The sequence below is a fragment of the Sphaerodactylus townsendi genome, linkage group LG06 (genome assembly GCF_021028975.2).
Source record: "Sphaerodactylus townsendi isolate TG3544 linkage group LG06, MPM_Stown_v2.3, whole genome shotgun sequence".
Lineage (NCBI taxonomy): Eukaryota > Metazoa > Chordata > Lepidosauria > Squamata > Sphaerodactylidae > Sphaerodactylus > Sphaerodactylus townsendi.
Genome location: NC_059430.1, coordinates 38,870,365 through 38,929,932, shown reverse-complemented (window position 1 = coordinate 38,929,932; position 59,568 = coordinate 38,870,365). Strand labels below are relative to the sequence as shown.

General features: G+C 42.7%; 2 protein-coding genes across 2 annotated transcripts; both read left to right on the top strand.

Moving 5' to 3' along the window:
• The first annotated feature begins 15,407 nt into the window (after positions 1-15,407).
• On the top strand, positions 15,408-46,641 carry KCNJ4 (potassium inwardly rectifying channel subfamily J member 4). The gene is made up of 3 exons (XM_048502435.1): positions 15,408-15,944; positions 39,514-39,689; positions 44,684-46,641. The coding sequence occupies exons 2-3, from the start codon at positions 39,652-39,654 to the stop codon at positions 46,014-46,016; spliced, it is 1,371 nt and encodes a 456-aa protein (XP_048358392.1). The 5' UTR covers positions 15,408-15,944; positions 39,514-39,651; the 3' UTR covers positions 46,017-46,641.
• On the top strand, positions 32,012-33,145 carry LOC125435345 (endosome-associated-trafficking regulator 1-like). The gene has a single exon (XM_048501534.1). It carries the CDS (start codon positions 32,012-32,014, stop codon positions 33,143-33,145), a length of 1,134 nt encoding a protein of 377 aa, XP_048357491.1.
• Positions 46,642-59,568: the final 12,927 nt, after the last annotated feature.

Below are 59,568 nucleotides of genomic sequence, written 5' to 3'. Positions count from 1 at the left end.
CCAATACCTTGGGTTTCCATGGTGACTGCAAGCAATGTGCCATGGGGTGACAAGGAAGAGAAATATTTTAAAACTTAGACGACATATTTGATTGTTATTTGTTCTCATGATTTGCCAAGTTAAGAGAGTTGTTTATTCTCGTGCCCCCAACTTGAGTAATTTTCATATGTTATCCACTCAGGGTGAATTTTCATCAGCTGTGTCTCAATTAAACAAATGAGAAGGAGAACAGTCCTTCAGAAGGAGAACAGTCAAAGGCTTTCACGGCCGGATTCGGTGGGTTTCCCGGGCTGTGTGGCTGTGGTCTGGTAGATCTTGTTCCTAATGTTTTGTCTGCATCTGTGGCTGGAATCTTCAGAGGTGTATCACAGAGGGAAGTCTGTTTCAACGGTGTCTAGTGAGAAGGGAAAGTTTAGTGGGGTATGTTGTCCATGTACATACAAAGCGGAGCCTGAGACAGTATAAATGTCAACAGCAAAAAAACAATACCCCTGTCTGGCTCTAATACAAGATTAAAAACTCAATTTTAATGAAAATATTTTAAACATATGTATCCTTAAACATGTGAACTATACATGAGGTGGACAACAAATTAATCTGAAGCACAAGCACATATACACTAGGAGGGAAATCCCTAAACCAATTCACAGGCAACAAATCTCTATAATGAGATCATCATATTCTGTGATGTGATAATCATATTCTGTAGAGTGTGCACAGTTCTGAGATACCGTCATTGGCTGATGGTCAATCTGAGATGGAGGTGGAAGTATTGACCCGGGATGACCCCCCCCCCATACAACCAGGTTTCAAAAGAAACAGCACCTTTTCATCACGGTTTCATCCTCCCCACAGCAGCGTATGTGTGATGAGGACATCGATGTCTATCACGATTTCAAACAGTGCAGTACTCCCCACGATCGCACGATCAAACGTGCAATCTTGCTCAGTGGCTCTTTCTTCCTCGTCCTGATTGGCTGTTGCGCTGTATTGGGGCGGGATTTTTAAAAACTGTTTTTGCGCAGCTACGTCACCACACGCATGAGTAGATGGAAGCTACGTTTATGCACGGCTTCGACTTTTTTTGCACTCTTTACCCACGCAGCTGCACTGGCAGAAAAGTATTGTTTTAGTTTACAGTTGGCACAGAAATCACGCTCCACACAGCCATGTTTCAACATAGCTACCACCGGGGCGAAATTTTTTAAAAGTGCTGCGCGTGCATCGCGCACAGCCCACTGCACTCTGATTTGCTGGAAGGCTCCACATCACTCCCTACAGCGGAAAAATAAACCTAGATTCTGTCCCCTGATCCTCCTCACTGATCTGGTTTTGGTGCATGTTCTTTTAAAAGGTGCACTTCCATGCAGGTTCTTTAAAAACACGTGATAAGGGGGAGAGGGAGCGCCAGAACCGGGATGAATCTGTATTAGGTAGTTAAGCAGTGGGGAGTTCTTGCTGAAACCTTGATATTTTATGTGAGTATCACGCGATTAATTGACTGTGAGGATTCCACCTTTATGGCAAAAACAAAAAACAAAGTATCAGGGCTCCAGTGCAAAGCTAGAATGAAGACAAAAACAGGGATTAGCTGAATAATCAGAAAAAAATTGCTTGAGAGGTATATATGCAAAAAGAAAGTAGCCTAAGTAACAGTAAAGTATGTTACACAGTAAATCTTATATGTTCCCCAAATATCCCATTCTGGTCCCCACGCAATATTTATCTCAGCTGTGCAGTACAAAGCTCAGATGGAAAAAAAGGGAAAGGATAGTAAGAAGGGTGAAGAAAGTTATTTCTTTCTGTGTATGGCTATCACCAGTGGTGGCACGTCTGGGTATTATGATTTTTGACAATCCAAGCAGAACTAAGCCCCACACAAATCCAGATAACAGGAATTCCAGGCGGGATAGCCAGGCAAGGATGCTCAACAGAAATCCAGGCTATCCAAATGAGATCCAGAGGGGGATAGCGCAGGGAGCAGGACTGGGTTTGACAAAATGAGTCAGGACCCAAAAGCTGAAGCTAAGAACGAATGGGAGGGCTGAGCAGCAGTTCTTGCTACTGGGGCTAGAGAAGAATAGTAACAAAAGCTTGATTCACCTGGGAGGACAGAGAGGACAGAGAAATTCATAAGAAATCAGGCAAGGTCAGAGGCAAGATGAAGTCAGAAGACTCAAGGTAGGGATATAATGTGTCTGGAAGAGTATTTTGACAGTTGTCTTGTCCTGCTCAGGACAATAGAAAATACAGAACATCAGGGCATCCCTTGGAGTAACCTCCTTAAATTATCACCGGAGATCCTTTCGTTAGGTCACACTGAGGCAAGGCAATGAAGTTACAAACCGAATAATTTATCTCTAGGCTTTTCCTTTGTGCCAGGTAACACCTTTTCTACAGCCATGCTAGCTGGCAATTATATCTTGCAATTAAAATCCAGTCCTGTGAAGTGGTCTGTCCCTGCTTATTCTGCTGCCCTGTTTTGCTCCTTGTTTTATCCTACAAAATATCCTACAGAACAACCCTCCAACAAGGGTTTTTCAGGCTGCCTTCATTTCACCAATCTGATTTTAGGCCCAAAGTGTTGAGGCTGAGGACCAAAAAAGCATCATATTTTAAAGATGAAAAAATTGTTCACTGTATTTTTGCCTGTCTAAAAGTGAATGTCATTGCAGTAACCCTTCAGAAGGGGGGAAGTGGAGAAGACCCTCCCCTCACAAATTCGGGAACAGAATCCTAGCATAGCCATAGAAGATGCTGCTATGCTCCCCTTTGCCTTTCTGAGGACACTGCTCTTTTTCTAAAGGAAATGCATCAGTAATAAAGCCAAATAGGTATGACATGTTCTTCCATGTTTGCAGATGGAGGATCACCACTTTGCTGTGGAAGTTCACTCGATGACCTTAGATCAGTGGCGTAGTGCTCAGGGGGCGGGCATCTTGCACCAGGCACACTTCGGTGTGGGGATGGGGGCGTGGCATTTGTGTGGGCGTTCCAGGGCGTTTTGGGGTGTGGGCGTGGCAGGGGCAAATGGCACACACATGCCCTAGGTGCAGTTCCCCCTCGCTACAGCTCTGCCTTCGATCAGTTACACATTGTCATCCTGACCCACCTTACAGGTTGTTGTGAAGATAATATGGAGGAAAGGAGAAAGATGTAAGGTGCTATGGCCCCCCATTCTGGAGAAAGGTGGTGTATAAATGAAGTAAATAAATATACTGAAGATTGGGATAGACAAATGATAGGTTGGGGGTGGGGAGGATAGAATGAAGCTGTGCAAGCTTGCTTAGAGGAGGAAAAAAGAAATAGTGTGGGGAAGGGGACAGAGCAGGAAATGAGGTGCCTCCTTCAAGTTATTGCAAGTTCACTACTCTGCAACTGGGCCTGGCCTGGCAGCCAGCACTGGACCCAGCCCAGCAGCTGACCCTGTACAACTGAGCAGTAGTTTTCCCAGGTAGAGGCTGCCAGGGAGAGGGAAGAAGGGAAAGCTGAAGATAGGGCAGATAAAGCTAAACTGGCTGGCGGGTGGGGTGGAGAGAAGGAAACAGGTAAAAGGGAGACGCTACGGGAAAGGGAAAGAGGAAATAGCAGGGGATAAATGAGATGCCCCCTGCAAGTCCTTACATATCCTCATTTGCTGGAATACAAAAAGCATAATATTTATCTTGCAATGATCTTGCAGTGCTCATATTTCCCCTCTTGAACATTTTCAGAAGCTTTCCCCTTCTATATTCTACCCTATAAATATTCCTCTTTAGACATTACAAATTCAAATGTAGGCATTCTTGTCTTTGTCATGCCTTATAATGGTTAACAGAGTTCTAATTTTAATTAAACAGCTTCTGTTTGCAATGCATATTTATGGTCTGCTTCCAACCCTGTGCCATCCACAGTGACACAGTGTGTATTTTAATACATGTGTCTACATAAAGTATCTGTTTTATTTATAACTATTCAAGCAGAACATTTGCTGCTGCTGCTGTCAAATCATAGCTAACCTATGGCGACCTCGTAGTGCTTTCAAGGTAAGTGACATTCAGAGGTGGTTTGTCATTGCCTGCCTCTGATTAGCAACTCTGGTATTCCTGGGAGGTTTCCCATCCAAACACTGATTAGGGCTGACCCTGCCTTAGCTTCTAAGATCTGACAAAATCAGACTAGCCTTTGCTATCCAGGTCATAGATGGAGACAAAAAGGAACTCCTACAGGACTGCAGATTTGCTACATCTCCAGAAGGTGAGTCCCTGCAATCCAACATGCTTTACCACAGTGGTTCTCAACCTTCCTAATGGAAGGTTCATGTCTTCGAAGGTTCTCAACCTTCAAAAAGGCATGAGGGAAAAAGGAAGAAAGCAGCAGAGGTACTGGGAGAGTTGGAAGGGGAGAAAGAGATAGTGGTGGGAGGGTGGGGAAAGGAGGAGGAGGCAGCAGAAGTGGCAACAGGAAGGTTGGGAGCCTGAGCAAGAAGAGGATGGGATTTATTCTCTTCCCTGTGACTTCTTCACGGGTACTGAGAAAAGAAACTTCTCATACCTGATATATTCACAATCATCATTTGAAATAATTACCTCATACAAATCAAACAAATGATGCCCAACACTTTATTACAGATGGATATGGTATTGCTAATTCTTGATAAGCAGTTAGTTTAATTAAAAAAACATTAGACCTTTTAAAGCCATTTTTAAAAGTTCCATTCTTACATCCCAATGTTTAATAAAAGTCAGCTGAGTGTCAGCCGATATATATGACAAAGGTCCCTGAATTATTTCTGATGATACCACAGTCACATCATTAAGAAGGCCAAATAAAGGATTTAGCATTCTCTGTATTTCAAGTATCTTGTTAATTCCATCATTAACCATTACTCATAACTACTAGGCCGCAGTACACATCCACCATAGTAATATATTCACACATTATGGAGAATACAGGTTGGTTCTAGACTTCCTTCCCTGGGTAACAATCAGATGTCCTCATCAGTTCCTACATACATGGTGGGATCATGGCATGTGTGGAGAAGGGATTTTCAGCCATCCTCCTATGTTGCTTTCCCAACCTGAAACAGGTATGTGAGGAGCTATTTGGCCTGTTGAGAAAATTCCCATTTCCCCAAGCAGATGCATGGGTTTCCCTAATGGGTTAATTAGTTGCTCCCATGGGGCTACTTTAGTTCAGAAAAACAAGGGATCATGTATGTGGGAACTGAGGAGAGCCTGCTGATAATCACATAGGGAGAGGACTCCAGATCCAACTTGCCTGCTTCAAAATGTGTCAATCTGCTGTCTTGACTTTTAAAGGGCTGTTATTTGATTGGTTGTATTTGGGTGTCAGTGTTCATTCCAGCATAAGATATTTTCCCAAATCTCTTGTTTGCTTGTTGAATTTGTAGGCCACCTTGTCAGGCAGCTCAGGGTGGCTTACAACAATCACATCTACAAATACAGAAATCAACAATTTTAGTATAATATTGCACCTCAATTTCTATATAATACATTGATCAAGGAAGGAATCAATTAAACAGATAAACTCAATATAACACCAAAGAAAAAGAAGAAAAGAAAAGAAAAATGCAGGTAAGGGAAGCCTTGAAGATAAAAAAAATAAAAAGATAATATTAAGAAATCGCAGAAGACCTCTGTGACATGCTTGCACTGGTTTTTAGGTCTGTAAATTATATAACCCATATTTATTGCACAGTGCATACAATCTTTAGATTAAAAGAAACTGAATGAAAAGGTCCTATAGATCATATAAGTGGTTACACTTGGCAAACAATACAAGGACCTAATGCGTTTCAACCAGAATTGGTCTGCCTCAGAGATCAAACTACTACACACAAAAACAATCTTAACAACAAAAACAAAACAAAAAAATTATTCCAGCCTGGAATATGACTCCTATAAATGGTAAGAATGAAAGTACAAAGAGTTAAGGCTCAAGGACAAATCCAAAATAAAATTTGTATTTAGAATGTAAATAGGGATAAGTGATACATAACCAATGGCCTCCTAGCACTGATATTCATAGATTTACTACCTCTAAACATGGTTTTGCTTAGTCACCAAGGGTCACAAACATGGATGGACTTTTTCTCCATGAATCTGTCTAATCCACTCTCAAGGCTGTCAATGCCTCTGGCTGTCACTATATCAAATTTCACAATTTAATCACCGGTAATAGTTGAATAAAGAAGTACTTCCTTTTGTCTGTCCTGAATCTGTGGCCCATCCTGCTCCACAAGAAAACACGTTGTGGAGATAACATGAACATTCATATATGTTGCACTGAACTCCTTGAAAGAAGGGTGGGATAAAAATGAAAAATAATCAGTTTAGTCTGTGGCAAGTCGGCATGAGCCTTAAAACCCATAAACCGATATACTGAAAAGGTTACGTGACTGATTCATTGCCCGATATTATTATTTTGAAGAAAAGGCCTGACAGAAGAAGAGTTGGTTTTTATAGCCTACTTTTTCTCTACCTCAAAGTTGGCTTACTATTATCTTCCCTTCTCCTCCCCACAATAGACACCTTGTCAGGTAGGTGAGGCTGAGAGAGTTCTGAGAGAACTGTGACTGGCTCAAGGTCACCCAGCAGGCTTCACGTGTGGGAAACAAATCCTGTTGTCCAGGTTAGAGTCTGCTGCTCTCAGCCAGTTTAACTAGTAAGCAATGGAAAGGCTGTAGCCAGAATGAAGGAGAAATGTTAATCCCCAAGCTGCCTTTTAGTTTGGAAAGATACCAAGGATTCCTATTCCAAAGACATGACCAATTTAGGCTATCACTTTTTAGCTTGCACTTGGGATGCCTCTCAGCATTCATTGCTTGAGTTCTTTTCTAGATATGTGGAGCTCTTGAAACAATCATTCCCATCTGCTCCTTAACTCTAAGAATTGTCTTCAATCATATGCCAAGTTGGAGGGTAGCTGTTAATCCCAGTTTGGGACAGGTTGGTGGAGAGATTTTTTTTTTCCATGTTCCCAGAAGCTACAATCCCTTCTGTTTCTTAATCTCCCCCATCCCCACAACATTAGCAGCAGGAAAGGTTGGCGGAATGGGGCTATTTTTGGGAACGTCTCCTTAGCAACGGCTGCTGCCACCGTCTGTGGTGGTTTATCCATAGGTGCTAAAATATTCTATGCTTCTTAATAAAGAAAGCAGCTGGTAAAGCAAGGTTGGAGGTGGGAAAGGTTGTCCACCCATTTACTTTGTCCTGTGTCTCCAAACTCACCCATGACTGAAAAAAGAGCAGCAACTGAGAGAGTAAAAGTCTTTTAAATAGAATGTGTTTAGAGACTGTTCATCCCTTCAGGTCTTGATCAAAAAATGTGCACACTGCCCCCTACTGGGGGAAACTGCTGTCCCATGATCTCTACAGTACAGACTGTAGGATATCTGTTGTGAGACTGGTAAATGCAACCCAGCCGACAGAAAATCAAGCTCTTTTTAGGGGGCTCATTTCTTTTGTGACTAGAGATTGGATTTGCAGAAAAAGCCTCATGGGGGAGGCTTTTTGAATGGAAGAACTCTGTCACAGAACTCATATTACAGTCCCAAATCTAAAAGGCAGGGCTTCCATTCTAACTTTCAATGCAGGTCAGTGAATCATATATGAACTTGTAACTGTATACTGTTCATGTATAAACTTTGTAATCAGGGAGTAAACAATAATATATCTATTTACATTGTAGATACCACACACTCATGAAGATTTTCGAAGCCAGCATATATCCAGAAGGTGGTCGCTCGGGTTGGGTTTTCAGTATTCAGTGTTTCGTCAATGGCTATCTCTGTAAAGATTAAGGAAGCAACTGTAAAAGTCCTGATTAGTTCTTATGAATGCATCCTTGTCTGTATGTGAGACTTATGTGAAGATGTGCTGGGGCATTACTGAGACACAGTCCCATTTAATGTATATATTGTAGATTTAGTCAACTCATGTTGTATTCATATAGGAGTAAGCTTAACCAGTCAATGCCACCAGAAACTCTAAAAATTATCTGAGCAATGAAATGACGAAACAAGCAGCAAATATTTACTGCCGGCAGTGCTGGGTAAGTGTGGGTTACTTCCCAACTGAGTAAGATTCAGAAGACCACCATTGCTGGGTTAGTGTTTTAATTTGTTATGGATTTCCATGTGAGAATTGCTTCACAGGCCATGTAGGAGTTCTGTAGTTGTGGCAAATACTTCACTTAATGTAACTGTTGCATATCACCACAATTGCACATGGAGGGACACTGAACCTGATGCTTCTGTATATGGTGAATTCACTGGATGACTGGATGGATAGTGAACTACTCAGACAGTCAGTGTAGTGTAGTGACTGGCATGTTAGAATAGGACTGGAGAGATATGGATTTAAATCCCCCCTCAGTCATGATGCTAACTAAGTGAGCTGCTGGTGACTGTTGGAATAAGTGACTTCTGCATGCCTGGACAATTGGGGGGGGGGGGGGCGATATGTATCTCTAAGCTGTTCTATTATTTGCTCTCCATGTCTAGGCTCCGCCCACCAACTCCCCCGTCTTCACCCTACAGCCATTTTCTTTCTTCTTCTCCTTTGCACTGAGCACAATGGTAATGGCTACCTGCTCCTGCTGGGGATTTGCCACAGAAGCAGTTCACACTTGCACATACGTGATGGCGTGTTAGGATGCTCGCTCGTGATGGGGAAAGTTATCTCTTTAGACTACGGTTTCTATTTATCTACTTTTCACCTGGAACAATACCTCTGATCCGAAGTTACTTGAAATAAATGTAAGTTTTCCTTCCTTTGCATATGCTTGTTTGGAAGAGCTCCTTTTACTGCACTCACACACAGGACTGGGCTGATCCATATTCAACCAAATTCCAACAGTGACTTCCAACGGGAGCTGGGATTTTGTGGTTTCCTGATTGCCTTAGGGATGCCAGCTTCCTTGTGGGATTTGGGGATCCCCCAGAATTACAGCTCATCTCCAGTCAACAGAGATCAGTTTGGCTGGAGAAAATGGGTGCTTTGAAGATTGGGCTCTATGGCATTGTAGCCCACTGAAGTTTCTGTTCTCCTCAGACTCCATCCCTAAATCTCCCGGAGTTTCCCAACCTGGATCTGGCAACGTCTCCCCTCCCCATTTGTAATGACAGATTCAACCATGTTATGGTGTTTTAAGGATTTTTAAAAAACCCTCTATATTACTCACTGGAAGAGCTGCAACATGAAATGCTAGGCTGAACACCTGAATGGACCTAGTCATTATCACAGACTGAATACCAATCACCAGCTGCTGTTGGCAGGAGAGTTTGTTCTGGACAGGAACTACTGGTATGTCTTGGTGTGTGTCAGATTGAAGGAAATAAATGTTTCTGAGGAATTTCTCCCTTCAAAACGAATTGAGAAGCACCCAGCCTAGCTCAATTTTGATGGAGGTCATGGTGGAATAATTCTGTGTAAATCCCACTTCATGCAATACAAAGCTATAAATGCAATGATAGAGGAAAAGGATTCAGGTTTTTTTTAATAGTGTGCATACAGCAACTGCACAGAGGGTAAGGAACTGCACAAAAGTGTTGGTGTTTCTCACCTTGGAAGGCCCAATATGGGATACATTTGATATCTGCTGATTTTGGAATTTATGAAGGAGCCCTTATAAATTGGGGAGTAGTGAGGCTCTCAGTACCTAAGGCTTTCTTTTATCTTTGAATGATCATGTTCTCTGCTTTCTTACAGAAAAACAGAAATTTTGCTCTCTTACCTTTAAATCTTCTTTTTAAGAAGGAACAGAAGAAGATTCTGAAACAACCAGGAAATCTCATTTCTCTGGAACAGAACATAAGATTAGAATAAGAATTTTCTCCTGAAGTAAGAGGTTTCTCTTCATACCGGTCCATTTGAAACTGCAGGAGGAATTTTTTTAAAGTTAAAAAAAAGAATGTCAAAGCTCCAAAATGTATAAGGATATCTTGGAACCAACTGAAAAAGAAAGAGAAAATTGGTTAAATAACAAAATGGTAGAACAAATGTGCTGGTAGAACAAATGTACAGATAGTAGGGTGACGGAGACCCTAAAGGAGCTCATCCAATGCAAAATAATAGTATCTTCAAGGAGGAATCAAAGCTTATAAAAGGGTGGATCAGGGAAGAAGTCTACATTCACAGAACACTGGAAATGTTTACCTCTCACTCCTGCTCCCTTAGTCAATGTTTACCTCTCACTCCTGCTCCCTAGTCAAGCATCAGTGGTTGAAAAATGTAGCCACTGTGGTCTGCTTATTCACCAAACAGACAACAACAGCAAAGGAGAGCAAGGGCTGTCCCTACAGGCCCTCCTCCAAAGAGGAGGGTGGCCAGGTAGCTTACAAAGGACATTGGTCAGAATGCCAGGGGCTGACCTGGAGTAAGGATGAATTTTCCACTACAACAAGAATAAAAATTTACAGGTAAATGAGGAAAATTTCAATCAGGACTGGGGTGGGGGGCATCCTGGAACAACTTTTTTTTTTTTATAAATTTTTATTGTATAGAATAATTATGCATTTGTTACATTCAATCTCTCCATTTTATCTATACATTTTTTCATTTTTTCATTTTCATCCTGGAACAACTGGGACATAACAAAGGCAGGCATTTCTGGGTAGGATCCCAGAGAAATGCGCTACTGTCTAAAGCAGGGTTGTCCAACCAATTGGTTATGCCAGAACATAAAAACTAGTCTGCTGGATCAGACCAGAGTCCATCTAGTCCAGCACTCTGCTACTCACAGTGGCCCACCAGGTGCCTTTGGGAGCTCACATGCAGGATGTGAAAGCAATGGCCTTCTGCTGCTTCGCTGCTACAAGTTGAGCAACCTGGTCTGTTAAGGCATTTGCAATCTCGATCAAGGAGGATCAAGATTGGTAGCCATAAATCGACTTCTCCTCCATAAATCTGTCCAAGCCCTTTTTAAAGCTATCCAGGTTAGTGGCCATCACCACCTCCTGTGGCAGCATATTCCAAACACCAATCACACGTTGCGTGAAGAAGTGTTTCCTTTTATTAGTCCTAATTCTTCCCCCCAGCATTTTCAATGTATGCCCCCTGGTTCTAGTATTGTGAGAAAGAGAGAAAAATTTCTCTCTGTCAACATTTTCCACCCCGTGCATAATTTTATAGACTTCATAGACTTCCCATCAGCAGGGGCTGATGGGAATTGTAGTCCATGAACATCTGAAGCCCCAGAGTTGGACACCCCTGGTCTAAAGCCTTTACCACCTTCCCACTGCAGCCAGCATCTGCAGATGCCCAGGTGCCGAATTTATGATCCCCAGTGAAAGTATGGATAGCTGACCAGTTTGTCCTTATTGCCCTGCAAGTTTCTGTCAAGCAGTTATTGCCACAAAAAGAAGCAATTTTCTCCAGCAAAATGGACTGAAATAACTTCAGGAACATTTTCTGACCTGGAGCATGTTCGTGAAGTAGACAAATGTTCACTAGTAGCACAAATAATATGGTGCAATTAACATTTGAGGTTGCTTCTGACTGAGAATGTGCTATGTCTTGTCATGGAGATGTTTAGGACCCAAGTTTTAGGGAGATAGCAAGAGAATTCCTGTGGTGTATGACTTCTTATTTCCCGAAAATTGATGCCCTTATGAATCACACAAAACTTCATACAGAAAATGTATTCAGTTCAGAGGCAATCCAGGTAAGAGGCTATCAGAAGTAGCCTTCCAAGAAAGGAATGTTAAAAGAATTTGGTCTAAAGACTCAGAAGGAACTTTAGTGATAGTTTGGAACATTTATTATTTACTATATTTTATCCTGCCCTTCCTCCAAGGAGCTCAAACTGCTGTCCATCGTTTTCCCCTCATTTTATTCCCACAATAATCCTGTGAGGTAGGTTGGTGGAGTGTGACTGAACAAAGATCACTCAACTAAGTTTTGTGACAAGTGGTAATTTGAACTTGGGTGTCCCATTTGTAGTCTGACACTAGCCACTATATAACATTCGAATAGATTACGAGCAGATGCCTATGAAGGTAAAGGTAATCTTTAAGATGAGGATGATCTGAGATGACTTCCCACTTCTTACAGGAGAGGGTTTAACCGATTACGGCTCTCTGGCATTTGAAGATATTGGCCTGAAGACTGATTCAAACTCTGCATTTCCTGCTTTTCATTTGTCCTTCACCTTTTACTATTTCAGCTTTGTGGACAGCTCCAGCGAGCTTGTCTCTGCAGCAAAGAAAAAAGGGAAAAAAAGAACCAGAATCAAAAGCAAGGGCATGCTAAATTCATGGACAATGGACTCCACCCAGACACAGGATTTGCATTCACCAATACTGCTGCTGCTGCAGGGAATGTAAATGCGACTACAAATGTAAATGGACTGATAACCCCACCCACAATAGAATGCACTCAACCACACCTTTGCATAGCAAGTTCCACCTAAACATTTACTGACTGGTTCTGCACCCTGGGACATGGACAATATATACCCCACTAAACATTCCCTTCTCACTAGACACAGTGTGTAACAGTCTTCTCTCTGTGATATACCTCTGAAGATGCCAGCCACAGATGCAGGCGAAACGTTAGGAACAAGATCTACCAGACCACGGCCACACAGCCTGGAAAATGCACCACAATCAGCAAAAAAAAGAATTGTCATTTTATTTCCACCTTAAAGCAGACTTCCAAGTTGTTCCAGAATGTCATCTTGACTTTGACTGAGAACTGACCAGTGGAAGGAAATAAGCAGGAATGCTTGCTTGTACCATCTGCTTCATTTTTGTTCCATATTATTTCGTCAGAACAAAGAGTTAGTGGGTTTAGGACCAGTTGGAATAAAGTAACTAAATGTGAAGAACTCAGTACCAACATCAGAAGACTATGCAGATCTCCCTCCTGCCCCCATCATACAGCTCTGGCATGGCCTAAAACAGTGATGGCGAACCTTTTTGAGACCGAGTGCCCAAATTGCAACCCAAACCCCACTTATTTATCGCAAAGTGCCAACCCGGCAATTTAACATGAATTCTGAGGTTTCAGTTTAGAAAAAAACGCTTGGCTCCCTCTTCCTCTGCCTCACCCGCTCAAGCAGGGGCCAGCCTGCTCTAGCCTCCAGCAAGTCCTGCGCACACCACTCTGTGCTCTCTAGCATCTCCATCTCCTCTGCCCCTGCCCCCCCTTGGGCAGCAGCCACCCAGAGCACAGGCACCAGGTCCGCCAGCAGAGTCCTCCCTGCTCACCGTGGTGCACGCACATCATGCTCAGTGACCCAGATCAGCCTAGGTATATGTGTGTGTGTGTGGGGGGGGGTGATTTTCCGCCCCCCACATGACAAACTCTGTGTGCGGGTGCCCACAGAGAAGGCTCCGAGTGCCACCTCTGGCACCTGTGCCATAGGTTCGCCATCACTGGCCTAAAACTATATCCTGGTAAGCTGAGGACAACAGCAGAAAGCCACTTCTTGCTTGGTAGCTGCTTACAAAAAGAAATCCCCAGAGGATCGTTGGGAAGCAATTTTGTGGAGGCCTCCAGCTACCAGGCCAACTGATCACAGTTTCACGGCATCAGGAAGCTGGCAGTGTAGTAAAGCCTAAAATCTGCAGCTTGTAGCTAACAACCCATGCTGTTAGATCTTCTCAATTCTCTAGAAATGAAGTAAACTGTGATCACAACATTTAAATTATTCTCTAGTGACAGGTCATATGTGGTTATTTATTTCATTCTTATTCTATTGTATCTCTAAGGAGCTCAGAGCGGCAAACATAATTCCCCTTTATCTCCCCCCACACCTCTGTACAGTAAATTAAACTAAGAGGAAATGACTGGCCTCAGGTAACCCACTGAGTTATCTTAGGAATAGTTTGTGGCAGAAACCCCCATTGAATATACATGAGTGGGATTCTGAGTAGGCCTGCTTATGATTTCTGGCTAAGTCAGCTTTGTGGATGAGCAAGGATTTGGGCCCAGATTTCCCTGATCCTCTAACCAGTAAACTATATCATTCCGGCCTATGTGGGTAATTGGAACAGAGGGCACTTAGATGTAATGTATATGGAGTACATACCTGCATGTATAAGTACCAAGAGGGATGTGGGCATATGTCTGCCTATGTTGTGGGATGTGAGGCTATGAATATGAGTGGAATGAATGTATATCTGTGTGTGAATATGATGTAGGGGTGCCAATGTGTGACTGGTTCAGGTGCATGTGAAGGAGGCAAAGCAGCAGGTCACTTGTGTCTGTGCAAGTGTGCACAAATAAAGGGAGTGAAATACCGGAACAAATGCTTAGTCTGAAATGGGAATCAAGGATGGGAATCAAGACCTGTCCCTCAGCCATTTTCACTATTGGTCATCGTTACTTTAGAAGTGGTTGGCATGGTTACACAGCTGGTATATATTGCATCACTATTAGTGGTATCACTATTGTAATTAGTGGTATCACTAGTACAAAATTATTGGGGCTGTGTTAGAATTAACGAATTGACTCGCTAAGAGTGGGCAGATCCACCCGGCTTGCCATTCAGCCCACATTTTCTGTACCATTGACTCAGCTTCATCAGCTTTGCTGTGGAACAATAAACAGAGTCATGACCTGAGGGGCTCAGAGCCACCCACTTCAATATGTGCATGAATCCATCCTCTTCAAGGGCCACTTTAATGTTGTGACTTTACCATCAATATCTCAGGAAGCCACGGAACAACAGAGGTGGCCCTTTTAAGAGCCACACTGAGATAGTCGTTTGAGGCAGCAGGCTTTGGCAGCCGATAAGGCACTTGAACAGCTCCGCACTGATGCCCTTCGATGGCTAATAGCCATGGTGACAAAGTTCAGAGGCAGCAAACCCCTGAATACCAGTGCGAGGAGACAACATCAGAGGGCTCTATGCTCCAGGTATTAATCCTCCAGGTGAACTGTTTCGCCACAGTGAAACAGAATGCTGGACTGGAAGGACTAGTGATCAGATCCAACAAGGCTCATGTTATAGTCTTTATGTTCCCCTTCTCTTCAATTAGGTTTGCAACAGAGGACTTCTTGTGTCCCATGTTAAATATCAAGAGAGGACGTGCCATTTGAATTTTCTGCTTCAGGCACCAAATTATCTTGTGCTGGTCCTGTGAAATTATGTCACAAAAAAGGCACCAATGGAGAAGGTTCTGGAAGCAGTAGAATGTGAGGACTTGCCTGAAACTGACTCAGGGTCCACCAGTTAGAATGCAAATAAAGCCCTGGAAGTGCATGCACACATTTTCTGGAATGAATGACAAACCTCTTCAAGCCACAGCGCTCCACACAAAGATCCTGGGGCACTGCTGTGCCAGCCACACGTGCTCCTATTAATGTTTCCATTGCTTTGGGTTGCTTGTCTTTCCCCATCAGTGCATCTGCAGCGTGTATCCATGGTTCTGAGATCACATGCGAGGATGGGTTAAAGTAGTGGAAGGCTGTTGGATTCTAGCGGAGTTACTGACTTCTTAGCTACAGACTGCACAGTAATCAGAGAACGGGAGACGAGCAATTTGAGAGGAAGAAGGAGGGAGAGAGAAACAGAGAGGACGTGGAGGAGGAAAAGAGTAAAAGGAACAGCAGGAGTATAATGTAGAAGGAAGAGGGGGAAAAGACAGAGGAGAAGCTGAGAAAGAAGCATCAATCCAAAAGCCTATGGGAAAAGCTCCAAATCCAAGGATCAGAACTCCACACTGAACAAAATGTTGAAATCAGGAAAGCATCCAAACAAAGAGGAGTGGAGAAGCAGGTAGAAAAACCAGGGAAGGAAAGTTGGAGAAAGACTAACAGCCAAGAAAATTCTGGAGAGCTAAGTGGAAAACCAACAGAAGAGATGGTCAAGGGGAGGGAGCAATTTCTGGAGATTTAACCCAAACTGGATGGGATGTAGGCAACTCCTTCTTTGCCTTTCTCTCATAACTATATTTGCAGCTCTCAAATGGGATATAGCTAACCACAGACCAGGTAAGAGATCCTTAGTTGTTGTTAAGTGTTGCATATATGATCTAAGTTGCATCAATGTATTTTTCTGGGACTGAGTACATGTATAAGCAAATGTAGATTTATACAGGCAAATCTGTAAAAGGGAAGGGACAATCAGTTTACTTTTGGCTACAGTCCTCTGCCTAGATAGGCTGTTTGTATCCCATTGAAGCATTGACCTACACCACCCAGTCATCGTCAGGGACACTTGCATAACTTAAAAGGTACTCTTTGAAATGTTAGCATTAGATTGTGTATTGAACAAGTTTCACGAATGCCACTTCTTCATATTTAGGAGAGTCCTTTAACGTGGCTTTCAAACTCCTTTTTGTAGCACTAGCAGGAGCCTGCATCTTTCAAAGTAGTCATTTCTTGAGAGGTCTCTGTTATTTCAGCAGGATAGATTGGAATGAGGTGTTTAGGGTGGGCACAAATTGTGGGGGAAACAGAATGAAGTGCCAGCTTTTTCAAAACTCAGACATGTCAAAGTTTTTTTCTGGGACTGAAACAACCGAACATTTCTCTCCCTCGCCTCCTTCCTCCCCCTCCTCCCCATGCAAGCTGCCATTATTTATATTGATACCGCTTGCCTATTTGTGCTATCCTGTTAAGGTCACGTATTCCTTGGCGGATGAATTGACAGAACGGAGTCCTCAGATGTTACAGTTTATAGAAAGCAGCTTCCAACTCTAGCTCTTCATTAAAGGAATTCAACCTCACGGCACTTGTACCAAAAGGCGAGTAGAAAAGGCACGTGGCTATCCACACTGCTTCTTATACAGGTCTAATATAGAAAGGAACCATAAAAGGGGGAACCTAAGTACTTTCTAAGCAAGCGTGCAGAGTGCAGGCAGCAGCACTGCTTCTAACCCCACTCATTGTCCAGTGGGGACCTTTTCATGCTTCCTGTGCTTTAGGACCAATGCAATTTACTCAGTCTTTGTACTGGGTGAACAGGTTGGAAAAATCTAACATGTCATTGTGCTTTATGGACTATTTAAATGGGAATAAAGAACTAAGGACTAAGTCAAGTATGATGTAGCATGGCGATTCTCTATGAACATCGCTAATTCTCTTGTGGAGACTGCAGGGCCTCATCTGGCTCCCTTACATTCCTGTCAGGCCCTGCTGACAGATGGGGACCTCTACTTGGTATTGGTTTAAATGTGGTTTATGGGAAATGAGATGAAAGATCTAGCTAATTTAATCGAACATACAATATATATTTACTGTCCCAGATTATCTGAAGGGCCTGGTGGCATAGTTTAATTTTTGTACTATAGAGATCTACGGACCAGTTGACAATGGCAAATATTGGGAAGCATCAAGATCTGGCAAGTAAAATGTATGCATGTTGCTGATATACCTCTCAATATATTAGACTGAGAGATTGATAGACTGAAAGCAGGTAACATGGAATGGTTGACAAATCGGCGTAGTTAGGAATCAGCTTTCGATCTAGGAAACCACTAGAATATTTTAGCCTATAAGAGAATGGACCAGGCTAGCTCAATCTCAGAAGCCAAGTAAGGTCAGCCTTGGTCAGTATTTGGATGGGAGACCACCAAGGAATATCAGGGTTGCCACTTGGAGGTAGCCAACAGCAAACCATTTCTGAATATCTCATCTTGAAAACTCTAGGGGGTCGCCATAAGTCATCTGTGACTTGACAGCACTTTATCAGCAAGAGGAGAGCTTCATCTATGGCAAATGTTGTGTGTATTTGATAGCAGCGTCATGTTGACATGATGACTACAAGTATAAATTCCATGGCATTTGGTGCAAGATTAGCTGGGTGGGTGGGAAACTGTAAGAGATCCACTTGCTTGAGGGTCAGTTGAATCCAGTGCTGGAATTGGCATAGCATAAAAAGATACATTGAGATATGGGAGATACTTTTTTAAATCTTACCTTTACCATTTACCATTTTAAATCTTACGTTTACCATTAGGTGGCCTTAGGCAACTTGCTCCCTCTCAACTTCAATTTCACCCTCTACAATATGAGATAATAAGAATAAGAATACTACGCCAATACATTGCAACTTCCTAGGCCTCTGGATGAGGCTCAAATTGTAATGAAAGGCCAACAACCAACTAAAGATCTGGCAGCTGTGAAATCAACCATAATAATAATAGCATACCATACAGAACTGTTGTAAGATATCATTTGTAAGTATGTAAAGCACTTTGAATACTGGGGACTTCTGTATTATGCCATAAGGAAAATTATACAGTGGGATAAAGATAATTGTTGAGCCCACTAGAAAAAGAAATCTGGCTTATACAAGGAAAAGGGTTTCATAACTATAACAAGGTGCAGGAAGTACGTGCTGTTGTTCAAACTTTTAAAAGGAGAGCTATAAAGTCGATGGTAGCACAGATACTAATTAACCTCTCTTGAAATCCCATTGATTACTTTTTGGCCATGTGACTTAAAATGGATTGTGCTGTTGCCATTCCAAAGTGGTATATGGAAAGAGGGGGGCACTGTGGAGCAGATATCAAAGCTGTTGTTTGATGCTGTGAAATGCAGGGCAGGACTGGTGCAAAAAGCTACATGAACTACAAGACACAACCATTCTGCTCTCTTTGTTACCCTGCTATATACATCCACAATGCTGGGACTGATCCATTCCCCATGAAGCAGGGTATGTCTCTGTGTACATTTAAAGCAAAGCAAGGCTCAGCAGGAGTCTGGTCATTAAGTCCCACCAAAAGAAAAATTGCCAAAGCAAGCAGTGGGGAGGAGGCAAGGGGAGAGTTCAGTTCCACCTCAGCACAATACCCTTTAATTAATCTCCATCCCTGCCTGTTTTTGGGGTGATTCAGCAGCAGATTCAGTTTTAACAGGGGCCTGACACCATCACAGCTAATTTGGTCTGTGGAATCCAGAGTGGGAGATAGCAAGATTTCTTGAGTTTGGCGCATGACAGAGCACTAAGGCAGCAATTAAGAAGTCTTCCAAGATCATTTTAAATAATTGGGCAGTTCTGACATGAAATGGTTTACCCCCTGAAGATCTACAGAATGAGAAAGATGGAATGGCTCCCTTAAGATCAAGGGCGCTATTTAGCCAGAGGGGTGAAACTACTTCTTTCCCCACCTCATGTTTCAAAGGGCATGTATGATTTTGGGCAATGTGCATTGGGTAAGTTTTATAAACAAGTTGAAGACCTGCAAGGACCTCTCACATAGAGGACATGAACAACTGGTACAAAATTTCCCCGCAATCCAAAATTTACTTTTAAAAAAGATTTTATTACATTTCTAGGCTGCTCAGGGCAGCTTACAACATATAAACTCACAATTTAAAACCAATAAAATTATAATGAGAGCCACACCAAACACGAATCAGTGTCATGGTTGGGCTTCATTGAAATACAAGGATTTATGGGGCCCAATCCTGACACCCTCCAGGTTGCAGCATGTTCAGGACTAGGGTTGCCAGCTTCGGGTTGGGAGATTTGGGGGGTAGAGCCTGAGGAGATCAGGATTTGGGGAGGGGAGGTACTTCAATGGGGTATAATGACATAGAGTCCACCTTCCAGAATGGCCATTTTCAGCTGGTAAACTGATCTCTGTTGCCTGGAGATCAGTTGTGACAGTGGCAGATTTCCAGATGCCACTTATTTAGAAGTTGGCAACCCTATTCAGGACTTGAGAAGGCCAATATTGCCCCTTCCCTAATTTCCTCCCCCTTGCCCCCATAATGCTCAAGTGTCCTCAACATTACATGCTTCCTGGAGATCAGTGAGTTGGCTCAATATTCAGTAGATTATGATCTGTGTTCATTTCTTCTATTTTAAATTTACAGATAATATTTTGCTGAAACATTTTGCCGAATATCTGTATGCAGAAAACCCATCTTCGCTGTTCGCTGTTAGAAGGTCTCTGGTTATATGTGCCAAAGACATAAAGTCTTTTATTTTAAAAAGACAGCTGTTTGATTTGTACTAGTAATTTATGCTAGTAATAGTAAATATGATTAAGTATACAAGCAGCAAACGCAAAAGTTATTTAATTGTTCTGACTTTTACCAATAGTCTTAAATAAAATCCAAGACAGTGCCTTTGAAATGTATTGATAACTTTTCTTTTTCTTCCATTGCTAAAACCTGAGACAGTGCTTCTAGCTTTAAAATGGGCTTGGACAGATTTATGGAGGAGAAGTCAATCTATGGCTACCAATCTTGATACTCTATGATCTGAGATTGCAAATGCCTTAGCAGACCAGGTGCTTGGAAGCAGCAGCAGCAGCAGCAGGCCATTGCTTTTACCTCCTGCATGTGAGCTCCCAAAGGCACCTGGTGGGCCACTGTGAGTAGCAGAGTGCTGGACTAGATGGACTCTGGTCTGATCCAGCAGGCTCTTTCTTATGTTCTTACTGATCTCTTGACATTCCTAAGAAGTGGGGAATCCTTCTTCTTCACCTGTTTCTGTGGGATGCTTCTTGATGAATGTGAGAATGGAAACCTGATCTTTATGGGTTTATGTAAGAGCGGCTTAGTCAAGTAAAACGAGGTGCCAGATGAGGATTAGAAAAGTCTGTTGGAAATGGTGCCTTCAGAATGGATGAGTCATCAGAACATGAGAGCTACTGTATATAGCTGCTGACAATGGTAATAATTACACAGGAGAGAACAAATATTTTAAAGAGTAATTCTGGTGGGAATGAAAAGAGGCAAGTGAAGGGAAAGAGATGGAATGAATACAGGAAAGGGAGATGGTGGAAACAAGGGCTTTCTTTCCTTCTTGGTTTCCTTTCTCTTTCTCCTTGTTTCTCCTCACAACTCTTTCCCAGTGCCAAGACAAGTGTGTACAATCTGTTGTTTCTCTTCTGAGACTAGCATAGGCAGCAAAGCCTGGCAGTTACATCAGTGCAATTTAAATTACAACAAAACGGGTATTTTTTTAAAAGAAACAGCAATGCTACTTGAAATTTTTGAGGTGCTGCCAAACTGCTTCACTTCTTCTGTCTAGTCCTACTTCCCAACTAGACAGTGCGCCTTGTTCTCTTGACACATCATGCATTTATACATGTTTAGACCTTGCTTCCTATGTCTTTCATCAACGTTGCAGAACTGATAACACAGTGTAAGTTGTTGTGGATTGGGGGTTTTGTGCTCTCCTGTCTATGGTATTCTTTTGAGCTCTGGGGAATGTATTCATGGCCTAGTGCTCATGCTCTCTGTTATGTGGTGCTATGGGCTTCAACCATAAGGCTCATACCCCCAAAATAAAATATTATTTGCACTGCTTGCTCAACCCCATAATGTCCCATATTATAGAATCAGTCTTCTGTCCACCACTGCCAGCACTTCCATTCTAGTGTGATCCAAGCTGGCTAACGGTAACAAAGTACAGTAGAACTTCACTGGGATTGATTATTGCTTTCAGCATTCATGACTGAGTTGTGCAGGCCATGAAGCATGTTCATGTATGACTCCGCCCATTGATTTTCCTGTCCAGTAGCTGCCTCCCATTTCTTTGCTGCGCTCAATATATAGGATGACTGAGGACATGGCTTGTCTACTTTACAATCAGTCTGTGAGGTTAGTTCTTCTTATTGTCCCCATTTTATAGGTAAAATTGTGAGAAATGGGCAGGGTCTTGAGCCCAAATTCTCTGTGTCCATGAACATTCTGCCCACTAAACTGCCGAATGATTCATATAAGCTTTTCACCAGTTAATATTTACTTCTCTGAGCTTGTTCTGCATAGTGAATGCTTTGGCTTTATTTAACTGTATTAGTCCAATTAAACAAACTAATCTGTGACCACTTGTGCTTAGAAATTAGTCCCTTATTCATAAATGTTCAGCTTCCCAGTGTTCTTTAAAAAAAGATGACAAAAATATTCCCAGCAGCACACAGCCCTGGAATAGCAGTCTGCCAACAGGTTATGTTAATATCATGTGAACATATTGCTGCCTCTGCATGCCTTACGGGCGAACATAAAAAGACACAAATTGCTTTACATTTGTAGGTGGACAAACGTGACATGAAAATCAAATGCTATGTTGATTGATAGAGTGCATTCATTCTGCTTTCCAACAGATTATCAGGGCTTGTGCTGAAATCTTTGGAGATTGTTCTGAGGTCAAAAGTGCCTCAAGATCATTCCACAAGTAAACTACTAATAGCAGTTTTAGCCTTGTACATTCATTCTGTGAATCCTATGGAAATTTGGGGATGTGGACATTAGTTTTTCTAGGCTGCATTCTTGCCACGTTTTCTGAATACAGGACACTAACTTGACCTTAAGGGAAGGTTGAAAGTAATAGATCAACCCAGAGTCAGCCTCAATGAGATTTTAGTGCTGCTCTGTCACTTACAGGGCTCCCCCTCCCAATTAAAGTTTGATGTCTTTTTTTGGAAGACTAATTCAAGACTAATTCAGTAATACAAGCTGCTCATGGGTTTTTAAAAGTTCAGATTCAGTGTGAGGTTCCCCTTTTACTATATCACCAAGCCAGAAAAACCTGATTTCTTCAAATTCTGGTATACATAGGAGGCCTACCAGAAAAAAAAAAGATGACAACTATCAGATAAAAAATGTACTGCCATCCCCGAGTTGAGAATTGTATGGGATGGGATGATGTCGCACAGGTCCCATGGCAGTGGATATGGTGGGACTAATAATCCATTTAAAGTTGCACTGTTGGACAAGCGCACAGTGCACTGAATACTACTTGGTTCATCTGTACATGTTATACATCTGATATGCAACTCATCTACACATTTTTGCCAGGGCATACACAGTCTTATGTTATATGTGCATCTGGATGTCTTCTTTCTTGCTCCAGTTCCTTTGCCTTGTATTTTTATGTGCCGGATTATGCGGGCTATACTTCAAAGTGTGTTGTGTGATGTCTTCTTACCTGTTTCACTCATTAAATGACTACCTTGCAGTATTTGTTCAATTATGTCACATATAATTGATGCAAAAATGAGATGCGTGTGTGGGGCTGAGGGGGGAGAGGGGAAGGGACGGAGCGATATGGTGATGACCAGCTAAGCAAAGGAAGAGTTTAAACTGCAAGGTGAAAATTTTGATGTTCAGTATGCAGGGTATCTGCCTGTTTGCTTTTCAAATAGTGTGATTTTTAGGTGAAGTTACCTATGGTACTTTTGGCCCAGTTATACACAATGTGCTAGATGACATGTGTTTCTTTTCACATCGGTGCAGTTTCATCAGGGTAGGCCAATGACTCGTTGGTTGGAAACCATTCAGAGGGAATTGGGCACAAACATCAACCAATTGAAAGAAGCTGTGGCAAACAGGGAAGCATGGAGGGGGCTGATTTACAGAGTATCCAAGAGTCGGAGACGACTCAACGGATAAAGAAGTAGCAGCAGCAGTTTCTTTTGGAGTAACACTGTGCTGAAATCTGCACACACTGAATACTCACATATTTTCAGTACAGATAATGCAGATCAAATCTATATTTAAGAACGCTCTATTTGTGCATGATCAATATCTCAAGTAGATAAAGCCTCTAAGAGTGGCCAGATTTTAACCCAGAATCCTGTAGCAGCTAATAGTAAACGCAGTAGAAAAAAGAACACAGGTCATTCACAGAGGCCTTTACTTTCTGTCATGGAAAGCACATTTGTAAGCATGAATCTGCTGATGTAAACCAGCACCCCCAACAGAGAATCTGGCCCTGTGTGTCTAGTCCACAGTTCTGTCCCTTTGGTAAATATCAAAGATTTTAAAAAGCTGTGCCATAAAAATGAAAGTGGAGAACTGATTTCTTCCCAACCACACTGCTGGGATTTTGCTAGTGTCTGTCACAACCCAGCTATAAAAGAGTTAACTGTTTGTATGAAAAACAAGTTGCTGAAGTCACTGTTTATGACCTGATCTATTGATTAGCTATTGGTCAGTCAGATAGCCATTGCTTACATGTTAGTGAGCATGTACATCTAATGTTATAAAATTAACACTTTCTTTGTTTGGACACAACACCAAAAAGGAAACACGAGGTAGACGACATAATATGAGACAGCAGATAGGTAGCAAGATGTAACTGAACATACAGTAATGTAGATGTGTACAGGAAAGAAAGGATTTTTTTATTTTGTCTTCATGTCTCCCTTATAGTTAGTAAACTCATTTACAAAAAGCAACTGAGAATGTGTCTCTTCTGTTCTACTCTGCTATATATACATATATTATGTATGTTGGGTATATATACATACACATACACATACACATACACACATACATACATACATACATACACACACACACACACACACACACACACATACATACACACATATATGTGTGTGTATGTGTATATGTATATGTATGTATACGTATGTATGTATATGTATGTATATATGTGTGTCTTTGTGTGTGTGTGTGTGTGTGTGTGTGTGTGTGTGTGTGTGTGTGTGTGTGTGTGTGTGTGTATACACAGTGGTGGGATCCAAAAATTTTAATAACAGGTTCCGATGGTGGTGGGATTCAAACAGTGGCGCCGCTGCACACACGCACATCCAGTCCCTATTGGGCAAGGAGGTTGCTTTAGTAACCCCCTCTTGGCACTCAGAAAAAATTAGTAACCACTTCTAGAGAAGTGTTGAGAACAGGTTGGATCCCACCTGTGTTATATGGGTGTATATATATATAAGTGTATGTTGGGTTTGTGTGTGTGTGTGTGTGTGTGTGTGTATGTGTGTATGTGTGTATATATATATGTGTGTGTGTGTATGTGTGTATATATATATGTATGTGTGTGTGTATGTGTGTATATGTGTGTATATATATATGTATGTGTGTGTGTATGTGTGTATATATATATATATGTATGTGTGTGTATATATACAGTGTGTGTGTGTGTGTGTGTGTGTATGTATGTATGTATGTATGTATGTGTATATATATGTACACACACACACACCCAACATACACTTTGACCCACGCCTCAAAGTAATTGTGGGTACCTAGAAGAATTTTTGCTTACATGGTGTCTGTTCTCACTTTGCTCTTTCTGTTCATAGATTTTAACACACTCCAGCCCATCAGATATTTTTGTCTGCCTTTTTCTCAGCCTAATTTTTCCCCCTTACGTTTCTGTATAGGACAGCTATTTTGCCACCCTTGAAATATACATGTGCATAAACACCCACAGATAAATAGCAGAAGCTTTCTTTCTTTAGCTTTTCCCATCAATCAAAGTGAGCACAAAAGCTCTCCTTAACTATCACTGTCTCATCAATACTACCTGAGTTTTTAGCTAGGGAATGAGAGGTCAAATCCCCACTACCGTCTTAGCCAGGTTTCAGAACACAAACTAACCAGGTTTGAGGGACAACCTCCCCATTGCTTGCGTGGCAGATTCCATTTCTGGCGCTCATTCTCCCCGTTAATCCACATTCCGGCAGGACCTGTTTGCAAGTGGCATAGACCCCATTAACACGGTTCAGAGCTGATCCGAGGGGAGGGATGAGGGTTGAAACCCTGACTCGTTTCCCGCCCTGGAGTGTGACGCAGAATTCGGGCAACCAGTCAGTGCTGCGATGCGCGTGCAGCCTTTCCTTGGTTTCGTTTCCGCTTTTGCGATTGGCCAGCAGAAGAGGATGCAAACGTTAAACAGTCAAAAGTGTAACTTTGAATCGTTAATGGTTTACACAGGTAACGACTAACTGATTGCACAGTTAAACAGTTAAACGTTAAGCTTTTACACGCTGTTTTTTTTATCACACCCCTACGATGTACATTTCCACAGTGGGAAAAGGTCCCGCCCTATCAAGGCACGCCAGCCAATCAGGGGAGACCGGCGAAGCGAGCTCGCCTGGTAGTGGGGATTGCTAAGAGTTCTGCAAACGGGTGTGTCTGCTGTGTGCTTGCTGCGGTGGGGAGGGAGAGACTCTGATGAAGAGGACACGGTTTCACAACGAACAGGTTTGGATCTGCGTGCAAATTTCAAGTGGGGATTCGACCAGAATTAAATTGGAGTGATAATTTTATTTAGGGATATTACCAAGTTTTGTCTACATGTCCTAAAATCAGCTAAACGTGTGGCTATATCAACCATTGAATGTTGCCAACCTTTGACTGTGGGCTGGAGTATTCCTGGAATTATTATAGATTTCCACAGGAAGGTTATTCTACCCCAAAGGAAACCAACCTCCATGAATATTGCCCCTTGCCACTGTACAGAGAGCAAAACATGCACACACAACTGAATATCACCACATGCACACACAACTGAATATCACCTTTAGGTGAAATGTGAAGCAAAGACATGCAATGCAAAATGGGAAACATGCAACAGGAGAACGTTGTGGGGATGATCGTGCAGATAAGCCACACAAAAAACCCTGAGGTAAGGTACAAATATTTAAGGAATAAATTGCAGTTCAAATATCCATAACTATTGTTATGATAGGGCATGGGATTGTTGCCAAAATGTATTAGACTGGCTCAACCCTACATATATTCAAAGAAATGTGGAAGGTACTAACTGTCCTCCCACATAACATATACCCAGCCCCCATTGTTCGTCATTACCTGCTCCAAATTTGGTAGCAAGTGGCTGTAACAGGAAAAGCTGAAGAGTCTGGAACTTTTCATTTCAGAAAAGAGACAACCAAGGGGGACATGACAGAGGTTTATAAAGCTATGCGTGGATTGAGGGAACTGACAAAGAACTTTTTCTTCCTTTCCCAAAATACTGGAATTCAAGGGCATCCAATGAAGCTGATGGGCAGTAGATTCAGGATGGACAAAAGGAAATACTTCCTTATACAGTGAGTGATCAAAATGTGGAATTCACTGTCAGAGGTTGCAGCGATGGCCACAAGTTTATACAGCTTTAAAAGGAAATTAAACAGGTTCACGGAGGATACTAGGTCTATCAGTGGCTACTAGCCATGGGAACTAAAGGGAACCTCATATTCAGAGGCAGTAAACTGCTAAATAGCAGTGCCAGGAGGTACTGGTATTTTACTTAGCCTTGTGCCGTTGGGGCATGCTTATTATGAATGAATTTATCATGAACATGAAGCATATTTAAGACAATGGTGATCCTATAAGAATGCAGGCAAGACTATAGAACTTTTACTGAAGAAGGAGTTTTAATAATTCAATGAAATGGGCAAAAACGGACCCAGATGGCTCGCCTGGACTATGTTTGTTTAAACTAGATCTCTCATGATCAATGATCTGCTCACATGTTTACAGTGTTGTTCAATCTATGTACATTGTTTCTATTGTTTAGATCGCACTGGCCTGCCCTGAGATATTAAATGGCCGTAACACTTGTTGCACTATATTCAGAATTACAGTATTACTGCAGCCCAGGTACAGTCATTTTGAACTTTTTGGTTGTTTGCACTAGACTATACCTATTTTTCTTTGTTTTGCTGACCACTATGTGAGACAGATGCTGGACTAGATAGACTACTGTTCTAATTCAGCAGGGCTCTTCTTATATATCCTGAAGCAACTCTATACTTTCTTAGAATCTGGCACTGAGTATCTCATCAGCATGCTTACTGCTGATATTTGCCTTTCCCAGCATTTCTGGATGGGTGTTCATGTTTTATGCCATACTGTGCCATGGAAAGAATTGTACAATAAGAGGGGATCATTATGGAGTGTCCACATGAGACTCCAAACAGATGGTTTCATGTGCTCATTCAGGAATAAGTTTGACAAATGGCCACCTGTCCATTTAGTAGAGGTGTAATATGCAGAAATTAGCAGTTGAAACTCTTCTTGGCAAGGAGATATTAATATCCTATTACCCTCTTAATCAAGCGGCAGAATGTTTTTCTCCAGACACTAAATAACAGAGGACATTTAGCTGATAGCCAGGAATTCTCAGGAGGGAAGGGAGTATGGCATACATAGCATGATCACATCATATATCAGAAGCTAAACAGCATCAGTACTTGGATGGGAGACAGCCAAGGAAGATTCTGCAGAGAAAAGCAGTAGCAAACCATCTCTCTTCCTTATTTGCCTTGTTAGTCAGTTGTGTCTTGACAGAACTCATGTATGTAAAGGACTCTCAAAGCATTGTAAACTGTGTCTGCGTTATTTAAGTGTGACCACAATGAGAGTATCCTTGTGTGTGTGTAAAATACTGTCAAGTTGCAGCCGACTTATGAACCCCTACGGCTTTCAAGGCAAGTAAGAAGTCGAGATAATTTGCCATTGCCTTTCTCTACAGAGCCTTCCTTGAAGGGCTTCCTTCCAAGGACCAACCCTACTTGGCTTCCAAGATCGGATGTGATCGGCTATGGCTATGCCATGCTTCCTTCCCTTTCAAGAGTATACATAGTACCTAAGATATCAACAAAAACTCTTCAATCATTGCATATCTTTATTTATAAATGAGCATCGCTGCACTCTCCGAGTACACTGCTAGTGGCTTTTTTGATGTGTGGTATAAACAAGCAGCAGAAGGTGTTTGTGAGACCTGCAGACATATAGCGTTAATTTCACACAAACAAGAGTGTTGTTGTGCCTCTTCCTAAGGGGGAGTGTTACAGTGGTAGAACAATGTGCGAAATCATTTTCCCCAAGTAATTATCTTGCACTAGTGTTGATGGTGCTCATGAGTTTGCAGTGGCTACTATGAATGGGTGTACTGTCATAAGGCTTTGATATAAAAGAACACACATGGCCCAAGAACCAAGTCCTGTGGCAAAAGGTTAATTCTTCAGTGGGTGCTAATTTTTAGCAGACGGTGCCCTGATAACTCTGTTAAGCTCTCAGGAGAGTTTGGAGACAGCATGCCCCTCCCAACTGAGTGGTGGGGGATAGAACTGACAACCTCCAAGTGGGCCCGTGAGATCTACTGGGATTACAACTGTTCTCCGGAGAGCAGAGATCAGAGGCTGCTTTGGAGGGTGGGCTGTATGGCATCATACCCCATTGAGATCCCTTCTCAAACTGCTCCCTCTCCAGGCCCCACTCCCAAAATCTACAGGGATTTCAACCCAGATCTGACAACCCTAGGGGGGGGGGGGCAGGGAGATGTGTTTGTGTGTTGTGTGCATGAGAAAAAAAGAGCTGATTTGACTTTTGGACAAACAAAGGTGGTTGTGCCCAGGCTTAGCCCAAGCATTGGAAGCATATTCTTCCTCAGGAGATCAGATGTGGCACAGTGGATTTGCTGCTCTGAAGGAGCACCTGTTTGCCTCCACCAAAGCTCTTCTTATATGTTTTCTAAATAAAGCAAACACTACAAGAATATCATCAGTGTATTGTCGAAGGCTTTCATGGTTCAACTGGTTCTGGTGGGTTTTCCGGGCTGTGTGGCCGTGGTCTGGTGGATTTTGTTCCTAATGTTTCGCCTTCATCTGTGGCTGGCATCTTCAGAGGCGTATCACAGAGAGAAGTCTGTTTCACACTGTTCACGCAAGCACTGCTTCCCTTGGAATTTCTCCCAACTTAAGGAAGTAGAGAATGCAACCCAACTTCTTCTTTTCCCCTTGGAACGGTTAGAATAGCTGGAACCCACTGGGATATTTCCCTGTAAATTAATTGGCCAGTCTACGCTTGATGAGCATGAACAAATGGAGCGCCACCTCTGTAGGACCAGATCTGGCATTCTGATTTCTGCTCCCTGACCCCTTTGGTGAAGGTCATCAGAAAACATAATAGGCTGATACTGGTTGCCTTTACTCTGCTGGGGGTGTGGGAATTGATAGAAGCTGGAGGTGGTAGGGGGTTTGTAACCTTTTTTCTATGTCTCATGCTGGCTGTGTCATCTAGCAGGTCTTGGTGCACATCTCTTGCTTTTCTGCATGTTGTCCCCTCCCTCCCTCCACAATGTGGGCTGATCACAGCTCAAACTTTTAATTCAGATGGTAATTGAAATAATAATACGGGCAGAACCCTTCTGTCTCTGATGCTGCAGCTGGCTTTATGGAGCTATGAATAGCTCTGAGTCACACGCTGAAGATGGTTTCACTTCCAACCATTTGTTTTGATTTGTGTGTGGGGTTTTTTTGGGGGGGGGGGGTTGCTCCTAAGACTATTAAGAAAAAAAAGTTGTCACACCCCTCTTCTGCCCCAAATGTAACCAATTAGAGAGATGTTTATAAAAAATTCTATTTAAGCATCATGGAATGAGGTGACCTAAAGAAAGCAGTCAATAAATGATCATTGGGAGGACAGATGGGGATGCTTGGCATACACTTGGTCTATTTATAATTATATTTTAAAAAGTACATTTGATTGCATTCCCTCTTCATACCCTTCATATGCCACTTGTTGGCTAAACCAAATGAGACCTGGTTTAGCATGCATCCATCTCTCTCTCTCTCTCTCTCTCTCTCTCTCTCTCTCTCTCTCTCTCTCTCTCTATCTATCTATCTATCTATCTATCTATCTATCTATCTATCTATCTATCTATCTATCAATCAATCAATCATCTGTGGTTCTCAACCTTCCTAATGCTGCGACCGTTTAATACAGTTCCTCATGTTGTGGTGACCCCCAACCCTAATATTTATCCATTTTACAGATAGAGAACACTGATGCAGAGAGTGGCCAAAAAGCTGTCCTAAAGGGCTAACCAACATGGCACAGAGGCCAAAGCATTCCCCTGACATTGCTTCTGAGCATGGGTTTCAGAGGTTTAGGGCCTCTGAATATGGAGATTCCCTTTATTAATCATGGCTAGCAGTTACTGATACAGCTCTCCACCATGAATCTTAGGGTTGCCTACTGCAGGTTCATAAATTCATGGAGATTTCTGGGAAAGGCAGGTTTGGAGAGGTGAGGGACCTCAGCAGGGTATAGGGCCGTAGACTCCATCATCCAAAGCACCCAACTCCCTCCCAGCCATTTGTTGCATTATGCTGGTGGTTGGGACTTCAGGCTTCCGACACCCTTTTGGGTGGCATAAGTCTGTCGAGCCCAACATGGGCTTCTAAGCAGCAGAAACCTCCCCATGCTGCCAGGAGTGGTGGGGCAGCGCAGCCATGGTGGTGCAACCAGCCACCTGGCCTCCTGGATGTGCCTGCTTGATCTAGAAGGATCTCGCTAGTCTCAATGGAGGGTTGATAAAATATAAAAGGAGTTCAAGTACAAGTAAACTGACCCACACAGAAGCAAAAAAATCCTATTTTCATACTCTCTCTCTCTCTCTCTCTCTCTCTCTCTCTCTCTCTCTCTCTCTCTCTCATGGAGTCTGAATTGGCAGTGAGTAGCCAACCTTGGGGTTGTGTGGCATTTCCATTTTTCAGAGGTACAGCCAAGCATCCCTCTCTCTTTTAGCCTTCCATTGTAACCTGAAGACATATCAATTCCTAGGGGCCTTCAAAGTTAACTGATCAATTATGTGTTTTCACACATCACATGTGTAGAGGGTAAGGAGAGAATCTAAAGCTGCCGGTCACCAAAATTAGCATTGTAAAGCAATAGGATTCTGTTTGGAGTGACAGGTTGGCAGGTGTGGCCTTCATAGCAAAAGACACAACCAGTGTGTACTTTATTATTAGACAGTGTGTAGGAGATGCACAATATAACAACAAAACCTTCAGTGCCTCAGGACAGTACATCATACCTGTGCTATCACAGCTCAAGAAAGAAAGTCTCACAAGAACTCTTTAAAATCAGTTGGGATGACCCACTCACTGTAAGCTGCCCTATCCTGTTTTGTCTTCTATTTATTCACTTGCTCTGGAGACAAGTTGTAGGATTGTGACCAATCCTAGTTTATATAAGGAGTTGGAATAGGGTTCTGATACAGATGTGAACTCCACTTGTGGCACTTGTCACTGGCTGAAAATATCTTTTCTAGCTGTGAGGCTCTCCCAAGTCAGTGAAGTCACAAAATGAAGTGTAGTCATCTGATGACATCATAGATCAGGGTAACTTCTGTTTCCTCCACTATTAAAGATATACACACACATACAAGGTTTAGATTTGGACGTGTCAGGATACCATTAAATTGTGCCAAGGCTAACAGCAGAGGCACCACATAGTCCACAGAGCTGGCTAATTCACTGGACAAAAGTGAGACCAGGCCTCATGGAAGGATGCAACGTCTGTAGAATCCAACTGTGGCCCAAACTATGCCACGCCCACTCCTCACAGGCTGCTCACATTCCCGATGCCTGAATGAGGAGGAAGAGGAAATCCAACCCTGTTTCCATCACCAGAATACTCCACCTCCTCCTGATCACCTCAAGAATCGCATCAACTCTGGAGACAATCAGCTGAAGGATTTAGGTGACCCAGCCACATTTTCCTCGAAAGGGATGCCTAAAAATAAGAGCCACTCTACAGGAAGACAACACGAACCAAAAAGCAGAACTTACAGGAAAAAAATGGCTAGGCAAACACTGGGCCTTGAAAAAGCAACACTATCTCCAGAACAACTGGGCTTGGGCTTGGAATTTCAAAGGCCATTATATCAGGAAGCAGTAATTGTTGAAAATCTATCAGAGGATGACGACGACTGGAGAGAACGATACCCACTGCCTGCCTATGACAAAGTTCATCTATCCAGGATGCCCAATGTGGCCCCATGCAACCCTTACAGTTACAACTCACCTAGTCCTGAAAGCGTTGAGGCTTTCTCTACATGGCCATTCAGTGGTAATGACCAACATAACGGCTGTCCCACTCACACCAAGGTGGAATGTTATGCTCCCTGTGAAGAACCTATCGAAAATGTGGCTTATACCTCCTCACACTTGAGTTACGATGAGCTTAAGGAAGAAAATTCCTTGCTCAGGAGAAAAATTAAAAGGATTCAGAACTTTTCAGAAAGTCAGGCGCAGATGGTAAGAAACCTTGAGAGGAAACTGCAGACAACCAACAAAGAAGAGAAAGAAACTCAGGATCTGGAAGCTTTGATGGAAAAGGCAGAACACAGTCTCCAGTTCATGACTCAAAGAGCTTTGAGGGCAGAGAGTGACCTGGAAAAGGCAAAACAAGAGATGTGCTTCCTCCAGGCTGAGCTAGCATGCTACAAGATGGAGAATGAAAGTTTGAGATCTGGCCAGTCCGGCAACATGGGAGCAGTCAAACACCACATAGATGTGGCTTTGCAGAACCTCCTGAGGGTCACCAACCATGCACATGCTACCATCCATCAGCTGGTCTTTGGGACTGAAACACTGACACTTGTTGCTGACCTCCTTAAATCTGTAGGCAGAATGTCTGAAATTGAAACGGAAAACGAAACACAGAAACAAACATAGAGGACTTCTCGCCCGTGATGCTGTGCTCCTGTAGTCCAGTTGAGACTTAAACCTTTTGCTCTCATGTGTTAAGATGTTGTATGGCTTCCAATAACCTCTCTCTTTCCCCCAGAAGTACTTCTATTACATCATGGAATATTAATTTCATATACTAATGCCTTGGTTGCTCTATTTCAAAACTGCATTATAGGAGGGTAGACAATGTATGGGTCCCGATTCTTTTGTAGGGCTGAGTTTAACTGTGTCTAGAATGAACAGCTTTTTGGATGAGATAATGAAGGATGCTTTCGCTCACTTTAATCACTCTCATCCTATTTATATTCATGTCCAAGAACTGTCATGTGGAAACAAGAAGGCCACTGTACTGTGCATGAGCAGTCTGGATGTGTAGCTTTTACATTCACATTATGGAGCTTGAAGCAGGGATGGACTCCCACCAGGTGGGTTGTTAGCTCCAACAGTTCTGTTTTTGCTGTTTTGTGGAGGGACCTGATGGCAGCATGAATTGCCTACCGGGCAAAGCTGCAGCAGGACAGAGAGGGGAGGTCATTCAGCAGTGGATAGGATTCTTCCATGACTCTGATCTTTGGCATTCCTCATCATGCCATCAGTGTGTTCAGCTTGCATGTCCTCTGCATAGTTCTCTTGGTCAGCACCACACATGGACATTGGCGAAGTCATAGTTACAGTTTCCCTTTTCTTATCATGCATCTGTGATGTCACTTGCTGCTAAGTGGGCCCCACTCCTGCCTAGTGGAAGATTCTGGGTCTGGAAAGGTTGAGGACCACGGACCTACAGCATTCTTGATGGTTAGGAAATCTGCTATTAACAACAAATTAAAGTTGTACTCCTGGATAAGGGCAACCAATTCTGAATATTTTCTGAATGGTCATTGGGAGAAGTGGGAAACTTACTATGGGACATTTTAGAACTGTCTTGAGCTGCTTCCATGTGGTGACAGTTCCCTGTTCAGCTTTCATTACCACTGCAAAAAGCAGAGGTATTCACAGTAGCCACAGGATATCCACATAGGAGTTTTTTCTGCACTTTCTTTGCCTCAGCATCCTCCCCAACTGACATTTCCATCCCCTCAAGTAGGCCTTTCCAGCCTTTAAAAAAAAATCAGCAACACATCACTATAGCATTACAACATTCTTTTTTAAAAAACACACACATGGGTTCTAGCTCTTATCATTGTGGAGATGCACAGGGTGGAAATATAAGGCATATCTCTGTAACAAAAAAGGGTTAGATGTACTTTTTAAAAAAATGAAAGCTGGGAATTCAGAGGAAGTAATAACTTGTTAAAGCTATAATTCTGTGACAATTGCTGATGGGGGGAGTCCCCTAAAAGCATTCCAGTAATGTAGGGAAATGGTGGTCTCAGGAGGGTAAGGGAAGGGGTGCCAGTGTGGGAATTATGTGCATCTTCCACTCCATGTGGATGTGATTTTTCCCCAAAGATTTACCCAGTGGGGTCTGGTAAAGATGGCAACAAGTGGAGAAAAATACACAAAGTGGAAAATGATGTCATATGAATCCTGCCCTCCGCCCCAAAAAACTCCCTGTTCTGGTCTGGTTGCCAAGCCAGTCTAAACCTCTATGCGGAAGCAGTCTGGGATCCCTGTGGCAGGGCCTGGGTTCTTGCTAGGATGATGCAAAGTAGGCAACCTCAATATTTCAGCAAGGGAAGCTTTCCTTGTCCTTCTGTGACAAGCTACACTAGAGCAATTTTCCCTTCTTCTGTTCCCATATTAAAGATACAGTGCTCAGGCTTTCGTTTCTACCTACCTGAGTTCTACAGATTTGCGATGACCCCTCCAACAATAGCCTCTGTTGTATGTCAGAAAGACACTCTGGTGTGCACCAGCAGAAATAATAATGATTAATTGAAGACAGTATCATTCTTCTCTGTTTAATGAAAGATGGGATAGACCTCACGAGTGGGAAAATGGAAAGTAGGAATTTTGAAGAGTCAAAGAAGTCCCTCTCCCTGGTCATTTAAAGTTCCTCCCAGATTATCTTATTTGCAAAGTACCTGGTAGACATTGCCTTTACCTTTTAGAGCCAATTTTTGCAATCATAAGAACTAGAAAACACAGTTAGGCAGGAAGTAAGACTCTTTGCATATGGTCACATGGTCAAATAAAGGTGTGTTCCATAGGAAAAAAAAATGGGTAGAATAGGCTTTTAGCCCACATCTGCACAGAAATTTCTCTTGCTCTTTGTTCTTTACCATTCAGGAAAAGTCATTTCAGAAAGAAGAAAGTAACAGTCTAAAAGGAGACTGGGGCATCTTGCCACTGAATTGGCCTTATAGCTTTTGAGAAATCAAAAGGGGCATCTAATAGATAAAATATTGATTCTATGCAGGAAATACACTTTGTCCTCTTATAATGGGCTGCTGCAGGGCTCCCCAATTTTTTTGAGCCAATGAAATTCTGACACAGCATGGTAGGTGCAGCAACAAAATGGCTGCTATAGAATAGCTGCTGCAGGAAGCAGAGCCAGCCAAAGCTTGACTTCAGTAACACAGAGCAGATTCTTGTGCTGTGGTGGCAGCTGCTGCCAAAGCAATGTTTGTAAAAATCTGTGCAGGCAATCAAGTCTCCAGTAATCAGTTAGAAGCCTTGCTGGGCAAAAGCTCTACCTGGCCACACCCATTTCCTAAAAACACTCAGTGGGCACCAGAAAAGGTGTCAATAGGTGCCACAGTGCCCATGGGCACCATGTTGGGGATCCTGGGCTACTATATGACACAGGACAACCTCATGTTAACTGAGGTCATGCTAAAAATGTAGGCCCTCCGGCCCTCTTTCACCATAGAGATTATGAGGGAACTCATGTGGGCTCACCACACAGCATGGTTGCCTTGTGAGTAACATGTGTGTGCAAATGAAGCATAATGTACAGGAACATGCTTATACCTTGTCTCAGGGAAAGATTGACAGTGCGGTTGTGTGTTGTGCAGTGGAAGTGAAAGAATCCTGTTTCCGTCTGGAAAAACTTTACAATTTTTTAAATAAAAAGTCTTGCTAATAGCCATCCGGGGCAATATAAATGCTCTTTTAAAGTTAGAAGTTTAACAGTACAGGCATTAATGGTCTTGATGAAATCAGCACTTCAATAAGATTCTCTAAGGCTAAAAGAGAATTGGAAGGGGGGCGGAGGCAGTCACTAGATTAGAACCTCATGAAGCATTTAAACACAAGGAAGATCCAGGAAGCTGTGGCGGATTAATTCACAAATTTCCTGTCATCTCTCTCTGAGACAGGGTATAACATATTTTTGGAACTTTTACGTGCTTTAACTTGATTTTAAAAAGTATCTAATTTATTTCCTTATTACACATATATCATACCCTTTTACAAAAGACTAGTCCTTACTGCTATGTGAAGCAAGTTAGGCTGGCAAACAGGGACTTCCCCAAGGTCCCGAGGGAGCTTCCTAGCTAAGCAAAGATTTGAATGCAGGTCCCCATTCTTCAAATGGATCATTCTGGTTAGTGCACTGTATTAATTCTGCTATACTTCATTTGTGTGAATAACGGAGCAGTACTAAGCAGAGCAACACCTTTTCCTAGTCCCACTGAGCTCAATGGACTTAGAAGGGCAGGGGACGTCTTACTGATTCAAAGTCAAGGCTACTCCCTTTATTCCCACCATCTCCAACTTTAATCACCTGGGAGTTGTTTGCTGGGGCAGCCCAGGGTGGGTGGCATGAACTGGCCCCCTCTCTGCCATCAACAAGTACTGGGACATAAACACAGGCCCAGCCAGCTGGCTACCTGACTAGTGCTCATTCCGGACATGCAGAATAATGCACTTTCAAACTGCTTTCAGTGCTCTTTGAAGCTGTGCAGAATGGCAAAATCCACTTGCAAACAGTTGTGAAAGTGGTTTGAAAACGCATTATTTTGCGTGTGCGGAAGGAGCCTAGGACTGGCTGGGTCTATGGGGGACCAAACAGGCAGGTGTAACACCATGTAGCACCCCCTCTCCCTCTGTCCTTCACCTTAACTTAGTCACCGCATACTAGGGGCAGGAACAGGGCAGCTGTATAGCAGTCAGGAGGGGGCAGACTCTGGCCCACACCATTGACTCTCTACTTTCTGCTGCTATAGCTGTGACAGAGAGGACAGCAGGAGCCAGGGCAGCTGCCCAGTGGTTGGGGGGTCCCCAGTGCAGTCCCCCTCAGTGTGGGGCATGAAGCAGTTGCCCCAATTGTCCCACAGCTAAGACTGCCAGTGTAGCAGGCTATCACTCTGCTTAGGATGGCACTGTGTATCTTTAGGAATGTAAGTCAAAGGACAAGGGGGTGCTTTATTTTGAGGGCAGCGGGTTGAAAGGAGTAATTATGAATAATTTTTCTCACGCTGTTCAAGAATTCCATGCCCTTGATCATACGTGTCTTAAGTGCTGTCAAGGCACTTCTGGCTTATGGTGACTGTGGATTAATGACCTCCAAAACATCCTACCGTTAACAACCTTGCTCAGGTTTTGCAAACTTAGGGTCATGGCTGGCTTTAATTGAGTCAATCCATCTCATTCTAGGTCTTCTTTTCCTGTTGACTTTGACTTTTCTTGATTTATTGTCTTTTCCAGTCTTTTCCAGCCTCAGTTTAATCCTTTTAGCTTCTAGGGAAGAGTTCAAGCTTGAACCACAGGCAGAGATAGCTTCTTGCCAGAAATTAGTCTCAACTGTGAGGGTAAACTAAAGGAAGGAATTGTTGGCAAACCTTTCAAAGGATGACACCTGATAATCACTCTGCTCAAGCTCTTCAGAGTGATATTTGCCTGCCAAAGCTAATCAACCATAGTTAGATGAACTAGACATGTAGTATACATTCTTGTGATAAGAAAAATCCTTCCAACCCTGAAATTTTGAAATTCTGTTCTGGGGGGAAGAAAGCCAGTAGGATGCATGCATCTTTGCCAGATCACATTTTAAGGTCTTGTGGTATGTATTACTGCAGTGCAATATTCTTTTATTGTGGATTCTTCTTTGCAAGTTCCCTTTCTCTCCTTTCCTTCTGGTTAGTTTGCTGGCCTATACAAGGAAGTGTTCCCTTCGGAGTGGGAATGCCTTTCTTTAGAAGGGTCATGCATGCCTCCTGTAAGTTTCACATACATCATCTCGTGTATAAAGTAAGGGGTTTTCAGGTATTTGGCCACAAGCCCTCATGCCAATAACTACCCATCTGAATTAATTGCAAAGAATCAAAGAGATTTAAAAATCATCCAACTATGCCCCTCCAGATGTTCATAGACTACAATTCCCATGAGCCCTACCACTTGGCCATGCTGGCAGGGACTGATGGGAATTGTAGTCCATGAACATCTGGAGAGCCGCAGGTTGCAGACCCCTGAATAATTTATTTGATAAAATGGCAGAAAAGAATGCTAAGATAAGCATCTTCTGCAGGTACCACTGAGCTCAAACCTGGCCAGCCTCAATTATGACATCTGTTGCCTCTTTCCCTCCTGCTGCCGGATGAGTCTAAGTGGCATCACAGGGAAGATGCCATCCTTACCACTGCTGGCTAGGTCTGATCTATGTGGCTCGTGAAGCACTGCCATTACCAGTAGAGCTCAGTCTGGCTTGTTGTTAATCCTTTTAGCTTCTAGGGAAGAGTTCAAGCTTGAACCATAGGCAGAGATAGCTTCTTGCCAGAAATTAGTCTCAACTGTGAGGGTAAACTAAAGGAAGGAAGGGCCATCTACGTCATCTACGTCAGCAGCCTACCAAGACCTTTCGTGGCGAGCTAAAGGGCTAACCCACCTCTGATACATATGGGGTTGGATCCAAATTTCTGGAGGGAAATTTGTGAAGCAAATCTTCCCCATCTTTCCTTTCCTCCAGCAGCCCCTATGCCCCCTAAAGTGCTTCACAGACACACACACAAAAACATTTTATTGTAGTTCAATCAACTATATAAACAATTATATTGTATCTCAGGGATACTTTCCAGATCCTCTTTGGTACAAGTCATACACCAGCGACTGAGAAGTCATTATTCTGTGCATGGTCTCCATTCTTAGAAACTATAAGGCTCATTCTGCACATGCAGAATAATGCACTTTCAAACTGCTTTCAGTGCTCTTTGAAGCTGTGCGGAATGGCAAAATCCACTTGCAAACAGTTGTGAAAGTGGTTTGAAAGGGCATTATTTTGCATGTGCGGAAGGGGCCTAAGAGAGTTTAAGCCTCTTTCTTTCTATTTATGGGATCCTCTGCTCTGACTTTTGTTTATTTGGAAGAGACAGCAAATGACAAGCACTTGTAATAAAAAGGAGCTATTGTTTGTCTGGGCTGAGGCTAATCTTTTTATTTGCTGTGATTTTCTTCTGTATTTTTGTCTTCTATAGGTGTCTACTCTATAAAGACTGCTACCATGACTGCTGCCACTGTGCACCAAGCCTGAACACTGCTGTCTTTTCCTGTGTGTCCACACACTTTCACACACAGCGCCTATAAACCCTGACCTCTGTTGTGGGAGGTACCTCATGATAAAACGAGTCATGGGCAGCATCAGGGTAAACAGGTGAGTGGCTCCCTCCATCTAGCCTCCATTGTACTGTACCCATTGTAACCCTCTGTTGGCCATATACTTCCCCTTCAGATTAGAATACAGTTCCTTAAATCACCCCTTCCTATGTATTGTACCACATACTGTTTGGACCGTGTGCCTTGTTGAATCCTTGAATCAGGCATCTCCGAGACACTTGAAGTAGAGAAGTGCTAGGAACAACTGGATGATTGATTTGAATTTTGAATAGGGCAGTAACAAATAAATGACAAGATAAGAATCAAAATGACTTGTGTGGGCCTTCCCCTGCGTGCTCCTTTTCTGGGTCATCCACTGTACTAGGCAGTAACTCCTGGAGATAGTTGCTGGCCTCAGAATAAGCAGCTGCAGTATTCCCTGTGCTGAGGGAATCTTTCCAACCCACTTCCACCTCCTCTTCTCATGGCTTTGTAAAGGGGTTGCTCCACCCTCCTCTTTTCCCATTCCCCAATCAGCATCCTTAGGCTCTTCCCTTGTCCCTTCAGTACAGGAGGCCTTTTCCAACCTGCCTGCCTGCCTGGGCATCTGGTATGCTCACCCTGCCACCTTATGATTGGTCCCTTCCCTTAAACATTGTCTAATCAACATGTGGATCATTAGCCACCAATTCTAGATCACAACTTATTGGCACCTTACAAAGCTACCCTTTATGGCACCACTACTCCAATGTACAACCAGAAAAGCTCTGCAACATCACCAGTACCTTAGCTTGGGAAAGCAGTTCAAAATATCCAGCTCTGCTGTGCTAAAAACAGGACAATCCAAGTGCTACATAATTTGATTATACAAATGTATCAGTGAATCGAAAGGAAGATGTTGTGGGTAGCCGATGTGAGGAATTTCCCTTGAAGACATGATATTATGAATATATACTTTCTCATGTCCACAGTTTTAGATGTTTGCTATGATGGCAGTTTATGAAAAAGATGATGTCAAACTGAGCTTTCTATGATGTAACAGTAGCATAGCTCTCATGTTGGAATGTAGAGAAATGACATATTTTGTGGGGAAAATAGGCAAAGGCAGACCGAACTGCTATTGGAGAGAGGGAGTTTCTTTAGGAGTATTTACCATCCCTTTTGTCTGTTGATTTCTAAATTACACCTTTGGCTTTGGATATAGGACTCTGGGAGACCCGCTTGTTGCTGTAGCAACAGAATTGTCTAGAACTTGGGAAGTGTATAAACATTGCCACAGATGCACAAAAGAGACTGGAACATAAAATAGAAGTTTCCAGCCTTATGCAGTTCAGAGTCAAAATGTTACAAAACTACAAACCCTAAGTCTGTTCTGCTGGTTGCATTTGCTTGCTTCCCTTTGCAAGTCAAACCATGGAGACCACTGTTGGCTGGAGCTCCCTTGTTGGAGGGACACTGCGAGTTTAAACATTAAACATACATAGTTCTAGTTAAGCACTAAAGCATTGCAACATTCTCCACATAACATCCTCAACATCTACATGAAACCACTGAGTGAGGTCATCCAGAGATTTGTGCTGGGTTGTCACCAACATGCAGATGACACTCTTCTCTGTCTCACTCTTCCACCTCATCCTAGGGATGCTGCAGAAACCCTGAATTGGGGCCTGGAAGTAGATTTGAAACACACGCAGGCTAGTAAACTGAATCTTGCAAGATGGAAGTGCTACTGGTAAGCAGAAGGTCAGACCCTGCATTTAAGGTGACACCCATACTGAATAGGGTAGCATTAAGAACATAAGAACATAAGAACTAGCCTGCTGGATCAGACCAGAGTCCATCTAGTCCAGCATTCTGCTACTCGCAGTGGCCCACCAGGTGCCTTTGGGAGCTCACATGCAGGATGTGAAAGCAATGGCCTTCTGCTGCTGCTGCTCCTGAGCACCTGGTCTGCTAAGGCATTAGCAATCTGAGATCAAGGAGGATCAAGATTGGTAGCCATAGATTGACTTCTCCTCCATAAATCTGTCCAAGCCCTTTTTAAAGCTATCCAGGTTAGTGGCCATCACCACCTCCTGTGGCAGCATATTCCAAACACCAATCACACGTTGCGTGAAGAAGTGTTTCCTTTTATTGATCCTAATTCTTTCCCCAGCATTTTCAATGAATGCCCCCTGGTTCTAGTATTGTGAGAAAGAGAGAAAAATTTCTCTCTGTCAGCATTTTCTACCCCATGCATTTAGCAATTTTATAGACTTCAATCATATCCCCCCCTCAGACGTCTCCTCTCCAAACTAGCAAAGAGTCCCCAACGCTGCAGTGCCTTCTCACTCCATAAGGAAGGTGCTTGCTCTCCAATCCTTCAATCATCCTCGTTTGCCACCTCTTTTCTCTTGCACTTTTTCATCCTCTTCGCTATCGCTTTTTTTTGAGATGTGGCTGACCAGAACTGAACACAATTACTCCAAGTGCTTGATTGCACCACGTGCTTTATATAAGGGCATGACAATCTTTGCAGTTTTATTCTCCTCAATTCCTTTCCTAATTATCCCCAGCCTAGAGTTTGCCTTCTTCCCCGCTGCCATGCATTGAGTTGACCTTCCCATGGAACTATCAACCAAACCACTTAAATCCCTTTCCTGGTTCCAGGGATTAGGTACCAATGACCCCTGCAGCGTGTATGTGAAGTCTGGATTTTTTGCCTCCTACGTGCACTACTGTACATTTCGCTACATTGAACTGCATTTGCAAGCTCTTAAACACTCACCTGAATTTATCGGCGTCCCGCTTGTTTCTCTTCTAGTCCTTTTGTGGTTCTTACTCAATTTACATAATTTGGCATCATCTGCAAACTTAGCCACCAGCACCACCGGCACCTTCTACTTCCAGGAATGCCTATGCGAATAAGTTATTAAGAGCACTTGTCCCAAAACGAATCCTTCGTGAAGACCACTCCCTACATCTCTCCACGTGAGAACTTCCCATTTATACCCACCCTTTGTTTCCCAGTTCCCTCTCTCAACCAGTTTTTAATCCATAGGAGGACTTCCCCTCTTGGCCCTTCAGTCGCTGAAAGTTTTCTCAAATGTCTCTAGTGAGGAACTTTGTCAAAAGCCTTCTGCGTCCAAGCAGACAAGGCCCACCTGTCCTCCCGTGATCCACATGTCCATTTACACCCTCAAAGAACCCTAGTAAGCTCAGGCACAGGACTCGCCTCTACAAAAGCCATGCCACCCCTTTCCTCAGTTATGGGTCTTGCAGTTTTTCAAGTTTAACACATTCTATCTTTAATGATAGATCTCCACTGAATTTACGCTTCAGGAACAGATGTCAAACATGACTGGCCTGTAATTCTCCAGTGGTCCCCGAATCTAGACCCTTTCTAAAGATTGGTGTGACATTGGGCCATCTTCCAGTCTTCAGGGATGGAGCCTGATTTCAGGGATAAGTTGCATATTAATGTGAGAACATCAGCAATTTCATGCTTGAGCTCTTTAAGAACTCTTGGATGAATGCAATCTGGGCCAGGGGATTTGGTAGCATTTAGTTTATCAATGGCTGCCAGAACTTCTTCCTTGTCTACCACTAACTTCGCTAGTTCCTCGGATTCACCTCCTAAGAAGCTTGGTTCAGGTGCAGGAATTTTCCTCACCTCCTCTTGGGTGAAGACAGATGCAAAGAATTCATTCAGCATTCCCCTTAAAGGAATGGCTCTGTAGTTTGAGAGTGCTGTTGGACTCAGGTCTTCTGCTGAATAAGCAGGTCTTGGTCAATCTGTACTGGTTTCCAATCTGTTTCTGGGCACAATTCAAGGGGCTGGTGTTGACATTTAAAGCCCTATATGACTTGAAACCAGCGTATGTGAAGGAATGTGACCTCCCTTAGGAAAATGCCCAACAACCAAGGTCATCTTCTGAGAACCTGCTTAGGGTTCCTCCACCTTGTGAGATTAGGTAGATGGCAACCCGGGAGAGCCTTCTTGGTTGTGCCATCAAAACTCTAGAACTCTTTCCCCAGAGAAACTGTCCCCTCCCTTACCATCTTCTGCTGGCAGGTGAAGACTTTTTTCTTTTGTCTGGCATTCCATCAGTGATCCTTTCTTCCTTCCCTATGTTTTAATTGTTTCTTTATGTGTATTTTATTGTATAGTCATAGTGTATATTTTAACTTGGTTTTAAATGTTTTAATGTTGTGTTTTTGTTCAGTTTTATGGTTTTTAAAGATTTGTTTTTATGTATGTTTTAATCTGTTCATCTCTGGTACTCCAGAGGAAGGTGAAAAGGATAAACATGTAATAAATAATTGCTTTTATGCTAGTTCTGTACGCGCACACGCGCACGCACACACAGATTGAGTGTGACAAGAATTCCTCTCAGTCATTCTATGTGTGTACTATGAAAAAATGGGGGGGGGGGGCATTCCCAGCCTAAGCATCTTTGTTGGAACATATATACTGTTTTTCACTGTGCAGTTATGATTCCTGCTTCTTCAGTGTATCTGAACACAGGGTAATCACCCTGTGTTCAGCCACTTGTGCATGTGCCAGCTGCATGTGTAGGCTCCAATGAATGCACATAGGATGAGAAAGAGCTTGTCATTCAATTCCACCCCCACCGCCCTGCCCATCCATTGTAGAGACTTCAGATATCTGAAAAAAAGCTAAACATTTTATGATAAAGTGAGGCAGTAGCTCTCTGAGTGCATGTAGTACCAAAGACCTATTTTCCACTTCCCATTCCTGCCTCTCTTCTGATGGTCTTGTAGACAGCAAAACTTTATTCCTGACCCTCAGTGACTGAAATCAGGAGCAGGGAGAAAGTTCTACCCCCTACCTTACCTTAGAGACTCTTTGAAGATCCTATCATTTTCAAGACAGTAAATACAGCCTGTGATACCATCAGACACGTTGCTTATTTAAAATAATATTTGAGCAACTACTTTAAAAAGGGGACTCAAGTAGGCAGAATGTCTCATGCCACCAAATATATTTCAAGGGGCCACAAGTTTTCTCTCCTGTATTTTTAACTGTAATCCTTTTCTCCTCCTCAAAAGGTACAGTATTGTTTCCACTGAAGAAGATGGACATAAAGTCTCTTCCCTTGGCAGCATTGATGGGCACAATCGGAATGGGAAAGGTCACGTTCCACGACGGAAACGGCGCAACCGTTTTGTTAAGAAGAATGGCCAGTGCAACGTTTACTTTGCCAACCTAAGCAACAAGTCCCAGCGCTACATGGCTGACATCTTCACAACATGCGTGGACACCCGTTGGCGGTACATGCTCATGATTTTTTCCGCAACCTTTTTGGTATCTTGGTTGTTTTTTGGTCTCCTCTTCTGGATAATTGCGTTCTTTCATGGTGACTTGGAAGCTCCCAGTACAGGAAGTGGGCCCACCACTACAAAACTCTGCATCAAACATGTCAATGGATTCGTGGGAGCTTTCCTTTTTTCAGTAGAAACACAGACAACCATTGGATATGGTTTCCGATACGTGACTGAGGAATGCCCATTAGCCATTATGGTGGTGGTGGTACAATCCATTGTGGGCTGTGTTATTGACTCCTTCATGATTGGCACCATAATGGCTAAGATGGCACGCCCCAAGAAAAGGGCCCAGACTCTCCTTTTCAGTCATCATGCCGTCATCTCTTTGCGGGATGGTAAATTGTGCCTTATGTGGCGGGTAGGAAATCTGAGGAGAAGCCATATTGTAGAAGCTCATGTTCGGGCCCAGCTTATCAAGGCCTACATGACAGCTGAAGGTGAGTATCTTCCATTAGACCAACGGGATCTTAATGTGGGGTATGACATAGGCCTGGACCGCATCTTCTTAGTATCTCCCATTATTATTGTCCATGAGATCGATGAGGAAAGTCCACTCTATGGAATGGGCAAGGAAGAACTGGAGAGGGAGGACTTTGAAATAGTTGTCATCCTTGAAGGCATGGTGGAAGCTACAGCCATGACCACCCAGGCTCGCAGCTCCTACTTGTCTAGTGAAATCCTCTGGGGGCACCGCTTTGAGCCTGTGGTCTTTGAGGAGAAGAAACATTATAAGGTGGACTATTCGCGCTTTCACAAGACCTATGAGGTGGCTGGAACCCCTTTCTGCTCTGCACGGGAGCTGCAGGAGAGCAAGATCACTATCCTACCTTCACCCCCACCACCTCCCAGTGCCTTCTGCTATGAGAATGAGTTGGCTCTCGTCAGCCAAGATGAAGATGAGGATGACTTGGATGTAAGAGGAGATTTGAGAGAAAGCCCTAAGGAGGATGCAGGAGTCATACCTATGATGGAGTTCGGAAGCCATATGGATTTGGATCGATTGCAAGCATCCATCCCTCTGGATACACTTTCATACCACAGGGAATCAGCCATCTAATCTCCATTCTAGCTTTTCATCTCACATATATTCTCCAAAGTTTCCTTATCCATTTAGACCCAGTGTTTGATTGGAAAACCTATGGTACTTCTCTTAAAACACTGAACACATGCAGACAGAACACTTCTCTGGTGATGGAGGGTTCGGGTTTCAGGCTATAAGGTTAAAGAAATTGGTTTTTAAACCCTTGAACCCTGAAAATTCAGGCTGTTTCTCCTCATCCCAATAGTTCTTTTGTGGCTTGGAACTGTGAGAAGACAGCAATAGCCACAACACTCTGGAATCACACAGGAAATATTCTGTTTCAGCTGCCAACAGCAATGGGACTGATGGTCACAAAGGTGATTGACACCTGCTGCAGGACCAGGAAAGTTGCAGACATCAACCAGATGAGGTTGGACTGGAAAATCAGGTGGTTCACAGGGACAGTGAAATATATGATGTGGGATATAATTTGCTTATGTATTATTTGTTGCATCCTTAAAATGCTACATCAAGAGAGAATAATAACCTTAACTTTCAGCGCTCTCATATATTTACAGTTGATCTTTCTCATTTTTGTATTGTCGAAGGCTTTCACGGCCGGATTCAGCTGGTTGTGGTGGGTTTTCCAGGCTGGGTGCCGTGGTCTGGTGGATCTTAATCCTAACATTTCAACTGCATCTGTGGCAGGCATCTTCAGAGGTGTACCACAGTAACAGACTTCCCTCTGTGATACACCTCTGAAGATGCCGGCCACAGATGCAGGCGAAACGTTAGGAACAAGATCCACCAGACCACGGCCACCCAGCCCAGAAAACCCACCACAACTAGTTTCTCATTTTTGTTCTTGGCATTCATGACAATCACTCTCAGTAAATTAACACCATGTCTTTTCTGATCCTTTTTTAAAACCTGTGATCTTTTCCACACATAAGCAAATGAGAAACATTTGCAAGAAGAAAAGTTCCCAACTGAAACAGTATTGAATGACCTACCACTGGTCTTAGCCAAGCAACGGTATTTCTACCACTGGTCTTAGCTAAGCAATGGCACTTCTACATGTCCCCTTTCCCCCCTTTTTTGTAACTCGTCTTATATGCTCACCTGGAAAACTAACTTTGTAATTATTTATTTTTAATAAAGTATCAAGGTCTAGGGTAAACCTGGAAACAAAGAAAAGGAAATCTACAACGATTGACGCATCTGAGCTTTCGGTGATACTGACTTTTCTTTGATTTGTTTATTGTATTGTCTAGAGAATCGGTAGGTCCTATGCTCTCCAGATGTTCAGGAACTACAATTCCCATCAGCCTCTGTCAGCATGGCCAATTGGCCATGCTGGTAGGGGCTGATGGGAATTGTAGTTCCTGAACATCTGGAGAGCCGCAGGTTCCCTACCCCTGGTCTAGAGGCATAATCACATCACTTAAACTGGTCCAATAGTCATTATAGTTCCAGAGAATTATAGTTCTGTGACAGAACTAGGGATCTATAAGAGTGCTTGCATCATGATGAAATTACATTTCTCAGGATTCTTTGGCAGAAGCTGTAACGGTGGAGCAGATAGGAAAACTGTAGAAGATTGTACTGAACCTATACCCACGCAACCTGTAAACAGTTTGGAGTATTTATTTTCCTGGGTACTTGACAATCAGACATATAAACATGACAAGTTACATAATGGTTTTAAATTAGGTGTTCAGCAGAGATAGATTCATTTTAAGTGTCACACACATACATCCTGTAGTCCAAAAAATTGTTAAAAAGAAAATAACAGGAAAATAAAGGATGAGACAAGTCTAAGAAATGAAGGCAAGGAGCATTAGCATGGTGATGTGGATTATTCCAATGCAAGTGTTCAGTGGTGATTAGGTCTATAAAAAGAGGGGAACAAAGTTTGACTTGGAGCTCTGGTATATTATCAAGGTCAGGACTCTCCCACCTATGATCAGTACATCACTAAATGGGGTGGCCTCTTTTTAGCTAAAATATTGCCTTCTACTACCCTCTGATGTGTTACTGGGACAGTAGTTTGAACAGAACTAAGGAACAAGCAAGGAAGTTTAAGGGTCCTTCCGCACATGCAGAATAACACACTTTCAATCCACTTTCAATCCACTTTGCAGCTGGCTTTTCCTGTATAGAATAGCCAAGTCCGCTTGCAAACAGTTGTGAAAGTGGATTGAATATGCATTATTCTGCATGTGCGGAAGGGGCCTAAATAGGAAATGGGGATATCTAAAACAGGAAGTGTGCTAGCAGGTCAGAAACTATAATAGAGCCTAGCCTGCTTCTGTTGTTTTCGCAGAGATTTAATTTGTACAAATCCACAAGCTTTCCATGTTATGGAGCATGATCATTTGCTAATTGCTGCAAACTCAACTGTGATTAAAGAGATAGCTACAGGACATTGTGCAACAGTTGGGAGCCCTGGAGCAGCAGATTTCTCCATATGCTCAGATACATCTGCAAGAATTCTTTCCAGGCTATATATGGCTACAAAAGGCCACATAGAAATGTCTACTACTGTGAATATTCCCATTGATAGTCTGACGCATAACCTCACGTGCCAATTGGTGATCCATCTGCATTCCAGATTTGGTCTCTCACAACCTTTCTTCCTTGGTGATAATTAATGACGTTATTTCTCTAAGGGCATGAACGAGGGCCAGTATTGATCTGACTGCTAATATAGCTTTCAAAGCATAGTGCTTGTGTCTGAGGCATTGTACTGGAAAGATAACTAATGGACTGAGAAGGAAAGGCTCTGCATGTGATGACACAAAAATCCAGGACATGCGCCTCCTGAATGAAGAAGGTAGGCATTGGGGTGAGGAGACAAAATGGATATGCATGTGTGTGCTGTGTAATAGTGCACATCAAAGGTAAGGTATGTTGGAGACACAGACATGAAATGTGCCATGGACAACCATGGGAAGGGTTGTGCTCAAGGTGTATTCATGCAAACAAATGGAAGGGAATGCTTCATACTACAGGCATGCAAATGTATAGGCATGAGATCTGAACAGCATACTGTATGTGCAGATAAGAACAAGCCAGCTGGATCAGACCAGAGTCCATCCAGTCCAGCATTCTGCTACTCGCAGTGGCCCACCAGGTGCCCTTGGGAGCTCACGTGCAGGATGTGAAAGCAAGGGCCTTCTGTGGCTGTTGCTCCCGAGCACCTGGTCTGCTAAGGCATTTGCAATCTCAGATCAAAGAGGATCAAGATTGGTAGCCATAAATCGACCTCTCCATAAATCTGTCCAAGCCCCTTTTAAAGCTATCCAGGTTAGTGGCCACCCTCTCTGTGATGCACCTCTGAAGATGCCAGCCACAGACGCAGGCGAAATGCCAGGAACAAAATCCACCAGACCACGGCCACACAGCCCGGAAAACCCACCACAACCAGCATCAAAGCTGTTTAACAGAAACTCAAACTCTGAGGCCACAAGAAGAGGGACTTCTGCAAAGCACGTGTCTTTTCCTGACCCCGTGTATCCTGGTCCCTCTGCCCAAAGAAGAGTTTGCACCCACCAAGGCCTTAGGTCTGGCAGAGCATGAAGCTGCTCTGAATTACACATGGTTTTACCTGCACATAGGTATGGCAGAATAATGGCCCTTTCCACACATGCCCCTGAAAACATTTTGCAAATGTTTGCACAACATTTTCAAACCCCCCCCCCCCCACCCGGTTTATCCACACTGACTCACCCCCTCAAAAATGCTTCCTGCCATTTTGTGGTCATTCTGTTTTTTCGCCAGATCTGCAGATTTGATGCTACAAGGCTTCAAAGCATTGTGCTACGATTCTCCAGGGGTTGTGTCTATGTAGCTACGCAGACACAACCCCTCGAAATTAAAAAAACACTGAAATGCAGAGTGAGACTGCAAGCACGAACTCACACAATGGGGACTGCAGAGCGATGTGGGAAACTTTTTAGAGAGATCCACACAGCAAATTAAAACAATTCCACAAACGAAACGATTCCAGAAAACCATTTTCAGAAAAGGATAGCTTGGAAATAGCATCCAAATAAAATGTTCTGAGGCAGGACATAAAACTTTTGGGTACTAAAAACCATGTGAAACTGCATGGAGGAAACATTTTATTTCCTGCTTCAAAATGTTTATTTCACTTATGTGAAAAGGGCCACAATCTAACGACGTCTTATAAGGCATACCCTATTTTAGAAGTCGGTAGGCTTTTGTGTTGTTAAGCATTCATTACATTCCCCAGTTCCTGAAGTCTCTGGGATGTAGCCTGGTAGAGGACCAAGGCCATGCAGGGCTATGGGCAGGATGCTAGCTGTGGATGCATATCCCCAGTTGGGGTGATGAGAACAAAACCAAATAACAAAACTCACACATCTCTAAAAAGCAAACAAATGTGTGCAGCTCTATTTTATTTTGGGGTTTAACTGGGTGTGGGTTAACCAGTGGTGGGATCCAAAAATTTTAATAACAGGTTCCGATGGTGGTGGGATTCAAACCGTGGCGCCGCTGCACACATGCACCTCCAGTCCCTATTGGGCACTCAGAAAGCAAGTGGAATCTCCAGTCCCTTCTCGGCACTCAGAAAAAAATAGAACTGGTTGGATCCCACCGCGGGTTAACCCTTCAGCCCCTGCCTGGTTTTTGATAATTAAAACCAGCCACCCCCCAATGTTATTAGCACTTTAAAAGGGGACATGGTAGGTACATTTAAAAAGTCTTCTTGTCTTTAAAGAACTAATAGCATTGCAAGGAGGCCAATTTCAATAGGCAAAACCATGTGAATTAGAAGGGCTCAATTCTTCCTGGTAGTTTTTATTTGAACTGGAGCCCTACATGTTTGGAATTTATCTTTTGCAGACGAGACCTGTGATGAGGTCAAACTCGTTTGTGGCATTTCCATTTAAAGAATAAGATTTTCTTCTTAAAAACAGGAATGTTTCCTGATTTTTTAAAAGACACTACTGCCCCACACATGCAGAATAACGCATTTTCCAGGTTCACAAAGGTTTGCAAGTGGATTTTGCTCTTCCGCACAGCTTCAAAGAGCATTGAAAACGGATAGAAAGCACATTATTCTGCATGTGCGGAAAGGGCCTAATACTTCTCAAAATTCAATTTCTCCAAATTCCATTCACCTGATCTGCCCAGTCCTAGCCGTCATGCCAGAGTTTTCCTGGTGTTTTCCCCCAATGTTGCTAACCCTTTTGAGTGATCCTGAAAATCATCATTTAAAATATACAACGGAATGTGGCAGATTAACAAAACTATCATTACTATTTTTTTAAAAGGGCTCCATTTTAAGAGAACAAAACTGACAAGTGAAAATGTTAACACTCAACTTTGTCAAACGATGTAACAGCAACAACAGTCCCATAAAATCAGCCACTGAAGTTAAGATGTGGTGTTTGCCTGACATATATCTCGATAGTTTGTACCTTCATTGTTCTTGAACTGAAAGAGTGAACTTTGCCACTTCAGAAACAAGAATTCTATTTTTAAATTATCAAAACGTTACTCAATTTAATAGAAGATTTACATTCAAAAGTACATTTCTGGTCAGAAAAAGATCACTGTTTCTTACTTTTAGATTTATGAAGCCACCTTTCCTGCCCAATCAGTGTTCCCCAAAGAACTGCAATCAGTTCTGGGGAAAAAAAAAGAAAATTCTGAAAGACTGACATATAAAGGCTTACATAAGTCTACATTTACTATGCAAATTACTCATCAGGGTGGGTGAATTATGAAAAAGCTTAGAGCTTATTGAACACTAACAACATGCATTAAAATGATGGTGTGGCAATTTTTGTCTGTCTGAAAATTCACTACAAAACATGGAATAGTTTTAGAATCTGGATTGTGAGCAACTTTCTATAATCACACACTAACAGAAAAGTCCAAGTGGAAGAATCCTTCTCTTCTACCATTATTCAAACACCCTGATTGCTTGAGCAAAAAAAATATTAAAATTTAATGACAAGTAGAAATTGAAACAAAAGAATGCCATTCATCCTTACTTAATTAAGGGTTTGGCCTGGTAAGCTCGTTGCACTACTCAAAGGATTTTTTTCCCCTCAGCAACATTCACATGAGCGATAAAGCTGTTTCATTTAACACTTTTTGTCCTGGGCATAATTTTAAAAAATAAATGTGGAGAGAAAGGCAAGGATGGTAGCTCCTCAGCATGATCAGTCTGACAGGAAGTAAATATGACCAGCCCAGAAGTGATGTGGCAGCACCATGAGCAGGATAGCTAATTATGTTGCTGATCTATAAAAGACAGCTGAGAGGGGCTGAGGGGCTGACAGAAACACAGGCTACGACTCTCCCTGAATCAAACCTTGATGTGGAAAGCAACCCAGAGAGGCTACCACGGATGCATCAGAACAGAAGCCTAACAGTTAGCTGGTGGTTGCCCCCTCATCCAGTGGCCACCTCATAAATCATATGTAAGAAATGGCCATATTGTTAATTCCTCCCCCAGTGCTACCAATACCCATTTAAAGAACTGTGTCACTTAGTCTGTTTTCAGGAAAATAACCGTAGTGTTAAGGAAGGATTATGGTACATGAATAAAGCACAGGTGTATATGGAGGGATGTTTATCACATAGGCAGCTACATGAGAGCCAGAATCTGCTGCCAAGCCCTGGCCCGTTACTCATGGAACACTTGCCTCGGGTCTTTTAGCTGCGCAGTGGGGCTGAAGTGTGGTCTCCTCCTGTTTCTTTGTTTATATGCAAGGAGGTAGCCCAGTCCTCCCTCACAGGAAGGGCGAAGGCATGAACGGCAGTGTGAGGAGTGGGGAGGGTGCAGCTAGGCAGGCTGGTCATGGGAGGAGGAAAGAGGTCCAGGGCAAAGCTTTGCTCACTGGAAAATCTCCCCACTCTGGCAGCAAAGCAAAATTAAATTTGTGCTACAAGTGATCTTGCATGCTGCAGGGAGACTAGAAAGTGAAAGTGAGCCTTGAGGAAATACATCCCTACAAGAAATCTTGCTGCAACAGAAATTTGCCCCCATTGCATGGCAGATGCCTTGTGCGTAATCAAATATAACTTTGCTGTCCTAAATGAATGGAATGGCTTTAACCATTTAGACTTGTTCTCTGGGCAGATTTTGTTGCATGTGAAAAAAAAATCCCTTCACAAACTTGGAAGGAGTTACTTAATTGTTCTTCGGGAGGTTGTGCCTGAAAATATGGCCTGACCGTACCCTATAACTACACCAATTTAACCAGGACAGTAACTGACTTCATACTAGTTGCTGATGTGCACTGAAACTTCATCGAAAAGTAAATAACATTCTCTAAAATGTATGATGATGCTGAAATCGCAGTTTAACTGCTGCAGTGTTGGACTGAACAACTGGAAAACATACGAAGTGATCCTAATCTTGTCTGGTCTGAGCCATATTGAAATGTACTCAATGAGGTTTAAACTCAGGACAGCCTTCTTGGGATAGTGCTTGCAAATGACATTGCAATGATATTTGAAGTTTAATTGTGTATGTATTTCCATTTTTCATAATCTGACTGGAATACAGCAACTTCTTACTGTTCCAGTTTGAGGTAATGCTATTTGCTTTCTATCAAACATATATCAGTTATAATGGTTTCACAAAACTCACTTGGACTCAGACTGTAAGCAAAGATACTCTGCTTAGCAGACCAGCCTGTGATCGGTTTGTAAAAGCCTACACATTAAATTGATTTCTTTAAACAATTTCTATCCACCTGCTTTCACCTTAAGGAAGTTCCTGAGGCACCTTCCCATAAGATATTAAACAATATTAAACTGTAGTCAAACCAACATGACAATAAAAAAGCACAGTCCTAAGACCACTTAATAATAAAAACCACAATTAAAAACAGCAATACAAATGCAGATTAGTTTATACCCGCATAGTATAAATGAGCAGTAAATATCAGAACACAATTCTAGATTCTAGGGGTGGGAAAAATACTCCCCCCCGCCCCAAAAAAACACACACAAAGTCTGGTGTCTAATGCCAGGAATTAGGTAAGAAATCTGCAAAGAAGGTATTCCAAAGATGAGACTCCCCCAATCAGACGTCCCAGTCACTAAACCCGCAGACAAAGGGCCTCTCCAGAGGATCAGTTGCTAGCATTGCCACTGGAAAAACTTTGGAGAGCTGTCACCAGTCCAAAAAGACAATACAGAAGGAGATGGACCAATTATCTCTCTTAAAATTGTCGGTTTTTTGCTCTGCTTGAACTGATGGCAGAAGACACTTAGCTTTCCACACACACCCCACCCTCCACTCCACCTCGTGGAACATCTGCAATTATGAGATCATAAGATGTAAATGAGTCTTATAGTTAGACGCCACTTTTCACTTTTTGCATGAACTGAACAAACGCGATATTCTATGTTTTAATTTTGCTAACAGAGAAACCTTGGCCTCATTAAGTGTTGCAACAGCCCCACCTAGAGGCCAAAGGATAAACCGTAGAAATGTCCTAAAGGAGTGGTGTTCAGCCCAACAGCTAAGAACTCCACCTTCTGGATCATAACCACTAACAGTTTTGTAGGTTAACTATGAGGTGGCAACATTGCATGAGCAAGAAGGACTTTGGTGCAAAACTTGCCGGAAACATCCAAGTGATGTTCTGTCTGCTGCATAATTACCTTAACAGCCAGAACGGAGAGCCAACCCTGTTGCATTGACAGCTGAAATATTCAGTCTTCTCAGCATGGCACAGGTTACACAGATCTTGTTGTATGGTTATAAGAGTTTTTGTAAAAGTTCCAGTCTGGAGATCAGTTGTAACTCCAGGACGCACCTGGGGGCTATAGAAAATACAAACCAGGGAACACTCCGTATAAATTGTTAACACAAGACAGGATTCTGTGTGAATGACTGGTCAATAACCTGACAAAACGTTTCAATTTAATGAATAATAATAATATCTTGAACCCGTGTTGTGGTTCCTTAAACTTCTACTTGCTTCAGCCACATCAGTTCAGGCAGAAATTCATTTGCTTAAATTGATGTATTGACCACAATACAGACAGAAATTCAACTCTCTTCCAGCTGATATTGACATAGTTCAGGCAATAATGTAACTTGCTTTCAGCCAATGACTTTCATCAGTACCAACAGAAATTCCACTTGCTTTCATAAACATGTTGACATAATGCAGGCAGAAGTTCATCTTGCTTCCATCCAATATTGACAGATTACAGGCAGAAATGCAACTTATTTTCAGCCAGACACAGTTCAGGCAGAAATCCAACTAATTTTCAGCCAGATAGGCTTAGACCTGTTTCAAAATCTTCCTCAGTGTCTGTTTATTCTACACAAAAATAGTCACTGGTATGTTACATATACATTAGACTAGTGGCATTAACATCTATGTAGATCAAATTATTGCTGTATCTGTCCAGGTTACAAAAGGGAAAAATATTTACAACAAAGAATCCACTCATTACCATCAGACCATCCAGCTTTTTGTGCAACAACTTTTTGCTACAGGCTTGGTCTCCAAACACCTATTATAATTCCCTCTTAGAGGGTTGCTAATTTTAAATTGTGAATAATTGCATACTGTTTTAAGTTCATCAATCACCTGCCTTCAGGTATACAACTCTTAAAGGGAACACCTTCCTTAAGAGAATCACAATTCTTTTTCCTTCTTGTTTAAACTGCCAAGCTGTAGTTTAGTATATTATGAGCATCATAGAAAAATAACAAATATCCTTACATTCAACTTAATTTCATCAAACAAGGCGACATTCAACTTACTTATATAAATACAAAGAAGTTCAATTTACTTTCATAATGCATTAACACAGTACCAACAAAAATATGAATTACTAACAAAGCACAGACTAATTTTTAAATTACACAGATAAATTAGCAATACTGAGCAATGACTTAATAAGGGTTACAAAAAGCATGACACATCTAAGTTAGGACTGAGTCCATGAGATGTTAATATTCTTAAGTGATAAATGTATCTGGCTTCTGATGGTAATAGTCTTTAAGTGATGTTAAATAATATTTCTAAGGTTTCAGGTTGAGGGCTTTGCCATCCCTTCTAGCCATCAGTAGCTAAATGCCAGAAACGCTGTATAACAAATATGCAAAAGAATAAATTAGAAAGAGGTGTCTCAGAGCGGGCCAGATTGACAGGTTTCCTAATACACACTGCCCTTTGAACAGAAGCTGTTAAAGACCCTGGATGATGGAGTTCCTAATATCAGACACCACTATGCAAACTTATTTGGCGCTACATGAAGCTGGAGCCATTTGGAGGGTTCCAGTATGAAGAAAACTGCAAGGATCCCAATGTTTGTCCTGACCATGAATACAGTGTGGAATGAACCAGCCTCACACTGGTTTGAATTAAATTCATGTTTCCTTTGGGTGATGTAGAAAAACCCTTCCGCAGAGAACAACTCCATGCCTTTTCCCGCCTCTGGTGTACGATAGGGCAACGTCATATGAGGCCTTTTGTTGATTGGTGCTCCCCCGCCCCCACCATTTGTTTGACTGGCCAGGACAAGCTGTTCCTTCATCAGCAACCCCCTTGCGTAAGAATTAAAGCTAAGCTGGGTTGAGACGCTGAACTAATTCCCTGGAGCATGCTGGGAAGCTGCGTTTTAAAGCCACTCCTCACCCTCTCCTCTCACGCCGTGTGTTTTTATTATTGTTTCTGTTAACATCGAAGCATGTGAATTACCCTCACTCAGGAAGTGCTTTCATAACACCATGTGCTGCCCTTTCCAGTCCACATGGGGGCAGGCAGCACATTGGAGTCTGTCGGGCACCCTGGCCTCTTTGCCTAGGAAAACAAGCCACCCTGAAGCACTGCACATCTTTGCACACCCACGCACAATGTACATGTGTGCTGCTGCTCATTATTCAGAAAGTCCACATGATCGTACAGCGCAAGGCAGTCATTGTAAAAATATGCATCATCTGCTTATCGCACAGACAGCACTGATCAGGATGAATGCAAGGGACATTTGCAATAATAGGGAATGCACACTCATTCAAATTCTGCAACAGTTGCTTGATCCCACATTTGGCATTTGGACTCATGATGTGTGCAGCCCTTGCAAATTAACTGCACAATGTTCATCACAAACATGTTATTTTTATACACAGCGTGCATATCTGGGCACAATCCAAGGGCACATATGCATGGCTTATTAGAGTAATCGTAGAGAGTTTTCTCTATCAGCAGTTCATCTCGCATACTGCTGCTTACATTCTTTGAGTTTGAGAAGCAGATTGGGCATTTGGCATGAAAACTGTCCATAAATATATTCTGGGAAAGGGGTCGGGTGGAAACTAGCACGTACAGTCACTAGAGGCATTTGTTCCATTGATAGAGTACTGATCTATCAGGCTGCTTTTTAAATTCAAGGGAGTTTAATCAGTGGTTCAGAAGCTTTATGTAGGAAGACACTAACAAGAAACAGCTCAAAGTCTTTTCAGTATGCTGCACTTGCATATATTTTATTAGTCATAAACCAGAAATGTGGGGAATGCTTGCCTGTAGAGATCCATCCTCTTTAATCTTGTACCAGCACAGTGAATCCCTGTGAGAAATGCATGGTAGCCATCTGTCGTATGAATGGGTAAAAGGGGGAGGTATGGCTTTAAATGAGGTATGTGTGAAAATCAGGGAGAACAAATGTGTGGAATAAATAGGCTGCAAAAATTGTCTCATATGATCAGACAGACCATCGATCATTCTGGGTTAGCATTTACTCTGAATGGCTGAAGTTCTTCAAGGTTTCTTGCAGAGATTCTTCTCAACACAGATCCTGAGAGATTTACTTGGCTTGGCAGCTCCCAAGGACAACATCTGGACCTTTACCTGTGTATCTGAGCTCCTTGGAGGAAGGGTAGGATAAAAATGGACAAGACAGAGAACTAAAGACATTCATTTAGGGGCTCTCTGGAAAGTTGGGGTCCCAATGCGTTATTAAAGAGAAATATCCAAACTGCTTTAATACACTCTGGATCAAAAATACTTAATAGAACTTTGACACCCTTCAATGCAATAAGAACCAACTATTCCAAGATTGTTTTTGTGGGAGGAAGATGTAGTGCAGCCCTGCAAGTCTGAGAAACTAGCTTCTTGTTACATTTTTGTTCTTCTCACTCTAGTATAATGAAGGGATTTGCCGAGTACGTTCACAGCGAAACACATGAAATCCCCCTGGCTCGCTGATACAGCTGGGCTGGCCGCTATTTCTAGTCCTTGCTTGCACAGAGCCTGGTGGATCAAGGCTTAAACTGATGGCGTTAGTGCTGTAATCATCTTTGCCCACTAAGAGCAAGAGGAAAGGAGAGGTGGGAAAGAGGAAGACTGGGGTGGGAAAAAAAACAGGCAGACAGAAAGAGGTCCTGAGGATTTTTGTCTGCCTGTGCAGACTTGTGTCATTTAAACTGTCACTTAATTACCCTGTATGTAAAGGAAAGCTTCCAGCCTCTTTTTTCATGTTTTCAGCTTTCCATCCCATTCTGACACCCTGTCCCTAGGAAAACTCTGTGTGGTTTCAGGTGCTGCACTTGGCCAGGATGAGTTATGCAGTGTTGGCCACTGGACCAGGCCCTGCTGCAGGATGAGGAACCTGCAAGGACTTGCAGAGGCACTTCGCATCCCCCTGCATTCCCTTCGCTGCACAATTTTTTCCTTTCCTCCTCCTGCCAATCCTTGTATCCTCTCCTTTCCCCTCAACACCCATCCACCAACCTTTTACCCGACCCCCATCTTAAGTCATAGTTATTGTTTATTTGCTTGGCTTATACCCTGCCCTTTTCAGCTTGTAACATTCTTCTCCAGGGCCCCTTCCGCACATGCAGAATAATGCACTTTCAATCCACTTTCAATCCACTTTGCAGCTGGATTTTACTGTGCAAAATAGCAAATTCCACTTGCAAACAATTGAGAAAGTGGATTGAAAGTGCATTATTCTGCATGTGTGAAAAGGGCATAACAACTTTGTGAGGTAGGTTAGGTTGAAAATGTTTAACTGGTCCGAGTTCATCCAGTGAGCTTTCTTGGAAGAACAGCCATTTGAACCTGGGTCTCCCAAATCCTAATCTAACCGCTATAACACTCTGGCTTTCTTGGGCGAATGTTTTGAACAGTTGCAACCAACCAGGCCTGGGTGAGTCATGCAAGTTAGGTAGTAGCATCCAGCGGTTCCTGCCCCATGAACCATCCTTTAAAGGCCAAAACAACCCTGGAAAGTGCCCGCCCCCTGCCTTTTGCTGACGGAAGACATGGCTGGAATGCTGCCAAAGTTGTGTTGGCTAGCCACGGGAATTGAGGGCACTGTAGATGCGGCTTCTGTTTTTGTGGAAGGGCGGGGCAAAACCATATTAAAATGAAGCCTAATTTAGCTCACATTATTTAATACAACATTTTAATTTAAATATAGTAGGGAACCTACAATGGTCAAAATGGCTCCCAATGGATCTTTACCCCTTATCTCATAATATTTCTGGCTACAGGCCTCCCCACCCACCCACCCCCAGTCATAGATAACTAGCACATTAGTTAGAACAATAATCTAGAAATATTCTTCCAAATAT

Excerpts from the sequence above, each read along its gene's own strand:
- LOC125435345 (XM_048501534.1), top strand. The coding sequence starts at position 32,012 with ATGCCACGCCCACTCCTCACAGGCTGCTCACATTCCCGATGCCTGAAT.
- KCNJ4 (XM_048502435.1), top strand. The coding sequence starts at position 39,652 with ATGATAAAACGAGTCATGGGCAGCATCAGGGTAAACAG. Across the intron at positions 39,690-44,683 it reads GGCAGCATCAGGGTAAACAG|GTACAGTATTGTTTCCACTG; the intron begins GTGAGTGGCTCC and ends CCTCCTCAAAAG.